Genomic DNA, 72089 nt, shown 5'->3' with positions numbered 1-72089 from the left:
CACAAATAAGGAAGCATATGTAACATAACATTACATCACATAAAATGTTTGTTCTCATAGAGAAGAAAGGGACATCTAGTCGTTTTTGGCTACCTTGCACTGAATGGATTGTTTTATTTTTGAGTAGGTAAAAACGAGAATACTGAAGTTAAATTTAGTAATGGTTTTATTGTTTGCAAGGATAAAGGAGATTTGTAAGGCATTTATCGTTACTCTTGTCGAAGTGTTCGTTCATCTGTCTTTTTCCTTGCTTCATATTCTTCCAAGTTACGTTAATTCGATGCGTATCGATTAAGTTGTCATTCGCCAGGGAAGATTTTCTCAAGTTTGGAGTACTTTGATCTTATATAACTTCTTTTTTTAAAAAAAAAATAATAATAAATGGTTTGTACTATTTAGTATTTTAAAGAATTTTGTTCTAAGAGTTTCAGTAGTTCTTGGAGTATCCGTTGATTATAATGAATGATCTATTGATATGTTGATTGTAGCCATCTTGATTATACTGATATTTGAAGAATGTCCAAGTTTATTATTATTATTATTATTTACAAAATTCCTATTTAGGAATCTAATGAATTCCTTTAAGCTGTTAGTTCACATTTCTGGTATAACTGTTCTAAAGAGTTATGGTTGGCTTACGAAAAGTTTTTGTAGCAACCTGGGACGTTCTCAATTGACTTATTAATTTATACTTTTTTTTTTTTTTTTTTTTGCTATACCGGTATCTAGAACCTTAAGCCAGTCACTTATGAAGAATTACGTCCGTCGATGAGCACACTATCTGTAAGAAAGGGGGTAAGGAATGAAGAGGCCTAGGAACTAAATATTAGGCACCATCTCGCGATATAAATGAGGAAGACCCAGGTAAATCTCACTCAGAGTGCTGACCTGGAAAAGCTGTTATACCTTTTCAACTCAGTGTCCCCACCCAAAATCCAACCCGGGACTCAGAGACGAGAGCATTAGGTACTACGTTACGCGCAGCAACACTACTAGTTGTGAATTGAGAATTATTGTCTAGTGCAAGTATATTTCCCTTTAGCAGTTTCTACAGTGCTTCTTTTGAAACCACTAATGTCCGTTGTGCAAAGTATGGGTGTTTATTTGCTCACATATGGAAAGATACGTAATTCGGACCGAAGCCCATTTATGCCGTTCTTATATTTTTGAATTTAATTTATGAGTAGAGTTACCTACAGTAGAAAATCGAAGATACTTTGTATCTAATCGAGAGGTAATCGCGTTTTCGGAAAAGAAAAAACTTATCTATTTTGTCAGCCCAGTATCGTTGGGAAGCAGATTACTTTCCTGCAAAGACGCTTCTCCGTGATTTAATATTCGGTGTAACGAAAAGACGCGAGAGACCCGGGTTCGATTCCCGGTGCAAGGTCATGTGGTTACAGGTGATCCATCCTGTTGATCCCAAGATATGGCGAATCAAAAATCTCAACAACAACTGCATGGATCACCATCAATTTTGGCCACAATGTAGAGACTTAAAAGTTAGGAATTGCAGTTTGTTGATAGTGGTGATCCATCCAATTGATCCCAAGATATGGACAATCAAAAATAGGTTTGTCATATATTCCTATGGGAATAGGTATGGTTATTATCCTTATTTAATAGACTACCCGCAGTGCTGCTGAGATTAGCGGCTTAGTATAATAGTTAGGATGCAAAATATTAATCCGTCCGTGGAATTCATCTCTAAAATGAAACTAAGTAACTTTTCACTAGACAAATCTAAATTCTAAAATATTTTCTATTTTTCAAATATTTTAATTCACCTTAAGAGTCTTCATCCCGGCGAAATTAAAATACCGCTAATTTTACAGTAATTATGTGATATCTTCAAATAGATAAAAGATAATTGAAATATGGAACAAGAGCGCCCTAGACAATATTATTTTGCGTGAGGTACCGTTATCACAAGTCACCTAGTGGCTTTCCGTTTTCAGCTGTATAGAAACGCGAAAATAAATGTCGATTTTCAAAATGGCTCGAAATCGAAAGCAGATAAGTGAGTCCTGATAACGGTTTCTCATGTAAAATAATATTGTCTAGGGCGCTCTTGTTCCACTTTTCGATTATCTTGTATCTATTTGAAGATATCACATAACTACTGTAAAATTAGCGGTATTTTAATTTCGCCGGGATGAAGACTCTTCAAGTAGACTCCATTTGATTTGAGTTAAAATGCTATATTTATAAGCTTAGGCTTTGGTAAAACTTAAGCTTGCTAAAGAATTGGTTTACCAAAAACCAAACCAAAATTCCTTCCAATGGAGTATCCTGTGACACTGCTACTTGTTCTAGGATCTGAGTGCAAATGTTTCTACCTAACGATTCGTATTCTTAGCCTTTCTCTATAATCTATGCCTTTTTTTTTTTTAATGTAATCGTCTTTTCGTGTCTCACTCCCCCTTTTTACGTGGTTTGAGTAATGCGATAGAACACATTGTGCTCTTCACGCTTAGTGAAAAGAGGATTGCATACATGATTTATTATCGGCCATCAGGTCGCTCGAACTACAACAAAGTTATCATGGTTTATTTTGTTTTCTTACAACCCACACCGAATCGTATTTTGTTCTCTTTTAATCGCGGCTTTTTTTTTTCAAATCTAAAACTACAAACTATTGAATATTCATCATGAGCTTTCAAATACTCTTTTTTGTTTTAAAGTAGCGGTATTTAAATGGAGATTATTCATTTACAATGCTTTTTAATTTACTCTGAAGGTAAAACAACTACTAATAAGCTCAGTCGTGGAAATGGGGATAGTGAAAGTACATTTTGGTGCTGGGGACCTGGATATGATTTTCAATGGGAACTTATTTTGTTCGATTTCCACCTCACCATTTCTCGTACACAGTGGCGGATGTAGAAGATAAAACATGGGGGACAGCCAGAAAACAGACTATCATAGGTACACTCATGTCCAAAATGACTGTCGCATATCTATAACTGTCTTTTTGTAAGAATATAATTTGATAGTGATTTTGCAGGGTACTTTTCATACTGAAACTATATGTATAATCGGGAAATGTATATTTCTGGTACATTTCATAGGAAAAAGAATTATAAATACGAACATTAGAATGAGTAAAATAAAATGTTGCTAAATGGACAATGAAATTTTATTTTCATTTTATTGTTCTTATTTACTGCTCTTTTGACATGAAATTTGCCACATACATGTCATTGCCGATTATACACATACTAACATTATATGAAATACCTGGCGAATTCGTTATCAAATTATATTCCTACAACAAAATATTTATATTAATGCGACAATAATTTTGGACATGAGTGTACATTATGAGCTTAGAACTATATAAATAATAGCTTAAATTATTTTTTGTGTATTGTCTCTATACAAAGTTTCCTTGCAATTATTCATGTTCTTTAAGCACTTCTGACGTATACTTATTCGCACTTTTGATATTTAGTGATCAAAGGATTGGAGCGGTCCGTGCCCCATCCAATCGTTTTTTTTTTTTTTTTTGTTTTTTTTTTTCAGAAAAATACGAAACACATATTCCCCTCATTTTACGCCTACAATCTATGTGCACAATTTCATTCACTTCGGTCTACTTCTTCTTGCCTTTCGGGCGTTCCGGCGTCAACTTTCAAAATTTTGCTTGGGTTCTTTTGTCCCTTAAAATGTTTTTTTTTTCTGCAGAACATAAAAAAACACGTACTCGTTTATTTCATGTGTATTATCTACCTGTTGAATTTTATCAAAATCGAAGTGTTACACTTTGGAAGTGTTACATGTAACTTAAGTAACTCGGTAAGTAAAATTACAAGTATGTTACTTGCTAAGTAACTAATAATCGTAATATTGTGAAACTTGAAAGCAAAAGAGGCGATTTTTGGGCTATGTTAAGTGGGGGGGGGGTCAAGGTGGCTCAGTGATGGAGCTCTTACCTCTTGGGCGTGGTATTCTTGGTTCGGTTCCCGGCTAAGTAAGTTTGTAGTGTACATCGTGTCCGTGGGTTTTCTTGAGGAACTCCTTTTTTCTCTCACTTTCTCATTCCACTAGTTCTTTAATCATTGTCTCCCTTTAGTCTACAGAGCATCATCGTGGTACGTTAAATTGAAGGACCTCATTATCACATGTTAGGGATAAAATAATTAGCTGTAATAGGAACTCGTATATACAATATTTCTTGATTCGTTTTGTGTCTGTGCTGCACAAACAGCGTGTGTGTGTCAGAGAGTTTTCTAGGGGTTTTCTGGTTTCTTCTACTTTTGTTATTCCAGCATTATCATTATTGTCCCCGTAGCCTTGGCACATAATAGTGGGACGTTTAATTTTAAAAAAAGTATTTTGTGTTAAGAAAAAAACATCTTTGAAAAAATAAAATGATAATACTATATTCCACTATTAGTTGCTTTCGAGTGGATTCAATATCTCCCTCACGGCTACGTGGCTATCATTCGCGTCTTTGACATGGGTGACCCGGGTTCGATTCCAAGCGGGAATTCATATGGTTCGGAGCCTTGCTGTAGGCCCACGTTCCGTATAGCCTCGTTGCTGAAACAGGCGCTAAACTGAAAATCCAATTAAATCGAATGTATTCAGCGATTTCAATATACTTTTCTGTAAGTTAAACACAATAAGTAACTCGTATTGTTTTATATCAAAGGCGGAACACTGCAGCTCACTTCTAGAGCGCTTACTTCTGGTACGTGGGATCTCGGGTTCAATCCCAAACCAAGTAAGGTTGTGATGGACAACATCGTGGTCGTGGGTTTTCTCGGGGTTCTCTCGTCTCCTCCTACTTTTTCATTCCACCAATTCTTCCATCAATATTCATTTGCTTTAATCATCGTCTCCCTTAGCCTAAAGGGCATAATCTTGGAACATTAAACTGTAAGATTTCATTTTATTTCATTTCTAATATCAGAGGATTCTTCCAAACTTTTTTATGAATTGTTACTATGTTCCTAAAAAAAATAATTTCCTTTCTAGTATCACGTATTTTCTCTATCTACTCAGACCCACAGAAAAAATAAAATAAAATGAAATCTTTCTCAGTTTTACGTCCCACACTTACACCGGCTAGGCTAAAGGAGACGGTGATGATGAGAAATGAATAAAAGAGTGGAATGAATAAAATGGGAGGAAACGAGAGAACCCCGAGAAAACCCAAACACACGGTGTTTGTCCAAAACAAAGCTCACTTGGTGAGAGCTGCGATCGAACCAAGGACCCCTATGCACCAGAGGAGAATGCTCTACCACTGAGCAACCTTGTTCCCCGACTCACAAGAAGAGTGGCTACGAAGATAAAGTTTAACTCCTAAATTTTCATTGCTCCAGAAAAGTATGCCAAATAATGGTCCAATACGCAGTGTGCCTCCCCTAAACTTCGTACGTCCTCCCCTAATGTGTTGCTCCCTGCCGTCTCGGCAGCATCATTTTAAGATTTTCCCACAGGAAGGAAGACTGCCCGCCAACATTAAAATTTCATATTTTTTATTATTACTAGCTGAATCTGCGCTCTCTACACAGCGCATCATTTACATATGAGCATAAATCTCCTTCTCATTCCTCACAACATCTATACATGTCCCTTTACAGACACAAATGCAAGACGTCTTGATGAAAATCGAAATGGGGTACCATAAAGGGGAGATTATTTTCTTTAATACCTCGCACCATTTGCAAGATTTGAGTCTACTTCCGTTTAGAGTTTCTAATCCATGTATGATCAATGTTTTTTTCTTCTTGCATGCAGTATGTAATAAACAAATACATTACATATACATACAATTAATTTTAATGTCAGTGATAAATGGTGTTCATTGGGCAAAACACTCCAAACGATAAAGATTCATCTTAGACTGGAGAAATAGTTACCTCTCGTTTTTTATTATCATTTGTCCATGAAACAAACGCCGGAGAGGTACACTAACCTCGCATACAAAAGTGTGGTGTTGGGATGTATAACTCGTAGGATATTATGCTTTTTAAAATTTCATTACTTCCAATGTACCCCAAAAATGTAATAAAGAAATAATAGTCACTTTTTAAATATTCAATTAGAAGTGACCAATCTACACAAAATTTGCAATCGATCAATGAAAACAGCATTTTTCTAGAGCCTGTGATTACTGAGATATCAGTGTCGAAAGAACAGGCCACAAACGTATAAACGTCTACAAACATATAAACTTTTCTTGACCACAAACATATAATCAGGCAGGAAATTTCTTGTAGGCCTTATATCTGGAGAACTACATATAGTGTAGCCAAACCAAAACTACCACATAACTCAGTATCATGTGCTTATTCCGCAAAAATATGAAAACTCAATTTAGGGGCCATTCAAAGATATTGTGGGCCCCGATCCAAAAAATCTAATGTTTTTCATTCAATTATAAATTTTCTTCTAGGTCTTATATCTCGAGAACTACATATAGTGCAGCCAAACCAAAATTAACGCTTAACTCAGTATGATGTGCTTATTCCGTAAAAATACGAAATCTCAATTTAGGGGCCATTCAAATTTTTGTGGCCCCTGATCCAAAAAATTCAATATATTTCATTCAATCAAATATATTCTTGTACGCCTTATATCTAGAGAACTACATATAGTGCAGCCAAACCAAAACTACCACTTAACTCAGTATGATATGCTTATTCCCTGAAAAATACGAAATCTCAATTTAGGGTCCATTCAAAATTTTTGTGGCCCTTGATCCAAAAAATCCAATATATTTCATTCATTCAAATGTTTTCTTGTACGTCTTATATCTCGAGAACTACATATAGTGTAGCCAAACCAAAATTAACAATTTACTCAGTATGATGTACATATTCCGTAAAAAACACGAAATCTCAATTTAGGGTCCATTCAAAATGTTTGTGGCCCCTGATCCAAAAAATCCAATTTATTTCATTCAATCAAATATATTCTTGTACGCTTCATATCTCGAGAACTACATATAGTGTAGCCAAGCATCACTTAACTCAGTATGTTGTGCTTATTCCGTAAAATATACGGAAACTCGATTTATGGGCCGTTCAAAAATTTTGTGGCTCCTAACCCAACATGTAACTATTGGCCAAAATCGCAATCTTTTGGTCCACTTTTTTTTTATCATTCCTAAAATTCTTGTAATATATATATATATATATATATATATATATATATATATATATATATATATATATATATATATATATATAATAGTTTACAAATATTTGTGAAACTCATTGGGTAGCCGCACCTCTTTGCCATCTCCAAGTGACGCCATTGAGCGGACTGCTTTCTCCTAAATGGAATGTGCTCCTGCTCTCTCCTAATTTGGAAGAACAACGTATCAATTACGTACTTATAACCTCTTCTGTTGTTTCCCATTACTGGGATTGTAATGCAACCTATTCTCTGCACAAGGAAATGTTTACAAGAAAAGAAAGACATAAGACGCCACGTTGAAAGATTCATTCAATATTCCCTTTGAAGTACTTCAGAAGAAAACTACATAAAGAACACATCACTTTCTGATTATATAACAATGTCACCCGACAGTGTATGAAGTCTAAATAATTCATCGCTTTGTGTGTGTGTGTGTGAGAGAGAGAGAGAGAGAGAGATGCCCAGCATTGATGGGAAAATTTCAGTCATAAATATTGAACTGTTGGTGGTCAGGCTATAATTCGATATTAAAAATTCCATAATCGTCTGATGGTTCGTAGCTTTATGGTTGTAATAACACCGTGAATCCATGTCAAGCAATAAACTACCTGTCATCAATGTGCGGTTATATATTAAAATCATAGAGTCAGGAAACACCATATTATTCTCTGGCGAACCAAGTTTATTGGTACAACAAGCAGTTTTGCTTTGACGTGACCAAACGACAGATTATGGCCAAAATGCTTTTAGGATGATGGAATGTGTATATCTTGTATTAATAGTCAGTTCATCAAAAAACGTAAATATTATTCTATATTTTCGTTACATTTAACTGTCTTTAAAACAAAACAAAACAAAAAAAGCTTGATTATTTGGTTATTTAGAGTTGAGCGCTCCTGTTGAATAGCGAGGTTAGACGAGACATCGATCTACTGCTTAAGGTGCAATCCGAACTGCCATAATGTATTCAAATCTCAAGGGTCTTCCAACGAGAATCAAACTCAGGACCCATTACACAAAAAGCACAAGCTTTATCCACTACATTAGAACTTAGGGCATCAAAAAAGTAAGAAATATGTATTATAATCATGAAATTCATTATTAAATTATTTTTATTGTTTAAGGCAGAGATTCTCAACCTGAGGGTCGCAATCCTCCAGGAAGTCGCGAGAGGGTTTCATGGGGGTCGCGAACATACTGTAAGTGGAAGAGATAAATATAATTAGAACCTAATACCGGAAAATATTTTTAAATATTATTCTGAATTTTTATCTGATAGGCATATTTTTATTTTTCTACATACTATTAAGAACAACAAAAACTAAGTCTACTAAACAATTTCAACAGGCACAGAGTTGTTTAAAAATCAATTTAAATAAAAGAGGAATGACATGAAACTAATGACAACTCCATATTGAAGTACCGGAAGAATACAAATGCAACAAAATCTGCATAGTGAAATACAATTAAAATTGAAAGGTAATGTGATACCTGAGCATGGTATGATTTCATTAGTGCGGTTCAATCTTCGTGACGCAAATTGTCAAGTCATTTTCAACTTAAAATTAGAAATCACTTTATTTTTATATCATATGACCCAAAATTAAGGAACTTACTAAGTTTTAAAATCTTCAAACGGCCTCCATTTTGAAATAGTATGACTGATCGAATTCGATATTTGTAATATGATTGAACTGATCAAATTTAGTTTTAATCCATTCGCTTTTAGGGAATGTACTGTATCCACTGTATACAAGAAATGGATTCTACTATTTTAGAAATAGATGGATATCGTGAAATCTCTGTAATAGGTATAACAAAAATCCCACACAAGCTTATTACACACCAGAAACTACGAGGGGTCGCTAGCAAGGAGATGTGATAAAATGGGGGTCGTGATAGGAATTAGGTTGAGAACCACTGGTTTAAGGTAATAAAACTTGAGGTGTTTTAACTCCTTGCGTAGCAGGTGTCATTTTGGTATGTACGTGCTGTAATACCAAGTTTTCAATTAGTGTTAAAAGACTGTCTATATCGTTATGTAGGACGTAGTTAATGTGCAAGCACGAGGATAGCATTCACATTACTGATTTTAAAAACAAGTTATTTTCATTGTGGATCATTCTGACTCAAAAAGGGAAATTTTTTATGTTCTAAAGGGATATTATGCTGCTTCAGGTTAGCAACACTGACCCTGAGATCAAAGACAATGTTTTTTTTCTTTTTTCGGAATACGATATCGAAGTTGTCAATTGTTTATTGTTAAAACAAACACATGTGTGTCATAATTGAGTGCTCTCTTAGGCGTGCCATTCACTGAGACAATTTTTTTCTTTTCTGTCAGTAAGGTGCTGTCACCTAAGATGAAAAAGTAGAGCTAATTCATGCCTTGCACCCACTAAAAAATTTCATCATCCCCAGGATTAATACGGTCCTTGTAGAACTTGTAGAAAATCCATGGAAACGATGCTATTCACCACAACTCACATTGGCTGTGATAGAACCAGGGACCCCCTCACACCATAGCTGAAAGCTCTACCACTAACTAACCAGGTTCCCCATCGACGAGTACAAACTCAGTAAAATACAAAGAGAAAAGATTTAGGAATGGATTAATTTCATAAAGAATCGCCAACACAAACTTTTCCACTAAATGATATTTCTCAAAAACTTAATTATTACGTAGGGAAATTATAGGATTAAATGTTACTATCGCACCAAAATGTGAAATATGTGTGCCACAGGCTACCACCCAGTGATTTATCTGCACCCCCCTAACACCCTCCCAGCACCTCCCTAAAATTTTCGGACACCCATCCGGAAATAAATTCCTTACACTCCTCCAACTAGGGGGGTGCAATATTAAAAATATTCATTCTCGTTCTGTCTAAAGCCCTCCAGGACTTTGTAGAAAATATTTTAATCGATTTTATTTTTAAGCAGAACGGGAACTTCCGTTCTGCCTAATCTTTGGAGACGGGGTATTCTATGCGAGGAGAATTTTTTTTTTAGGGAAATGCAGCACCGAAAAGCTTGACTCCTAGCGTGTTTGTATGTAGATTGAAACTCATGTATAAAATGGCTGTAATAACGAGGGCGGGAACTAAATCCAAGCGCTCAAAATGCAAGGAAAATTGTGACGAGGACAAAATCACAGGAGTATTTATTGGATGTACTAGTGCACACCCTATATGATTATTTTTTTCTTTCAATTCTCATATTATCTAAAATGTTATCTATATTTTTTAACTGAAATAACTTTTTCTTTTTTTAAAAAAAATGCTGAAAACTCAATAAAATGTAAAAATGTTATAATAAAAGAGCAGATTTGCTTTAATTACTTTCACACATACTCATATGAAAAGTTCTGGGTATTCCTATTTATCATATCTTTAATACCCATTTGAAACACGTTAAGCATATTACAGTAAGACCACTCATTTTAATTACGAAAAGTAACTATGATGCTATTTGATTTTTAAAAAGTTGTTCTTGTGTGGTAGCATATAGCAGTCTTTTATATTGAGTAATGTATAAATATTTATTTTAATTCTGAAATACTGATGAAGATTTTTTTAAAGCAAAGATCAAACTCTGAAATATATATAAAGTACTTACTATAACAGTCTTACGTCTTTTATTGGGTTTTCAGCATTTTAAAAATAATGTTATTTCCGTAAAGTGAAGAATTTCAGATAACATTTTATATGTATAACAGTTGAATAAAAACAATCCTTCCTTTACTAATCTGCGCCTATAATAATACAGCTTGAATTTTAGTCCGTTTTGTGTAAATTTTCCTTGGGGTTTGTCCTCTTGAATTTTGTCCTGCATTCGTAATAATCTGTTTGGTAATTCTAACAAAGGCTGTAAATAAATAAATAAATAAATAAATATTTATTCAGGTTTCATAATAAATTTTAGACGTTATTCTTCTTGTTCTTCTCGGAAAAATTATAACGTAAGTCGTTATACACAGGTCCTCAGTCATAATTATAGCTAGATTAAATTACTATTAGCTTTCCTGGTTTTTATTGTGGCACACACTTATGGAAATAAATACACTCCCTTTTAATTATGCGTATCACACTTTATGATGGTTCCTGAATTATATTGTTTATTTTACAAAACGTTGTTATGACAACGTAAAGACAAGATCTCATCACAAATCATCATATTAGAATCTATTTTTGATTCTCTTTTTTTTTTTGTACTTTCTTCTTCTTCTTCAAACTAGTTAGTGCATATTTTAAAATTATACATTGCCCGGAAATATAATAAAAGCTATTTAAAATTACACTGAACATACAAGATGTCGTTACAAAATTAAAAGGATATTCTTTATCAGCAGTGTTATTCACATCTACTTTGGTAAAGATGAATGTGATTTTTTAAAATACCTGCGGGCAAATGGAAAATTGATTGACTCAGTTGCAAGAAAGCCGTTTGACATAGTAACTGAAACGAACATAAAATAAACTTAATTCGGCATAATATCAAATTATTTCACATCAAGATTTCATTCACCTTTTCAATAGTTCATCTCTAACATGCTAACAGTCGCAGTACGTAAAATTTGCCACAGTTCACATCCTCAAGGCATGTTTGGCCTTATATTAAGTAAACAATGCAAGAGAATGCATAAGGTGACTATTAAGAAAGATGTTAATGTTCCACATCACAACTCCTTTTTCGGCATTACCATATCAGCTGATTTGTTGAGTTGATGAGTTGATTTTGAGTTTAACGTCAAGTTCAGCAGCGAGGCTATATGAGACGTGGACCTACTGATTAACGTGGAATCCGAACCACATGAGCTCCCGTCGGGAAGCGAACCCGGATCTCCCACGCCAAAGACGCGTACGCTAACCTCTTAGCCTATCAGCTGATTTGTCTTATATACATAATTCTATACTATATGCAATAGTATCATATGTACTTATATTTTCATATTTATATTGTCTGTATAAATAGCAGCAATACAAAATATCAATATTAATACTGAAATACTTGCATGTTTTTTTTTTTTTTTTCAATTTCAATCAAATCAAAAGGCAAAATAATCGGGGATAAGGTCCGTTTTACGCAACCTTTTCCATTGCTTGCTTAATAAATGGCCAAACTTGTCTTCAGGATGTGAACTGTGGCACCTTTTACGCACTACGAACAATGGCAGTTTTAGCGGGTAGGCCGGGTAGGCACGGGCCTACCCAAAAACTTTGAAAAATATATAAACGCTAAAAGATACAATAAAAAGTAAATATATTTTCCATTTTTTATATTAATGGTAAATAATTATTCAATGAACAGCATCAACCACTACTGTAAAAGTAATTTCCTATTGTCATTAATCAATCAATGTGCATATGTATCCATACGCGAGGGAGCAGGCCAACCCAAAATTAAAATTCTAAAACCACCTCTGACTGCGAGCCTTGGTATATTGGAAGTGAACTACTGGAAAACTGAATATAATTTTGTTATTAAATGACTTGATACTAGATCGAAGTAACTTCGCGTTATCTTCGTTTCAGCTACAATGTGAAACGGTTTTCTTGCAACTGAGTCAATCAATTTTCCATTTCTCTGCAGGTAGTTTTTTTTTAAAAATCACATTCATTTCTACTGAAGTAGATGTGAATAACACTATTCATAACAGAACTGCATCTAGTCATTTTTCCTAGAACAAGTAGAATTACATCTAAAATTTATGGTAAAGCTCGAAGAAATAGTTATTCTTCTTACAGAATCTGTTATAATTATTAAAGAAAAATTATCTTGAGGAAATCCCATCCTCGTCTCGAAATATTAGGCAGAACGGGAATTCCCGTTCTGCCAAACACCATACCATAAACACCATACTTTACCGAGCGAAGTAGCTCAAGTGGTACAGCGTTGGCTTCGCATTCGGGAGGTCGCGGATTCGAATCCCGCTGCCGGCCATCCTGACTGGGATTTTCCTCAGTTCTACCAGGCAAATACCAGTATGGTACCTACTAAACAGGCCCTGGCCGACACCTTCCCAAATCCTTTCCATTGTTGTTGTTGTTAGATATCCAGTATAAAATGGCCTCTGAGCTGTATCTGGTAGTTGTTAAATAAATAAATAAATTTAAAACATTTTGTACAAAGTGCTTTAGGGTCTTTAGGCAGAACGGGAAGACAGTATTAAAAAAACTTACTATTTTGATTCTTAAAAGATTTTGAATTCTTGTTTTTAAGTGCCAATAGAATAAAACAACTTACTTTCGACAAGATAAATTTTCAAGCAAAGCACGCAACGCAGGATTGAATGGAAATCAACCTTTACACGGCTGTGATCGTCACAACAACGTTTGATCAATCGATTGCCAACGGTTTCATCTCGACTTCACACAAAGCATGAGAAAGTCGACGCTAATTGGCTCTGGCTGAGGAAGGAAATCCAATGCAATCGTTCGTTGCATCAACGAATTTTAAAGCTTGTGAAAAAAAAAACGCTAATTAAAAAGATGATAATAGTATACGACCTTAATGCAAGATTGCACCACCCCCCAGATTTTTTGAACAACCCCATAAGTTCAAAATTCTGCATAAATCACTGCTACCACCACAATACAGAATAAATGCTGCTGAAACCATTGTAAGGTTTTGCTGAAGCAGATAGAATGTATAGCAATTATATACGGGATTTGATTTATTATTATTAATAATAATAATTTTTATTATAAACCATTTAGGTATAATACAGTATTATATAATTGCATTAAATAAGTAAAATTTGTTTTTAATGATTAGGTTGGGTAGATGTTTTAAGATTAGATGGCTGTGGGAAGGATTTTTTTTTTTTTTTGTAAAGTTTTGCTACAAGTTATGTGAGCTGGTGTAGGTTTTTACTGCTTTTCTGCAAGCAAAGAGAGGTTAGAATTTTGCAAAGTTTTATTCCAAATTAAGTGGGAAAAGAAAAACAATGAAACTCCACTGCAGGCTAATTGGTTTCGTGTTAAGGATTTTTTTTTTTTTTAATTTTGCTGCCCACTGTGAGAGGGGTTAAGTTTTTAGCAGAGCTTTGCTGCTAGCAAAGTGGGAAACGAATGCTTATAGTTTATATATATATATATATATATATATATATATATATATATATATATATATATATATATATATATATATATATATATATATATATATATATATTGGAAGTTGGAAGGCTTGGGTTAGATTAAGATTTATTTTAGAGCTTTACTGTAAGCTAATGGAGGGGACTTCAGTAGTTAGGGATTGACTGATACTTGTTGAGTTTTTTTTTTTTAATTTTATAGCAGTGGTGGATCTAACCTGGGGCCGGGGAGGCTAGCCCCCCCCCAGTTTTTTCAATGACAAATATAGTGCAATTGAAGGTATTATTGAAGCTACTATTTTTGAAAGTTTATAATATACTTATGATCAGTGGCGTATTTACGATTTTGTTTCGGGGGAGGCTTTGCTAACTTTCGGGAGGGGTTTTGCCTGAAAATGTGAAAATTCTGCAAGATATTTCATATACTTTACTATAGTAAGTAAGATTTCGGGGGGGCTTAAGCCCGGAAGACCCGCCTAAATACGCCACTGCTTATGATGTACTTATCATAGTCTGGGTTTCTGAGTGCCCCTAGTTTTAACCTCCTAGATCCGAAACTGTTTTATAGCAGCTTTAGGGGGTGCTATTGTTTTATTTTTCATTACGTGATGAGTGGCGGCACTAATGTTTTGATGTTTGCATATTGTAGTGGCTTATGGTATTATTTGGAAATAAAAGCACTTGTTGCTGTTTATAAATAGAACAATGTGTGTAGGATAGTACAATATGTTTTGTTAAGAAGATATTTGGATTGGTATATTATATGAAATTTCTTCAAGTTTAAAGCATACTTATTTAATATTACTCTCATGCAAACCTATCTTTGCCGTTTAATTTGAAAATAATTTCCATGTGTACTAGTCGAGGACACAATCATTAATTTTTTTTTAATCATCCGCTAACAATATGAGATTAAAGACATGATATGATAACTTACCTCCAAATTTCTTTTCTTTTCCTGTGTGTGTGTGGGGGGGTGGCTCAGTGGTAGAGCGTTCACCTCCGGTGCTTGGAGTCCCTGGTTCGATCCCAGCTCGCGCCGTGTGGGCTTTGTGGAGGACAAACACCGTGCTCGTGGGTTTTCTCGGGGTTCTCCCGTTTCCTCCCACTTTCTTCATTTCACTCATCTCTCATCATCACCGTCTGCTTTAGCCTTACCGGCATAATCGTGGGACGTAAAACTTAAAGATTTCATTTCATTTTTTTTTTCTTTTCCTGTGGGCAATCGGAAGAACTTGTACCCAGCAAGCACATTACACATAATATGTTAATCGTAGTTTCATTGTGTTTGCTTCCCTTACATAAAATGCATTTTCATCTCCAATGAGCAATATTTATTCTATTTGCAATGTAGAATGAAATACTTAGCATATGAAATAACGCGGTGTTTTGTCTTAATGGTGGTTAATGATGCTTTTGTAATGAAAATCCACTCAATTAAAGCCAAAAATTGTTTGAGACAAGGTGGCACCAGAGCAACGAATTTTGTGTTCTTATGTTACATTTATTTATACCACGAGCACACAAACACCTTATTGTGCGATAAGGGATTACGATTGCAGTGCTTTATCTCGTTTCCAGGGAAAATTTAAATGTTTAAGGAGGTACTATATTTATTAACTACATGTTAACCAATATCTTCAAAATTTTAGTGAAAGACTTCTGAACTTTTGGCTAGGGGGTGATTTTATTCCTAGCACGTCTTGATTGGTTATATCGTAATGATTTTGGTAGTCAATAATGGACCGAGATTTTATCCCCTTCACCAATTTATTATAAACTTTGATAAATACAAAACGTCTTTGATTACAAAGAGTACAATACTGTTTTCTCGTTAATGTCCAAGTAGAGGAGAATAGGTGTTTTGCACGGTGCCCCTTTTCTCAAGGCAGTCTCCAAGGCACCTGCCGGTTCGGTGAGTTTGGAAGGATAGCCTTCTCAGCCCAAGGCAGCTGCGCAAGGCTTGGTTGTAGAAAGGACCCCTAGTTCAGTGCGACCTCGGGAAGGATAGGTGTACCTCTAGTCCAGTGCGACCTCAGGGCGATGTAGGTGATTTGATCAGTTGGACGACTGATGCTGGGTCCCTCGGTGTTCCTCCTTTTATTTGTCCTCCTCGGGTTCTTCCGTGAGGTCCGTCTGCTTTCGGCGTTCCTCGGTGTCCTCCGTGTCGGCTTGCTGTCTGCTAAGTTGTTTATGAACAATAGCACGTGTTGAGTTGATACGTGCGTCTGTTGTGATGTGGAGATCCTTGCAATATGTACTTGGAACACTGCAGAGGTACTCTCGAATGAAACACGAAAAGGGTTTTTCCTTTTACCGAGACGGTGTTCCACCCAATTATCGATCACAGATATATGAGTGACTGAATCAAACATTCCCCATTGTTCGTCTACACTTCCCGGATGGATCTCTTAGTCTCCTAACCTCACCCGTAGGCAGTGGCGAATCTAGCTCAAGCCGGGGGGACCTAGGCCCTCCCAGTGTTTCGAGTGACAAAAATAATGAACCTATTATTTATATTCTAAAACTTTGTCCCATATAGGTATAGGTAGAGCGTTAATAAAAAGAGCATCCGGAATCGACTCCCACTACCGGCTTTTATTATAAAATTTCCACTATAAAAAGTATTTTTACAAAATACTGTACAAACAATCTCTTCAAGTTGCAAGGTTAGTTACAGATAGTCTTTGACCGTAAGGTTACAGACAGGATCTCTACAGAGCCCCGTAGCAGGCTAAGCAGAGTGTAGTTAGGGACTCAATGCTCAGTGGCAAGCAGAGGGATGGTTAAGTGGCCAACAGAGCCCCGTAGCAGGCTAAGCAGGAGATAGGATAGGGGTAGTCCCGTAGCAGACTAGAGGCCTTATGTTAAGTTACTCCTAATGTTCCGTGGCAAACAGTAGGAGGGTCACCAGAAGACTGGTACAGAATTGCCGTCGTCCAGCCAATTTATAGAGGTCTTTGGGTGGCGGTGGCGCTGCTGCTTCGTTGGTATCGTCTGCTCCATGGAAGGAGAAAGAAGTCCGTCGTCTGCATGTTTAAGTAGATCCATCTGGTGCGTGGAATCCTCTTGCTAAACCATGTGGTGGTGTTTGTAAACACTGGCGTGAAGAGTTGTTTACACACAACATCACGTGGAACATTACAATATATTTTTGAAAGTTTATGGTAAACTATTGATATAACTGCATAGGCAGTGCTATGGCTGCCTCCCCCCTAGTTTTTACCTTCTAGATCCGCCACTGCTCGTAGGCTTTTGACGGATGATTAAGGCAAGTGAATGATGATGAAAGAATTGGTGGAATGAAACTAGAGTATCCCGAGAGAACCCACGTAAACGATGTTATCCACCACTAATTTAGTTGGCAGGGATTGAACCAGGGACCCCACGCACCAGAGGTAAGCACTCTACCACTGAGCCACCGTGCCCCATTTAAGAATCTGATCTAACTTTATGAATACCATATGTTTCTTACATGCAGCAAGTCACACAATATAAAAAAATCGAGACTTTTGACCACAAAATGAAAACGGGATTTCTTCAGCTTGGTTCATCTCAACCAGCTTTGTTAGTTGAATGATATGGCCACATGAAACGTACGTTGCACTGAGGCTCCTGTAGCGACACATATGACGTTTAATCTTCTCTTTTATTAGCAGAAAGCAATATAAGACATGAATCTAAGAGTCTTAGCAATATGTACTTACCAAGTTAAACGGATCATCCTGTTTCAAAGGCAAGAATCACACATGAAGATCATGTGCGTTTTAGCTTTACTGTAAAATTATACTTTAACCAACTTTCTTTCATTAGTTGATTTGGAGTTCACCATCCCTTTCATCGTCGAGGCTGGTTATATGTGACGTGGCTCTACAGTTTAATGTGGGTTCCGAACCACATGAGCTTCCACTACGAATCAAACCCAGGCATATACGTTAACTATGCAGCTATGATGGAGCTCTTAGGAGCCTGTTTTACTAACAAATAATACAAAATTTACTATTTTTCTTTTACTTGTTTTTCAAAGTAAAAGGAGATAATGAAATGCAACTGACCAAATCACAGATTATTCAACAAGAGAAGTATAAACCTGAAGAATTTTCAGTGTTTCCATTCATAGTAATTACAGTGTTGCCAGAATAACAATTCTTCAAAAAATCTAAGTTAAGACAGAGACTAGAGGAACTAACTTAACTGCATTTGATTACGTATCATATTTTTTTGTATCCTGTCAAATACTTTATAATTAACATTATTATATAATTTTAATAAGTGTATATTAAAACTATTTTGTTTATTACAGACTAAACACAACTATTATTTAAATACAGCTATTATTTAAAAAGTAGTTCACAGGATTTCAAGACAACACAATATGTAATCAAATGCAGTTGAGTTCGTTTCTCTAGTCTCTGTCTTAACTTAGATTTGGGTGGAAATGTTATTCTAGCAACACTGTAATTTCTGTAGATGGCAACACTGAAAAATCTTTAGATTCATATTTTCTGTTGTAGAATTACATTATCTATGATTGAGGTAAGTTGCGTTTCATTATCTCTTTTCACTTATGAAAACAAAGCAAAAGAAAAATGGTAAATTTCGTATTATTTTTAGTATGGCAGGTTTTTAAGAGTCTTCATCCCTGCGAAATTAAAATACCGCTAATTTTACAGTAATTATGTGATATCTTCAAAAGATAATCGAAAAAAGATAATCGAAATGTGGAACAAGAGCGCCCTAGACAATATTATTTTACATGAGATACCGTTATCACGACTCACTTATCTGCTTTCGTTTTCGAGACATTTTGAAATTCGGCATTTATTTTGGCGTTTCTAAACAGCTGAAAACGGAAAGCCACTAGGTGACTTGCGATAACGGTACCTCACGCAAAATAATATTGTCTAGGGCGCTCTTGTTCCATATTTCAATTATCTTTTATCTATTTGAAGATAACACATAATTACTGTAAAATTAGTGGTATTTTAATTTCGCCGGGATGAAGACTCTTAAGCAACTTTGATCACGAGACATCTTGCTTTAATTCACTCTATAATTAGTAACATTCTCACCTTGAAATTTTCTAATAGTTGAAGGAAATATCAAAATTGCCAGTAGAAAGGTCACTTTGATCATTCCTGCTGTTCGTGTTCAAAAAGATAATAGTATATCGTGTATTGCTTAAATCACTGTTAGCAAATATAACACTTCGAAGCACCTCGTTAAAAGGTCACCACTCAATCCCCAAATTTATCATTTTCTATACATTTGTAAGAGGTAATAATATACTTTCAGCACCATATTAATTTCAGCCACGCTGAATATATCAGATAATGATTCATAAATAAACACGAATTTAATATCTACAAAGGTTATATTTAGAGTATAAAACAAACAACAATGTTAAGTGTCTCTTTTTGAACAAAGATGTAAAATACGTCTCGAATAAAAGTGGTATTTTTTTATTTAAAGAATTCATAAACACGGATCGAGTTGCTATATTTACTTGGATGATTTTAAATCATGGTGGTGTTAAAAGCTTAAAATTTATGACCGGAAATTACTGCGTATCTGTTCGTATTGTAATAAACATATGACATCAACTGTGATAGAGCATTTGATTCTTTTTTGATGGATGTCTACGTGTGTGGTGTGAATCGCTGCCAGAAGCGACCGTATCAAAATATATCGACGTTTTCTCTCATATAAACTGGTTACTTGTGCTGTCAGCAAAGACATTTGTATCTGTTCCTATGTTTCCTGATGTTCTTTAATGATTGCTATGTATAAAGTTCACACATCATGGTCTTCTCGATTTATTGAAGGCAGAAAATTTACCAAGAAAACATATTACTGTGAGCACGTAAAATGCAAGCTTCTCTGGAAGATGCTCTAACCAGATTCTAAATGTAATAGAAGCAGTGAAAAATATGTAACTGGGCTGAGAATCGAACTTGTATTCCATTTACCTTGGTGTTCTAAGTACTGTATTACTGACTCCAATCGCTGACCAGTTACATATTTTTGCACCTGACGTCAGTGTTGCCAATTGTAGAGACATGCCCCTAAACGTAAGGAAATAGGTATTTTTGCTGATCGTAAGGACGGATTTCATTAATTGGTAGCGTAAGGATTTTTTTTTAAAAAAAATAAAAAGAAACTTAATGATTAAAAAAGTAAAGTGCAATTCCGAGACGAATATTCGGAACCAATAGGAACGGGAATGCGGAATGGCGGAAACTTCATAACGAGAAACTGCATAATTTATACGGTTTACCCAACATTGTTAGGGTCGTCAAGTCTATGAGGCTTAGGTGAGCAGGTCATGTAGCTAGAATGAAAGAAAGTAGAAAAGCTTTCAAAATCTTAACTGGAAGACTAGCCGGAAAACGACCATTAGGAAGACCTAGGCGCAGATGGGAGGACAATATTAAGATGGATCTCGTAGAGATAGGAATACAAAGTAGAAACTGGATGCAGTTAGCTAAGGATAGAAGTCAGTGGAGAGCTTTTGTGAAGGCGGTATTGAACCTCCGGGTTCCATAGGCCATAGAGTTAGTTAGTTAGTTAGCTTGCAAGTTGAAATCCATGTAAAATAAGAAGGTAAAAAGAGTCAAATGAGCATCAAGAAAGAAGGTTGCGCTTTTACGAATGTAATAACAACACCATTTTCCAAGATAATTTCGTAAAATAATTCGATTTTAATGCCACAACACGCACTGATTGCTGTTGGTACCACCAAACATCCACTCATATGCTGTGATAAGTATCGAATTAGGTTGCTTGCTTATTCACGACTTGGACTGGCAGGTTGCCAGTGTAAATATGCTTATAGAAGCTACTACATTGTGCAAAATTGTGGATATGAATGCTCAAGTTTGACAGATGTTTTCGAACATGAAGAACTTGTAACTGATGATTGCAATAGACTTCGTATTAGTCCAATGGAAGCTGAATTATGAAAACCACGAACACAAGTAAATCAAGAGCAGTTGTTATAGGCAGCTAAGAGTATGTGTTTTAAGAATAATAATCAGAAAACAAGATAAGAATCTAAGGCAGCCAGTTTCTGTTGTACCAGGGCCGGATTTCCCAATAGGCCCATGGGCGCAAGCTCCCAGGGGGCGCACGCCCGAGAGAAAAAAAATAAAAAATATCTAGAAATAAAAATAATTAGCCATAACATATTTTGTAATAAAGCATTTTGATTTTGAAGTTCATTGGAACAAATAATTGTTGGTAAAGTTCACCAATCTTTTGTTAATACATTAACGGTATTTTGTTAAGCCCAGAACCAAGTAAATTCCTCAAAAAAAAAAAAAAAAAAAAACTTGCAATGATAAAATTCCATCGTGGAGTGGTGTTTAAGCAATTAACATATAGGCCTGATATAATTTTTTAATAAAGGTTTTTAGGAAAGTAACTTTAGCCAGACTAGGGGGCGGAAAAAATTATTTTGCCTAGGGGCGCCAAAATGCTAAATCCGGCCCTGTGTTGTACGATTGCATTAAATACTTGTCAAGCATTTTGGTTGCATTGGCAAATTATGGATGCGTTAAAATATTGAATAATATTTTTGATAAAATGGATATTTCAAATATCTAGGATCAATACCTATTAACAGACGAAAACCATATTCACGAAGAAATTAAATGTCGACTAAAAGCAGGGAATTCGTGTTGTTATTCAGTTCAAATTCTCTTGTTGTCGCGAATTCTGTCGAGGAATTTGAAGCTTAAAATACATAAAACGATAATCATGCATTTTGTTCTGTATAGTTGCGAAACATGATCGTTTACTCTGAGGGAAGAACGTAGACTGAAAGTATTTAAGAATAAAATTCTGAGACCCACGAGAAATGGGAGTGGGGAATGGTGGAAACTTCATAACGAGGAACTACATAATTTATACGGTTTGCCCAACATTGTTAGGGTCATCACATCAAGGAGGCTCAGGTGGGCAGGTCATGTAGCCAGGATGGAAGAAAGAATGAACGCTTTCAAAATATTAACTGGAAGACTAACCGGAAAACGACCATTAGGAAGACCTAGGCGCAGATGGGAGGACAATATTAAGATGGATCTAGCAGAAATAGGAATACAAAGTAGAAACTGGATCCATTTGGCTAAGGATAGAAGTCAGTGGAGAGCTTTTGTGAACACCGCATTAAACCTTCGGGTTCCATAGGTCATAGAGTTAGTTAGTTAGTTAGTCAACCTTGTTTAAAATTTCATATCTGGTATGCAAAAGATCCTGGTTACTTATTGTCATATTTCAACATAAAAGATTGGTTCTTTGAATAAAATGTTATAATCAAAGATATTCTGAAGGTGCATAATAACAATAAAATTAAGTCTCTTGTCATAAATTTAAAAACACAGTTTGATTATTTATTTTATTTATTTATTTATTTATTTGTAAAAATTGCTGTATTGCTTCTCCCAACATATGTTGATTTTAAATTGTTATAAAACATTGCCACTCTTCTCAATATTTCGCGTTTTGAATTTAGTGCTACCAGTATCGATTAACTTCTATGGCACTCTTATTCCTATATTTTTCAAGCAGTAATCGCTGTATGGTTGCTATTCAGTATTTTTTAAACAGTAATATTTGTTATCCAAAACCATTTGAATAAAGTATTGATTAATAAATTTCCTACTTTCTGCTAGAGATTGAAGAACCCCAAAAGTTAATTAATATTCGTACTTGTGTAAATTGTAATCCTTTTTCATTACATAACATAGTAGTCGTATAAAACATTTCTGTACTGCTTCGAGTTTGTTTACAAGTATATTAGACAAACTGTTTTAGACGGCTGAACCAAATTCAAGTTTGAATCTAACAAGTGTTTTTTATAAGTACACACTGAGAAAAAAAAATGTAGGTGGCATACTTAAAAACGTAGGTTACATTCGTAATTCCTGTAGTTTCTGGACTTAACGTACAACCGTATATAACATTCTGCAGCAAACGTATAGCTGAAAAAGTATGTATTATACGTACTGTCTGCATAAGTGCAATGACGTCATTCGTGTGACGTCATCTGCAGTAACAAGTATATACGGAGGTAATATCTAGCTTTGTGACGTCAGGAACGTATGTAGCATGTGGGTTAATAATGACGACACTCACTGACTATCAGGACGGAGCATAATTTCAAGAAGTATGCAATATACGTTCTGTACGTGTGTTTCTTGCGTTCAACCCCGAGACAGCATCTATATTGTACTTGTGCCCCGTACGTACGACTAGATACAGTATACGTATTGTACGTATGTATTATACAGATTTTCCTTATGTCGCACACAGCTTGTCCCGATACAGCATACAGAATATCCGTATGCACCATACAGAGTGCACATATGCAGCTTACAGACTGTCTGCATGCAGCATATAGATTATACGTATGTCGCGTACAGGCTGGCCATATGTAATGTATGGATTGGATGTATGTAGCTTATAGATTGTTCATATGAAATATACGGATTTTACCTGTATCGCATAGGTATTGCCTTGTTGTAATATATGGATTGGACATATTCAGGATCTAGATTGTACGTATAGTGCACCATTATTGAAGTGCTGCAACATACTGAGAAATGCATGATACATTCTTACTGTAATGTTGTCACATATTGTTTTTCTCTGTATGGAAACAAAAATAGCTTAAAATATGGTTGATCTCCTTTGTGCCAATAATAATAAAATTAAAAATACTACACTTTTCAATCTTAGTTTGGAGCAGTGAAACTGTCCAGAGAAATGTATGTACCTGCAGAGTGTAAGTTTGGACTTCCTGCTAATTCTTTGGAAAGCTACTGCAAAGCCAAGGTTGAAAAGTGGCACAAGCGTTAATTTTAAAATTATTGGCACAAAGGAGGTTAACCATATGTTAAACTATTTTAGTTTTCATACAGAGTAAATCAATATGTGACAATATTACTGTAAGAATTTATCATACCTTTTGCAATAACTTAGTTGCAGCACTTCAATAATAATGCAAAATGCACAGCCATTTACAATCCTATGTTCAAACTCAAACAAGACTTATGTACAGTCATTTATTAAGCCGTTATCATCCATTACTTGTACAGTCACGAAAGAAAATATTCTTCAGTTGACAAAATTTGTTTTCCTAAAAACTCAACAATAAATTAACCTATTAGAGTACCGACTTTGGCAGGTTGTCAAGTTATAACTATTCGAAGAATAACAACAAAAAGATCCAAATTAATTCATTTGTTCCCGAGCTATTGGCAAAAGAAGATTTGTCAACTGTCAAATACTTTCCTTTCCGTGTGTACTATATAAAGACGACTTTACCTCATTCTTTTCCTTAATAATATCCTCTTCCAAAATGCAGAAGTTGTTACCACAAGATGCGTGAATAGGATTTTCCAGAAATAACTTCTCTGCAAATTTTAATTAACAGATAAGTTATTTTTTAAATGACGCTATAATTAAAAACATGGTGTCAGCTGAAAACGTGTTCCCTCACAAGATGATTCCTACACAGTACTCGCCATTAAAAATGCAACTTCAAGGAGACAGGGTAGCTACGCCAAAGTTCCCAAGCCGATATCTAATAATAGTAAGTGTCGAATATGCTTAACCCTTAACATACCAAGCGGGGTACTCGAGGGACCCCAGAGAGTGATATTTGGTGATACTGCCGCAATTATAAGAATCAATTTATTCTCGATTTTTATATGTATCCTGCAACCCTTTGAGATATTAATTACATGATTAGATCAACGATTCGTTTCTTTAAATAAATACAAAAAATAAAACACACTTGAAAATGTAAAAACTCCATTGTTAAACCTGTGTTTCAGATTTACGAACACAAAAGTATAAAATTGTATGAAGAACGGAATAGTGCTCAAGTATATATAATATTTGATGTCAACAATGTTTATTTAACTTAAGTATGCTTCTAGACATCCAAACCCTCTGCAATACTTTGTTGAGAAATTAAAATAATACTTGGGGTCCCCAGAAGACTCCAGCTTGGTAAACAACTTTCACGACTTAGGCTTGGTACGTTAAGGGTTAAACTTACCGCTGTATTCGCTGTGTGACAACGTGGTGAAAGCGGAGCACAACTGACCCAACATTGACAACCAGAACGACTGTAACACAGCGAGACATCGAGAGGATGTTCTCTTCTGGTATGGTAAGCCATGCGTCTTACGATCCAATGCCACGGCTCATCAACTGTAGCTGGCGGAGTTCACAGGTATGAGAAGCTGTGCAGCCATCGACTAAACACATTTATCCTTCCCTGCACTACACATTCTGCAAATTTGAGCTTTCCTGGATGTATCCTTCTTAGTGCAACATTTTAAGTAACGAGCAGTGTAATAGACTCATACATTATTTAAAGAAAGAGCGATGATTCTCAGAATTACTCGGAAGTTTCTAGTTTACAATTTATATATATATATATATATATATATATATATATATATATATATATATATATATATATATATATATACAATAATTTAAAACGGTTATATCAAAGTTTGCAATTCAGAGCACAAAAAGAAGTATAGCTCTCGGAACACTGATTATAGCCAGATAATACCACTAGTAAACTCAACCACACTCAGTACCGTTAGTTGCTTGGTATTGTCTATGAGGCAAAGATCATCGTATCTCATTGCGTGTAGATTTTTGTATTTGTCTAACGCTAAAAATTGTTTGTCGCTAATCGAACCCAGTAACACATATACCGACAGGACGTACGTTAGTCACAAGGTTACATGAGTGAAACACTAAATTATTCGATTGACACTTGCAGCCTTGTCAACACTAGAGAAAGGTACAAAGTGATTAAATAAATACGAAACACAGTTCATACAAAATATAGCGATGTATGAAGTCTCCTTTTCATACGATTTGGATAAAGGATACATCTGTAGAGAGCAACATAAATGATTTCTCTGGATAATTTGGATTACTCCAGAATTCGAACAAAAATAATTTTGAAATTCGTTGTTAAGTCCAACATTTTTTCTTTCTTTCTTCGGATTCTCAATACAGTTGACTACTGAAAAGCTGAGTTACAGATTTTGTTAAAACATATTCACTATACCATTGCCTTATTCACAGAACAATACATTAGTTATTAATGTATGTCTGAAATAATAGTGCTTCGTGCAGATTTACTTTATCCAGTCGGAATTGCACAACAATAAAAAAAATGTTACAAGGTATAATGTTCTTATTTACAGAGAAAAAGAGTTGAAAGGACTTAACGCTAACAATCATTTTCTTTAAACAGACATACATTTATTCTAATTTACGGAAGAAAGAAATAATTTGTGGAGCAGTATGTTTATTAAGGTTACATATTCGTACAAAATAATGTAAATACAATCGGGTCTGTCTTCAGAAAGGACGTGCTTTTAGCCACAAATTACACTGCTTCTTTTCGCTGTCTTTCATGCAGAATCCTGGTTTTGTTTTGATGCATGAAATACCTGAAACAAAAATCCAAAAATATTTAAAATGTTACATTTTAAAATATTTAACATTTTTTAAATTAAATGGACAAATACTGTTCGGTCAGGTATGGACTTTTGGGTTTCTGGTAGAAAAACGATGAATTAAAAAAAAGTTTATTGATGCTGAACAACTCGAAATGTATTACTATGCAAAAATAAGTGGGTACCCAATGGCGTTCGAGGTACCATGGGGTACCTATTGTCTGCATTTTTAGATATGTGGAAATATATGTCTCTAAAATGTAAAGAACTGATATCTGTTTAGTACAGAAAACCGCAACTCGGTAAGCCTTATGGATACCGAGGTATGGGAAAATAAAGAACACCACCATATAAGTGTGAGGTTTGCGTACTAGATTGTGCAGTTTCGAAAACGTAATTACTGAGGGCTAACAAACAACCTCAAAAGTAGTTTCAATTCAATACACTACACACACGTCCTTATGGGGGTTTTCGGGTACTATGGCATTCACAGACCTCCCATTCCTAAACATTCTAAAATATATCTTAATAAACTTATAAAGAACGTTACAGGTGTGTGTTTACCGAAACCGCAAGTCGGTACGTTTAACAGTTACCGAAATATGGTGAAATAAATAGGAACACCATAGGTATGTAGGGCTTCCATACTTGACAGTATAGTTTAGAAAATTAATGAAAATATGACTAATGGCTATCAAGATATTGTCAAATAAAGGGAGGACCCACACAGTTATGGGGTTTTGGTGTTAGGTGGTAAAATTTCCGAAACCGGTCATGAAATCTGAATAAGTACCAGTAGCAATTTCATCCTAAAGTAACTGGGTATTTCCATGGGGTTTTAGACCATCATGGGTCTAAAAAGATTAAGTTTTAAAAGCTTTGAAAAATATAATTTGACATTTGTAAAGAGTATTAGAAAAGAGAATAGAGTTACCCAAAACTTCCAGCCAGTACATCTTACAGCTAGAGAGAGACCTTGAAATAAAAGAGTATTAGATCTTAAAATTTCACAAAACAACTTTTGATATTAATAAAAGTTAAATAAGATGGTACTTATATGGGTTAAGTGAGTACCTCACACTCGTCAGGGCAATTCCGATCGAAAGATTAATTCAGCTCGAAGTTTTCTTCGGGTAAATCCAAGCGTGGTAATTCCTAGCGTACAAAAAGAATGAAAATTCTTTGTCAATATCTAATATAGCAACCGAGATATAAGTAATTATGTATTTTATGACGTCGTAAAAATGGAGACCCACATGGATTTGTACTGTTGAGTCTTTTCTGTAAGAAGAAATTTCAGAAAACTACCGTATATACCTTAATAGACAATTAAATGGGTGCAGGCACGGTGGCTTAGTGGTAGAGTGAGTACCTTTGGTGTATTGGGTCCCTGGTTCGATCCGCGGCCAAGTCAGTTTGTAGTCGACATCATATTCGTGGGTATTCTCGGGATACTCCCGTTTCCTCCCACCTTTGCACTCCATCAATTCTATCATCAACATTCATTTGCCTTAATTTCATTTTAAAATTAAATGCGCAGTTAAGTGTGATCGTATCTCTGTGGATTAAGAGAATACTCCAGTGTAGTTTCTGCAAAACATACTAGGTAAACACCCCACCACTAAGTTACTGTGTCCTCACTGATTTAATTGTCTATTAAGGTATATACAGTAGGTTTTTGAATTTCTTTCTTATAGCAAAGACCCAGAAGTACAAATCCTTAAAGATCTCTATTTTTACGTCATAAAACATATGACTCGTTATATTTTGGTTACTATATTAGATATTCACAGGGAATTTTCACTCTTTTACACAGCTCGATGAACCTTTGGAACTGCCTGAAGAAAACCTAGAACTAATCTTTCCATCGAAATTGTACTGAGGTACTCACTTAACCCATAGAAGTACCATCTTATTTAATTTTGTTGGGACCAATAATTTTTCCGAAGTTTCAACATCTCATACTCTTTTATTTCACGGTGTTTCTCTATATGTTAGATGTACTGGCTGGAAGTTTTACATACATATTTATACTTACATATTTCTAATACTCTTTACAAATGTCAAGTTATATTTTCAAAAGCTTTTAAAATTTAATCTTAGTAGACTGTAAGACGTTCTAACACCCCATGGAAATATCTAATTACTTGAAGATGGAATTGCTATTGGTGCTTATTAACTTTCCATGACCGGTTTCGGAAATTTTATCATCTAACACGAAAATCCCATACCTGTATTGGTCCTCCCTTTATTTGACAATATCTTGATAGCCGTTAGTCATATTTTAATTCATTTTCAAAAATTGTACCTTCAAGTATGCAAGCCCCAGGCCCGTAGCCAGCCCAAAAATGTAGGGGGGCCCGGCTGAAGTTAGGGGGGCCCGATCCAACCATATGATAGTTAATCACCATATTATAGTTATTTTGCAAGCCTACTCTAAAACTTTTAGGGGGCCGGGCCCCCTAGACCCCCCTGGATACGGGCCTGGCAAGCCCCACATACATATCCTGTCGCTCTTTATTTTCCCATATCTCGGTATCCGTAAGGCTTACCGAGTTGCAGTTTTCAGTAAACAAATATCAGTTCTTTACATTTTAGACACATGCATTTCCATATATCTAAAATGCAGAAATTAGGTACCGCAATGGAACCCCATTGGAGTACCCACTTACTTTTGCATAGCAGGGTAAAAACGCCAGTGGTTCTCACTTTAAGGTTGAAAACATACTATTTTGTCTCTTCTCTCAGCATCCTGAATCTGTCGGTGCTGTACAATAGTTGGAAAGACACACTGATCCTTCCTATAATGACCATGTAGTCAGAATTCAAAAAGGAGTAGCCGTTGAAGGAAAAACAATATTTTAAAATCCTTGCACCAGTAGTCGTCACCTTAAAATCAAAATGTTCCAGTAGTAGTCAGAAGTTTCTACCAGTGTTCGTCACTCAAATAACTTGACATAATTTATTCAGAAACGCAATGTTTATCAGTTTAAAATTAAGAATAGAGTATAAAGTACTAATCTTAATAACTGTGCATCACTTTTGGTACTCAAGAAAGAAATTAAAAATGTTTTTACATACTTTTTAAAGCAATTTCAGTAAGAAAAATGTTAACTGAATTCAAAAGTTAACTGTATATTACTTTAACGTTAAGAGTACAATATTAAATACTATGTTTAATAACTATAGTGACTTTAAGCACTCAAGAATGAAAATAAAAATGTTTATACATACATTTTTAAAACAATTTGAGAAACAAAATAAGTTAACCGAATTCAAAACTTAATTATACATCACCTTAAGATTAAGAATGGACTATAAAATACTGAGGTTAATAATAATGCATTACTGAAGAATGAAAACAAAAATGTTTTTAACTACCTATATTGTATTTACATGTTGTTATTTCTCATTAACATGCTTTCTGATAACGCACGATATGGGCTAGGGGTGCGCACGAGAAATGATTTGAGACTGTCACCTCTCGCAAAGATGTCGCAAAAGTTGTCTCGTCTCGAAAACTGTATCTGTTTCTATTGGAAGAGCTATGTCTCGTCTCGAATTTCGTAACAAAAATTCTGTCTAGTCTCGTGCCGTGCGCAACCTTAATCAGTCCATAGACAAAAACTTCATTTCGGAGGGGTTTCGATAGGGCTTTGTGATATCCAAATTTTGAAATAGATAATCGATATTGACATACTATTGAAACTTGTTCGAAATATCGAAAAATACAGCAATATCAAAATATAAGCAATATCAAAAATCGAAAATATAGAAATATGATAAAGATCAAAAACATCGATATATCGGTCAAAAATTTCGATATCGATAGTTTGATATTTGAAAATATTAATCGTTCGATCGAAATATCGCACATCCCTTGGCTCCAACTGTTACCACCTTAAAAAAGAATGTGAAAATTGCTAACTACCTAGGTAATCTGTAAGTACCTTAAGACGGGGTTACTTTGCACTTCAGGGTTAACTTCGCACAAAATACGAAAAAAGTTACACAGTCTTCCGTCGGTAAACCCGTGAACTGTAAAGAGAAAGTTTCAACTGCCACCGTAAGATAGAACATCTAACTGGATTTTGGCTATAATGTTGGCGGTTAACATCAGTTCTAATTACCTGAAGGGTTTGTTGTTGTAGAGGTATGGAAAGCACTCACTGTAAATGCAGACAAAATTTGGAAGATATCACCTACAAGAATTTCCGTCAAAGTTAAGTCGGTTCCGTAGAATTCTACTGTGTATGATGGGACTTCCAAGCAATAGTTGAAACTGAAGGGTGAAACATTGTAAAGTCATAGAAAAAATAACACCGGAAGAAGGCTGTTTTGAGCCTCAAATCCTGGTTACTTCGCACTGGGTCAACGTAACCCCTTAAATGGGAAATTCTTACTACTGGCACCTCCTGCCGTCTAACTTTAGGAAAATTTCCTCTTTAGGTAGATGTCGGAATGGATTTCTTGTTGGAAAATAAATTACGAACAGCGGCGGATTCAGAAAAATAGTTTGAGAGGGACTTCACACAGATATACTTCGTTTATTTAGAAATCACTAGACTTTTTGAAGGGCTTGACGGGCATACGCATAGGAATGACTAAATTAGATTTTTTTAAAAGAAATCCTGCAATTTGGGTGGGCTTCAGCTTAAAACACCCAAATCCCGTAAATCTTCCACTGATTACGGTTGAGATGATATTCTTGGATATAAAGCAACCAAGGCAAATCAGTTCACGGAGATTTTTTCTGTTTTTCAGTTGCCATTTTTGTGGGTCATGCTAAACTATCAGAATGTGGCTCCTATTTCGGTACCAGAAAATACATAATTTTCTTTACAAATATCGATAATTCATACTAAGTACTGATACCGGTACCACAATTTCAACATCAATATTTGTAGACTGCATGCAGTTTTGTGTAAAAAGTGAAATGTATAAATACAGGAGAGAAAACATTGCAGACAAACATTATGTTAGTATGTTGAACATACTTTTTTGTATGTGGTGCAAAATATCTTCATCTATGAAGTTACTTTGCACCAAAGTTTATATGAAGTGAAATCAGTGAGTTTTACGTTCCACGCTTTTGCCGGGTATGCTAAAGGAGACTATAATCATGAGAATGAATGAAATAGTAGAATGATAACTGTGAGACAAAACGGGAAAACCCCGAGAAAACCACACACAGTGTTTGTCCAACACAAAGTCCATTTGGCACGTGCTGGGATCGATCCAGGAACTCCACGCTGGAGAGGTGAACGCTCCATCACTGAGCTACCACGTCCCCAAAAACACAACCTCAGAATATACTTCATATAGAGTAGAAATGAAATGAAATCTTTGAGTTTTACGTCCCACGATTATGCCGGTTAGGCTAAAGGAAACGGTGATGATGAGTAATGAATGAAATGGTGGAATGAAGAAAGTGGGAGGAAACGGGACAACCGAGAAAACCCACGCACACGGTGTTTGTCCACCACAAAGTTCACTTGGCGGGGACTGGGATCGAACCTGGGACCCCAAGCACCAGAGATGAACGCTCTACCACTGAGCCACCGCGGCCCCTCATATAGAGTACAAGTAACAATATGTTGTAAAAAAAATGGCTCGTCTGGAGGTCATGTAAGCTAAACACCAATACAATTGTTACAGATTTATTTACTAGCACTGTTTAATTATCTACGGTGCTGAACATCGCAACACCAATATCATTATGTCACATCCTTTCAAAACTATGCTAACTGCAAAGTAGACCTGCTTTGCTTCGTAATGTCCATATAGTTAATTACTGTGCTCGAATGCAGGCAAGTAGCATACAAATTTATGATGTTGAAGGCGTTATTTTTCACAGCTATGGAGAAAAAATATGAAAACGAAAAATAAAAAGAAATATTTGTTTTACGTCCTACGGTTATGCTATGTATGCTGACAGTCACAAATGAGCATTGAAAATTGATGATCTTGGAATATGATTTGGTGGAATAATGAGGGGGAAAAATAGACATTGATTAAATATAAAATTGAAAAGAAATAAGGACCTGACGCTCAAATATTTATCTATCTGGCAGCCATCTTGATCCCTCTAAAATATCATGAAGTACTTGATTGATTCTAAACCCAATAATAGTAATAGTAATTATAACAATAAACACAGAATATACCTAGATATAATTTACTCACCTTGAAGTGTAGAAATTAATGATTGCAATCCTCAGCATTCCAATAGAACTTTGGTTTCTCCACATAAAGATTCGGACATCGGTTTTCTTCTCAAGCAATAATGGGGTACAATAATCAGTTGCAGTCCAAAGCCAAGTCACTAAGCATGAATATAAAAGATTTTGTGTTAAATATTTCATGAAATAGAATTCATTAGTTAGTTACATACAAACTCTTACGCATGTAAGTCAGAATCTACTTGTAATAACTTGTAAATTTAAACAAACTTAATTATACTACAGTTATAGGGACATCAAACATATATTCCATAAGATATATAGGGTGTCTCAAAAGTCCCCTGACATAAAGTAACTCGGTTATATTTAGAGTTACAACAAAATGTAATTGGGAAACCGTCTCCAAATCTGATGTTTCCAATGTAAGTTGAAGGAATTTTCGAAATCGGATGAGCCGTTTGGCTGTACATTCTTTATGCGTCCAATGTTAAATGAAAATGCAACGTTGCCATTTACCTGGACCCACAACATAAGTGAATGAATTTACTGTCTTTTACGCTAACATGTCGATGGCCCATTTCAAACAGTAACTTCATTCACATATGTTATGGGTCCAGGTAAATGGTAACATTGCATTTTCATTCCACATTGGGCGCATAAAGAGTACAGCCCAAACGGCTCCTCCGATTTAAAAAGTGTTCACTTTAGATTGAAAACAACATATTTAGAGATGTTTTTTCCTCTTACATTTTGTTGTAACTCTGATAACAGATTTACCCTATTTCAGAGGACTTTCGAAACACACTGTATACATCATACGAAGTTAGTTTCTAAATTCTACACGGGCGTAGTTTAATTGAATGTGAGATGGGTGATACATTAGGCCGTTTGGGAATACTCACACAGACGGCCGCCATTTTGGATTAAATTTGTTTGTTATAAACTGATGGGTAATGTGATATATATATATATATATATATATATATATATATATATATATATATGGCCACGGGCTAGAATTTTCTCAGTATGTCAAATATGCAATCAGATTCCATGGAGCTTAATTTGGTGAAAAGTTATTGCCAATTGAACGTTGTATTTACCTCTTTCTTCTAGATGTAGAACCATACCGTTAGCACGTGAGGAATGTATCGAAATATTCAAACTGTGGGGCGGGAGGAGTGCCTGTGCAGTGGTTACCGATTGCAAACAGAATCATCCACAATGGACTGTGTTACATGTTGCAGTGTCACAGTAATTAACTAAATTTGAGGAGACGGGCACATTCGTGGACATACGCCGTAGCGGACGATCGTAGACAGCTACAGATGAAGCAACGCCTACGGCAGTGCTGACTTCCTTCTCGATGTGGCCCCAGAAGAGCACACGTCATTTATTAATGCAATGTGGGTTGAGTCATAGGGTCTGCGCGTGTATAAATGCATCCGTACAAGGTGAAAATGAAGCAACATCTCCACGAGAACGATCTTGATCGCCAAGTGCAGTTTTGTGACCGAGTTATCGAGTAATTATGGTTAAACTCTAACATTTTTATGCAAATACTCTTTTCAGATGAAGCTGACCTCTACGTAAATGGGAAGGTTAATAGGCAGAACTTACACAATTGGTCACCTGACAACCCCGCGTGCAAGACCCCTCCAACATGACCAGCGCAAAGAAAATTAATTATGGTGTTGGCAGACAAATGAGGAATACGTCTAATCAGTCACTTTTTCATTCCATAAAATTAACTGCGGAATAATACCTCACGCTCGTACAGGGATAGATATTGCGAGCTGCGATGCCCGAGGATGATACATTCTCGCAGTTTTTTCAACACCATGGCACTTTCTTCATTATGGATTCGTGGTGCGTCACTACTTGAACAATTCCCTAGAACATGGGTTGATCGACGAGAGGCAGTTGAATGGCTGCCCGATCACCGAACCTAACGCTGTTCAATTTCTAGCTTTGTGGACATGTTAAGCCTATGGTTTGTGCAGTAAATATTCATAATTTTTATTATCTAGAACAAAGTATCGCCATCGTCTGTGCACAAATTTGACCCTATATCCTACTTTGTGTCCACATTAATTGGAAGAAACTTCTGCAAATGTTTATTGCTCAGTAGGAACATGTGGAACATATACTATAACCAGGGGTAAAAGTGGACCTGAAAAGGTGGGGGGACGGTAGGTAGCGGCATCACTCCACGCCGTTCCTCCTGCCTATCTTTGCCCATTGTACCATTTTAGGGTCTGGGGGACGCCGTACATATTTTTCGAGGTGAGGAACTGCGTCCCCCGCGTTCCCCCTCGCTTTTACCCCTGACTATAACAGGGAAATGTTTTCGAAGTGGGAACAATCAGAGGCGGTGCGTTTTATTACGATTTTGACTCGACATACCGGCTATCTAAATGTTCAAATGCAGTGAGGTGTGAAGCCTACAAGATTGCATTTCTATTTACATAATGTCTGAAAACCACTGGAAAGCTTCTTTTAGTTACGGAGAAAAAATGGAGAGACTGATCCATCCATCGTGAACAACTTTCTGAAAATAAATAAATAAAAAAATAAAAATAGTCCCTTACCTTGTATCAGAGAATTATACACGAAAGTGCTCAAAAACCGACTTTTAATATTAACAATTTCCAGTGGGAAAACTCCTGGACCACACACTCGAATTAGGGGTATTTCAAACTCCCGTAAGATTCGCCCCACTGCAATCCCCTAAATCCGCCCATGCTCAGAACACGACGCTTATAAGAATTCAGACAAGACGACACATACCAACATACGAAAGAAACAATTCAATATGGCACATCAAAATACAGTAAAACCTGTCTTCAACGGACCCTTTATTAAACGGAAAACTGTCTTAAACGGAAATATTTCACGATCCCATGAATTTTGGAGAACAAAACGTGTAAAACACCCTTCATTAAGAGGAAACTGTGTTACGCGGACAACGGAAAGAAAAATAAACAATTAACGGAAAATTCTGATTTCCGGACTACATCGTTTAGAAGATGTTTAGACATTCTGCGAGACATATACATTACACTGTCTGCGATAAAATGTTCGTTCTTTTGTTAAATATTTCTGGACAGTGTTGACCTTCCCCAACCACTACTCATATTCACTCCCACAAATTGTCCTTAATCCCCGCAACCTAATCAAGAATCATACGGAATGTCGGAAAGAAGAAAACGAGATAGAGGAAGAAGAGGAATACGATACCGAGTTCCAAGAAGAGTGTAGAATAAATACATATCAAGATTATCTCAGAAGTTTAAAGGAACTGCAAAAATTTGCCTTACGAAAAAATGATTCTGATTCACTTAGTATAATTTCTCAGGCTAAAGTGAATGCGGAAAGTCAAGCAGTCAAGTAGCAATGTACACAGAAAACCCTGCTTGGCTATTAGAAAAATAAAGAAAATGTATGCATAGCATATTTTGTATTCATTTTAATTTTTTTGTGTATTTATTCGTAGAAGAAAGAAGTATTGTAATCGAACAATGTACGTACAGCAATATATTTTCTCAGTATGCCCCTTTATAAGCATGTATTTTTTTTCTTTTAAAGAAAGGAAAGGTCTACCTCCACTAAGCGGAAACCTGACTTTAACGGAAATTTTTGCAAGTCCCGCTCGATTCCGCTAAAGACAGGTTTCACTGTATAAACTAATGAACTTCTTTGAAAACACTTCATTTTACAAACAAAAGGTAGAAAAAGGTAAACAAATGTCAGTATTGTCAAATTAGAAGTTACTTCTACATAAGAAATAAAATCTTTGTCAATACGTATAAAAATAGATTTATTAAAGGTATTTAGCATTTATTCTTCCCTGAAGGTATATCTTGATCACTAAAAGCCAGAAACGGTGTGTCTCTATCACTTAAAAAAAAAAAAAAAAAAAAAAAAACAGAAGGGTATGACATACCACTACATATAGTCTCACTTGGTTCACTGCCAATAACATTTCACCAGAATAAGTTACATGATATCTGATTGCATATTTGACATCCTCAGAACATTTTAATGCATGGCCATGTATCACTCTACCCACTTATCATCCGTATTACAATTTCGAATCTAAGATGGCGACCGTCGGCGTGATGTAATCCGAAAGTATCCCTCTGGGCCTAATGTGTATCTCTTATCTCGCATTCAATGAAACTACATCCCTGTAGTTTTCAGAAAGGATGACAAGGGACTTCTCATGCACCCTGTATATAATAGTTGTATCAATAATGAAGTTGGAAATATGTGATCTAGTTCGTTGTTTCCAATTTAACCTAATGTCTTGCTGAAAAGGGAATATTTGTTGAAATCTGAGTTTTACGTGCGACGGGTATACCGGCTAGGCTAAAGGAGACGCTGATGATGATATAATGAATGAAATGGTGGAATGAAGAAAGTGGGAGGAAACGGGAGAACCCCGAGAAAACTCACTCACACGGTGTTTGTCCACCACAAAGTTTACTTGGCGCGAGCTGGGATCAAACCAAAGACCCCAAACACCAGAGGTGAACGGTCTACCACTGAGCCATCGAGGCCCGAAAGGAATATTTGTTGAAGTCTACTGTCTTCTTCAGTACCAAGGTTACACAAAAATGAGCCTATGGTTTTGATGGAATTCGAACCAACATTATATGTATACTCTCTCAGCGAGAATCAAAGCTGGCACCAAGTTTACATATGCGCGCGCATTGTATGTTACTTATATAGCTCACAGAGCTATGGGCGAGCAAGCAAGGCACGTGCCCCGGGCGCGTGGTTGGAGGGGCTACTAAAAGAGAGGTTATATATTAGTACTTTTCCATTTTGGTTTTTAATACTTTTCATCAGAGTGCGAAATCATGAAATCAAAGTGGGGGAGACTGAAGGACTGAAGAGAGCGAGAGAGAGGAAAAAACAAAAAAGCTGCGCAGTTTTACACTTCAAAGAATTGTAGTGAAATGAGAAGGTCAAAATTCAAGATGACATTCGGATGCTTGGCACGAAGAAAAACATTGCAAGCAATTTTGAAAAAAAAAAAAAAAACTTAAATAATGTGATATATTTTGTAGGCTTTGGATATGTATGTTTTAGTTGGCATCAACAATTATTGGTGTGTTTTGTCACAATTGACAGTTTAGCGAGAGACTAGGCTAACTGACAATTTTAACTTTCTGAAAGAAAAGGAAACAAATGAAAACAGCACGTTACAAAGGATACGACTGATATTCATAGCTTGGCTTTATATACAACAAGGGTGGATCCAGGATGGACTACTGGGGGCCGGTGGGTTGTAAAGCCACTACTTACAAGTTATAGCTGCTTTTAAGATATTCAACTCTGGGTGGGTTTTATTTTATATTAAAATACACAAAGTTTCCTCTTCTTGGGGGCGATAGACCCTCCCTGGATCCGCCCCTGTCTCAGGACAAGCCACACCGACAAGTGGTTGAAGCAAAGGTCAATTAATGACATTGGTATACTGTTCCGTCAAAATCTCAATCTTGACCTGGATGTAGGTTAGCCTGGTCTCTCACTGAACCCCTCAATTGAATGTTTAATATGTAAATTAGGCACTCCTACATCACAAACAGTAAATATAACCTACCTTATTCTTCGTTTTTAAGTGCACAACTGATTGTAACTTTAAAGGTTCTCGTGAAGATTAGCTGGCGGAGGTTACCTAACATATCCATGAGTTATCAAATTAACAGTTGTGCATCGTGGGTGATGATAATGATCCTGAGGTTAGATGTTAAATTGGACTCGAGAGCGGAACAAGGGCTGATGTTATTCGTGTCTCAGACGGGGCATGGAATGGAACGAATATGAAAATAAGGTTGCTGTAATAGTTTTCCACAGGGTTTGTAAGATTTTCGAAACACTTGGCAATTTTTTTTTTATCAAGACTTGACATTTGAAAAAAAAATAAATAAAGACTTGGCAATTTCAAGTTTCATCCCCCTCCCAATCTTGTAATGCTCGCTACGCCGCTGTAAGCAATACATATTTTCGACAATATTCGTTGTTCACCTGCTTCCTCTGGGTTCCAACGTGGTAAGCTGCATATGGGACTTTTAATAGTGTTATTATAACAAGAAAGAATTGCAAATTATGTTCATGTTCCTAAAAGAGGGAAATAGAAAGACAAATTAAATTAAAAATAAATAAGGGAAAGAAAAGTAATTACTTGAAAATAAAATTAAAGTCTTTGAGTTTAATGTCCCACGATTATGCTGTTAGGTTAAGGGAGACGGTGATTAAAGCAAGTTAATGATTATGGAATATTTGGTGGAATGAGAAAGTGTTAGGAAACCAAGTCCCCGAGGAAACCTACAAGCACGTATATGAAAATGAAGTAAAACATACATTGGCCTATGCTTTCTTTGTCTAGCAGAGTCATAGTTTGGAATCGAAAATGTGTTTTGAATCCCTGTATTTAGAGATTGAGAGTGTAAGTAACGAAATCACTTAATACATCCATTAAGATTTCGGAAAGCGAAATCTAAATTTAGGTAAGCTAACTCCATGTACTAACTGCTTGCATCCGCTTCGTACATTGTTCGAAGGGTCACGAAACAAATCACCTCATTTAGTCCATACATACCTAGTACTAGTGTTAATTACCTGCTTCGTTTGGGTTCGATCATTCTAAACTATTTTACTGGTAGCATATATTCGTTCGTTTAGTCAGGATTTCGTAATGGAAGGGGAGTGCGTGACTTGAAATACTGTGGTTACAACACCAGGGGATCGATCAATCTAAACTATTTTACTGACAACATATCCATATTGATTTGTTAGGACAATAAAATGAGGCTATGTTAGTAAGTATTTTAATTAAAGAATTATGAAGAAATCTTGCGTAAAAGAATAGAAAAAAGTATTAACAAAGACATAGTCTTCCGAGGTCATTCGAACTCGATTCTTCTCGTCTTCTTTCTATTTCTCTTATCTTAGTTTAATGCCGTCAAGGATAGCAACGAGATCTCTTTCGGGAGTAAAGACATCCTATAAAATGGATTAGTGTTGCCGCGAAATTCAAAATGGTTCATATTATTGGTAATTCTGGGCATTGCTTAAGTTCTAACTGACAGGCTATCTGAAAGAACCGGTTTATCGATCGTCATTTTAGTCCATAGGGTTACTGGCGCAAATCCCGGGGGATGAGGACATGTCCCGTCCAATCTTAGAACTGGGGGGACTTTCCCCTCCATAATCCGATTTGAAATTCGTTTTTTGGGGAGAAATGTGATCCGATTGCCACAAAGGAAAGTAAGATGAAATGATGTCCCACCCCAGAATAAGCCCTAAATCTGCCCGCCTCACAATTTTGAAGACAACAGTGCTCCCCTGATCCTCCGCAGCATTGTTTTTCAACTTCATAAATATTTTGAACATCCTTAAAAAAATTATGAGAACTGTCTTACCCGTCCCTCCCAATGTTGAAGACAGATTTGCGCCGCTGCATAGGGTTAACATGGAGCTAGATGGAATTCGGAATGTTCCGTTACAATAATATCCAATTTCAACTTGATCCCGCCCCCGTTTTCTCCTTACGAAAGCTCCTCGTAAGAAAGAGTAACCAAACGCTTATTGTAGCTTTATATTTTTGAGGCTGATTCATCTGTTTCATCTTTCCTTAATATTTTTCATTTCTGGATCCGAAGGGGGTGTCTGGACCCCCAGTACCCACCCCTTGGCTACGTGCCTGCTTCCCGTAAAAAGCTTCATTCGAACCCTGAATCAAACAACTCCATCTGTAAAGCAGTGCTGAGTTGATTTTAATATCCTTTTCTGCAACGAGGCTGTATGAAACGTGGACTTACTGATTAACATGGACTCCGAACCACTCCCGCCGGGAATCGAACGCGGGTCTCTCACACTAAAGGCGCGTACGCTAACCGCTTAGCCATGAAAGAGCTCATCTCTAAAGCGGTGTAAGCAACAACAACAACAAAAAAGAAAAAAAACACACCTACACCCCCCACATATTATATATATATATATATATATATATATATATATATATATATATATATATATATATATATATATATATATATATATATATATATATATATATATGCTAGAAGTTTGGGCAATTGGGGATCAAAACATTCTCAATGAAGTATGAGAAATGGTAAACTTCAATCAAAGTGGGCTTCTGCTTATTCTTTACTTCGTTAATACTTAATTCCTTCTAGAAATAGTGAAACAATACTATGAAGTCACAGTACTTAAACATAATCGAAAGAATAAGACAAGGAAACAGAGTAATTTCAGACTGATTAAAGTAGTGATATATACTATACCTACTGTTACATTGTATTTCTTACCATATTACGAAAGCGATATAACTTTGTTACCAGCTAGAAAAGCTGGACGCAATCCAACACTGCAATTTAGACGCTGTAACGAAAGCTGCAAGTCAAACGTCTGACACTCCTAACTCTTCAAGCTGTGTAGTAGCTTTTTGAAGCTTCCTGCAACTTATGACCTTGAAACTAAGTGTTAGTAACCAAATTAATGCCAAGGTACGATACAAACACCCCAACTTGCCACAATGACGTCAACATAAGGAAAAAAAGAAAAACATCTAATTTTTGGTTCCAAAATTATGAAACAATAATAATAATGTTTTAATTCTCAGTAACTCAAACATTAGTTAACTAGAGAACATAACAATCAAAACAAAACAAAACAAAAAGAACCTTAAAGGTGAGCTCTCCCTGACTGCTGTTTTTAAATTTCAGTGAGGCTGTAAAATATGTTTTGTTTTATTGTTAAAAAACAAAAAGAAAAAGAAAAATAAAGAAAGAAATGAAATAAATGTTGTTGCAAATATCCTAGTAAAAATAGGTTTTCTAGACACAAGTGGCTCCGCGTAGCGTAGTTGCTAACGTCTCGCCTTCGGTACGAGCGGACCCAGGTTCGATTCCGGTAGGGGCACTCCGTCGTAAAAGTATCAAAAGCTTTTAAGTCCAGCCATCCTGAATGAGGCTTTCTTGGGTTTTCCTCATTTCACACCAGGCAGATGCCGGGTGGTACCCAACATATAGGTCCCAGGCCGTTTGCTTCCTTCCCTTTCCCCGGATAGTGTGCTCACCGAGGGACGTCATAACTCACATGTGACGGGCTAACAAGGTCATTGATGCCGAAAGCCCAGAAATCTAAATCCTAAATCTTCACTACACAAGAAAATGTTCGCGCTGAAAACGGTTTCTTAGCAATTATGTTAAGCAGTCCTGTAGTAAATCTCCATCAAGTAATAAACCGTCACATATAAAAAGGAATGAATAAACACATAACATTCATTTTGCGTACCTTGAAATGTAAAAAGTTACGAAACATTAATATTCAAAGATTTCTCAAAATTCAGATTCACCCATTCCTTTCTCCTCAACCATTAACGAGTTACAATAGTAAGAATTGTAGTCATAAATCACATTACTTGTTTAGTACTATATTAAAGCAAGTTATACTAAAGAAATATATAATTAATGGAATATTTAACTAAAGTGATAGTTTACTATTGCACTTACCCAGGCTTTTGTTTCCTTCCGCTCTTCTTTTCCGTTTGTAAACAACCTCGTTTATAAACCAACTCGCAAGCAAACGACCGTTGTTTCATGACGTCATCTATGGTGCAAGAAAGAGGTGTCTATAGACGGTCAGGACCTCACACACAGATGGACGTATATAACATATAGCTGAAGTATTTAACATACGTATACGTATGTAAAATACAGAAGATTTTTAGATGTCAGACATCCTGCAGCGACATGATGTAATATCTAAGCGGGTAAAAGGCAATACCTGTGTAGCATATGGATAAAGTACGCTCCGTACAGATTTCCTTAGTAAACATAACGAATCCTTGTATTTGTACAATATACCGCTGTCCGGATAATGGATTTTTCTCAGTGCACATAAAAGCAATCATTTACAAAATCAGGCCATTGATTAAAGATAAAACCTATTGTTTTTCTCGTTGATTGCACTATATCATTTATAAAATTATCAAATTTTAATTCTTTGTCATTAATAATGCTAAGATTTTTAATTTGTTCTACTTTGTTTATTTTTACTGTATTAATTTTATATTTGCTGACAAAATATTGAGTTTTATTAGTATAATAAATAATATTTGTACTAGTTTGATGGTTTTCAAAAGGAATTCTATTGCACTCTATTTTCTACCTAATTTTGATGCAAACGTTTCTTGAGAATATCCATTATCAACTCAACTTAACGTTGCTCGAGTATTCAAACAGTCCATGAATAATCGAAAACTGATAAAAAAAAATCTCGGAACAAACAAGACTATTCGTACATAAAGGTAAGGAAAAATACCCAACCTACTGCGTGCAGATGACAAGCGATGCACAATTTCTGACATTGGACAGCGATAGTAGAAGAGAAATGTAAGAAAAAAACACATCGATCGTACTACAGTACCTTGTCACCAATCACTGAACAAAAGAACTCTGAAACTTCTATAGGAACAGAGTTGTTATATCTCTCAACCAGACGAAGACGACATCTTCAACAGTCCACGCCGTCTATGGCAGTTAGATAAGACGTCCTTTCTTTTCTGCTTTCTTCACAAAAACACGATGAAAAAGCTTACAAATTGAAAGCGCAAAAAGAAATGTAAGAGAAATTTAACAGCCCGTTTGAATGAGATCTTTTGTCTGCTTTTACATCCAAAGTTGCTGTCGATAAAGTCTCTTGCATTTTGTCTCATACAATAACTTCCTTAGGCATTGAAGTGTTAGCTGCAAGACCGTCTTGTAAAGTTCTAGTTAAGTCAGTTTGTACTTTCGTTCCATTTAAAATCAAATATTCATTTACAAAATACACATACGAAAGCTTAACATCAAAAATTGAGTTACAGAATACACATAAGAAACTGAAAAATTACATATTAAATTACACAAAACAAATAAGTAAGTTTAGAACATAAGACTCAGTTACAGAAAACATATGAGAAAGTTTCAAATTAAAGACTCAGTTGCAAAATGCAGATAAGAAAGTTTAGAATCAAAGATTCACTTACAGAACACAGGAAATTTACAAATTAAATATTTAATTACACAACACGAATAAGAAAGTTTAAAACCAAAGACTCAGTTGCAGAAAATACATAAGAAATTTAAAATCAAAAACTAACTTACAGGAAACACATAAGAAAGATTAAAATTAAAGATTAATTTACAAGAAAACTTAAGAAAGTTTAAAATCAAAGATTTACTTACAGAATACACAGAGCAAAGTATAAAATCAAAGGCTAACTTACAGAATATACAAATAACAGTTTTAAACCAAAGACTAACTTACAGAAAACACATAAGAAAGTTTAAAATCAAAGACTAACTTACAGGAAACACATAAGAAAGATTAAAATGAAAGACTAACTTACAGAAAACACATAAGAAAGTTTAAAATCAAAACTAACTTACAGAAAACCCATAAGAAAGTTTAAACTAAAGAGTCAGTTGCAAAGTATAGATAAGAAAATTGAAAACCAAAGATTCAGTTACAGAACAGTAGTAATTTCCAGTTGAACGCTCTGTGACGTCATAAATAGCTGCTCTCATTCTCAGAAAACCATTCACAGAGAAGAGGGAGCAGACATGAAACCTGGTATTGAGAAAAAGAACAGTGGTTACAGGCGAACAAGATCATGGATAGCGTAATCTATTGTTCACAGATACGCTATTCGTGAACTCATGACTGTACATAGAGTGTATTATTTCTCTTCATTTGCTGTTATCTTCCTTCTTTTCTCAATTGTAACTACGTACCAGTTACTTTGCAATAACCAGTTGCAAATATGGCACCAGAGTGAAGATGTAGAAAATTTCAGTATAGAAAATCCACTTTTAGTGTAGTTACTATAGTGAATGTGCTGACAACACATCATAAAGAGAACGTGTGACCAATAAAGAAATATAAAATAACTTTAATTTAAAACAAAATCTTCCCGAAGCAAATACTTATTATTACTAATCTGTCCTATGGTTTCGGAAATATGCGGTAGCGTAGCCTTCAACAGATATAATATTGTCTGTAGCACAAAATTAATAATACTAGGGAAGATCATATACTAAGGTTACAAGGCCGATATTTCTGGAATTTCGTCTGCTATAAAGGAATGAGGAGTGTGCGGTAATTTTAATATATGGAGTTGACAACTATGCTTAGTTTCAGCCACTCGTCACCTTCGGTGCTAGTTGTAGATAAATACAAATGGTGACTGGTTTGGAAAACTGGTCTCGCGAAGAAGCCCGCTTAGTTATTCTATTTTTGTGGGCGAAACAATGTAACTTCGGTTGAAATTTTCCGGCAGCTGGTAGAGGTTTACAGAGAGACTGTAATGTCTCGTCAACACGTCGCAAAATGGTATCTAAAGTTTGCGACTGGTACAGGAAACGTCATCGACGAGTAGCACAGTGGCCGACCCAGCACGGCATCAACAGATTTGAACACAGCTCGCGTAGAGGTCACAGAGCCCTCGTCCCTACAGCCCGAACCTCTCTCGAAGCGACTTTCGCCTGTTCCCGCACTTGAAGAAGCATTTGGGAAAGCGTCGCTTCGCTTCAGACGAAGAGGTGGAAACACTTCGCAACAACGTGGCTGAACGCGCTATAGGGTAGAATTTTTACCAGGAGCGAATCTTCAAGCTCATTCCACGATACAACAAGTACCTCAACTGTTATGAAGATTATGCCGAAAAATTGTTGAGTTGAGTTGAGTTTAACGTCCCGTTCAGCAGCGAGGCTATATGAGACGTGGACCTACTGATTAACGTGGAATCCGAACCACATGAGCTCCCACCGGGAATCGAACCCGGGTCTCCCACGCCAAAGATGCCGAAAAATAACCTAATGTATGTACTATCTATTGGGTGCATTGGTTGTATGAAATAATATATATATATATATATATATATATATATATATATATATATATATATATATATATATATATATATATATATATATATATATATATATATATATATATACACGTTTCACTGTAGGCTTTGCAACCTTACTTTCTGAACATCTCTCGTCGTATGTGTTTCCTTTGGCCAGATTTCATTTACAGTTAAATTCACGTAATCCCAAATTTGGGATGAGCAATATTAGGACCGCATGTTTACGCCCTTTAAACTAAAGGAAGCGGACAATCTATGACAGTGGTTATTATGGAGGATTTGGTGCAATAACAATACAGAAGGAAACTGGAGAATCACGAGAAAAACCCATGAAAACACTATTATATTCACTGCATGGTATGGAATTGAATCAGAAACCCCTTCCACCAGAATTGAACACTCTATAATTAAGCTATCGTGTCCTCAATGTTATCAGTAAACAATGATATTATATACAAGAAATAGGTAAATTTTAAAAATAATGAACGAAAATAAAATAGCACTGTGTATGAATATTTTATTCTTTTCGAACTGAATTTTTCAGTTCAGAAACAAGTTATCAAATAATTTATCGATAAAAGCAAAAGTCGAACGGTACAATAGACAATAATTGTTAACCTTGTGGATGACATTTTATTCTCTCACGAAGAAGTTCTAACGTAAAAAAAAAATATATATATATATAAGAAAGTTTGTCAATGAGTTGCATTGAGGTGTTTCGCGCAGGAAAATCGAGAAGAAGACAAAATCAACAGTGATTGGTCCAATGCAATTGAGTAACCAGTAGAATTTGTCTGCAGCGAACAAGTTTGTGTCTGTTTGAACTCACCAAACTGGTTTCTTCATGAAAAAAAAAGAAGAAATAAAACTAGATCCTAGCTCCAGGAAGGAAGTCAAGAAAAGAGGAATTCTATGGTGGTGATTAAGATTATCTATAATTACAATTAAGAATCGACTTGAACTATTACAAATTTACGAATAAATGTGCTCTGATTTAGTAACATAATACAATAAGATTCACAAGCAGTATAGAGTTGTTTGACACCTTAATTTGATTGATGATTATGATTTTGCTTTCTGGCATACGGTAATCATCTGCAATCAACTTGTCAAACTTGATTTAACTTGATAAATGGTATATACAGTATAATATACCGTATTTTACGAACTATAAGACACTTTAATTTTTAATCAATTAAAAAAATACCGTAACATTTTTTCAATTTTTCGCAGAGTTTACAATCTGTATATTGTAATCTGTTATTCTGGGTTTCTGATGGCGGAGAGGAAGAGAGACAGCGTTAGCAAACTTGTGAATACCCGTAACTCATGTTCATCGCATCGGTGCACTGAATCCAAAATTGCTAGATAGAGATAGGTTTCCCTGGGAGGCAAGGGCGCCCATGTTGCGGTTTCCAAGGGGGAGGGGCAAATATAAGCGAGGTTTCAAATATAGTTTCAAATTTTGCTATAACTAGTGTAAAAATTCTATTGGGCTTTCGATATTCCCAAGTACGATTTCCTCTTAGGGGGGCGAGCGCCCCACTTTGCCCCCCCCCCGATGGGCGCCCTTGCTTGGAGGCAATTTTTCGAAGGAAAAAAAGGCGTGTCTTATAGTTCGTAAAATACGGTAGTTTGAACACAGCCGATTAGTAGGAACTAGAATCTATTACTCACTTCGCTGGGTTTAAAATAAGAAAAGTTAGTAACATGTTCCGTTAGTCAGTAACTTTTACTTTTACTGAAGCGCTATAAAAATCAATAGAAACAAAGAAAATATAATTAAAAATCAGAAAATAATAAGTAATCAATATAAATAAAAATTAAATGTTACTATTGTGGGCTGAATTTGGATTTAACCAGCATCGGAACTGTCACTATTCATCTCAGCGACCCCGAAAACTATGATTCGGCACTAGCATCGGTAATTTTCGATCATTTTTAAATATCTCTCTCTCCTCTAAGTTCAACCGTCAAAGTGAAATGATAAAAACCATTCCAGACCCAAACCTCATCTATGCTGAAAATTTGATTGAGATCAACCGGGTGGTTCAAGAGTGTTAAGTCAAAAACATAGTCATTTTCATTTTTATATGATAGATAATATTTTATTTCTTCTTGTACAAATTAAGATCGTATCAAAAATGACAAAAATTTGCTATGAACTGAGGGTTAAAACATGAAGAATACACAAAGGAAAGTCAGATATCAAAGACTGTGTTCCCAGAATACACATATGGAAATTTAAAATCAAACACACACTTATAGAATGTTATAGAATACGCATAAGAAAGTTTAAAATCAGCCTCAGCTACAAAGTACTCATTAAAAGTTTACAATCAAAGACTCAACTCCAGGGTGCATTTAAGAAAGTTTATAACCAAAGACTCATCTCTAGGATGCACTTAAGAAAGTTTACAATCAAAGACTCATCTCTAGGTTGCACTTAAGAAAGTTTACAATCAAAGACTCACCTCTAGGATGCACTTAAGAAAGTTTATAACACTGCTCTACAAAATGAAACTTTTTGAAAGCTGTTTTTGATTTGACACCTGATTTTATATAATTTGAGGTTGCTAATTACGCAAATGAAATTAGTTTTCCCCATCACGTCAGGTTTTTTCACAAATCGGAAAACATGATTGCGTAAATTGTGCTATTTACACAGCAACGCTGCTAATATAGAGTAACATTATGACTATATTATATATTTCTAACAAAGAAACATTATTTTGCGTCAGAACTAATCTGAACATCGTTATTCTAAATAATTAAGGTCATCAGTGGCGTAACTAGGGGGAAAAAGGGGCTTTTGTCCCGGGCGCCGGATTGGGAGGGCCCAAATTGGGCAAATATTTGGGGGAGCATTTTGGTTTGTTGGTCAGGGGGGCGCTAAGGCGCGTTTTTGCTCCAGGCGACAACTAGCGTATTTACGTCCCTGAAGGTCATTGGTAAACAATTTACCTACCTTTTGTCTCTGTTTTTTCACTTGGAAGCTCCTAAAACTAGACTTCCTTTTGTGAGTAGTTTGTGAATCTTCACGTACCAACGTCCAACAGTGATACGCCAACATTGTTGTTCTCCAAAGTCCCCGATAATGGAATTCAATTGCTTTGATGTCCTGGTGAAATCTTTTATAATGTTCTTCACTTTAATCCCGAAGTTAGAAGGAAAGCTGTCTAAATGTGAATACAAAAAATAAATCTTAAGACTCATTTTGTACCCTAACCTTTTAAACTTCTGGAGCATATTAGACACAATGTACTTGTAATTTTCGTCTCTGTTGTTCCCGAGAAAATTATGACACACGTCCCAGAATGCACTGCATGCTTCCTTTCCAACACTTGTCATGCAATATTCAAAGTCTGACTGATCTGAGACTTTCTGATCTGAGGACCGATGAATATTCCTTCTTTTAACTTAGCACTTGAAAGTTGTGGAAATTTTGTCACTAGACACTGGAAGCACTGCCCATATTTATTCAGACCTTTGACAAATTGTTTCATTAGGCGCAGTTTAATATGCAAGGTGGTAATATGAGTTGTGAAGGGTCTACGAGGCAGATGTTTTTCAAAATTTTACTTCCTATATTGTGGCTTTCGCTGACAATCAATTTGAGTCCAGTGTTTATTGCGTTCTCTGCTGTTCCATTCGCAAAATGTGGCATGGATATTTGGTGCTGTCCAAGAAGCATACATATCACCTTCAGATCGCAGCACAATAACTAGTGATGATTCTGCTATTTTATTTTTTTTAAAAAAATCCATATTTTCGTAAATCTCCTTTAAATGTACAGAATGAATAATGGGTGTACAGAGAGTTGTTGGTTGCTGTTGTGAAGAAGCAGACCGTTCAAACTTCTCTTGTTGGAATTAATGAATAGCCTCCATTCCTCTGCATTATAGTTCTCGCAATCACAGCTTACACAGCGGTGTTATTGCGTTCCTAACGTGTAACGCGTTGTGATATCATTCAGTGCTACCAGATACAGTACATATTTTTTCAATGTTAGCAGAATAAGTAACTGCACGTCTTTTATTACAAATTCAAAGATAATCAGAAGGCAATGGGATCGGAAGTATATTTTTATATTTGTAATTATAATCAGTACTTCTTCCGAAATATACATTTATACGGTTATTTTCCTCTCCCCCTCCCCTCTATTTTAAGAAAGCTGTACGTGATAGAGCAAAACTAACTACATTTTTGGATTTCTTAAGTCAAAAACATTAAGAAAACCTTAATAGTTTCCAAACAGCAAAATCATTGTAGAGCAGTGATAATCAAAGACAAATCTCTAGGATTCACTTAAGAAAGTTTACAATCAAAGACTCAGTCCTGGGATGCATTTAAGAATATTTAAAATCAAAGATTCAGTTACAGTATAAAGTTCTTTCTGTAACTTCTATCAAGTAGCTTTGTTCTACCTGCTCAAAATCAGGCCTTATGTACTCGATAAAAAACGTTTGACGGGAACTCATGTAGTTTGGGTCCCATGTTAGCTGTAGGTTCACGTGTCACATAGCTTTGCTGCTGAAAGGGACACTAAACTCAAAAATCAAATCAAATCGATAAAAAAAACTATATAATCCGTATGTTTTGTTATTTAGAAAAGCATTATCTATACAAAACGTTAGCTCAAAATTAAAAAAAAAAAAAAAAAACAAGATTATGTGAAAGAGCATTGTGATTAACCAAGCAGTCTACAAGGAGAAAATCAAAGCTAAAAGTGCTTTATTCTTAACACATTCGAGTCGGAGGCCCTCTTTGCATGGTTTCTCCTTCAGGACGGCGGTTCTACCATGTTTTTTGGAATTTTGTAAAAAATCTGCTGCAAAGAATACAATTACAAAATCTTTTATTTCAGAGCATATACTCTTAGGACTATTGAATACAGAAATCTCAAATCATTTGTTAATTTCTATACATTTTTATTTATTTGTTATAAATGAGCCTTTTTCAATTATAAAAAAAGTCCGACGAACAATACAATTGGATACTGAGGTACATATAATAACTTTTACAGGCAGCCACATCATTGATAATGAAATACAAGAGCCTTACAGTGATTCTCTGGATACCCACTAACTATCTAGAGAAAATGTATAAACGGCGAGATGCACGAAACTCTCCTATCAATGCCTGTAAACTTGAAACATTGGTACGACAAAATATCCACGCGGTATGTCAAAATATCCGCGACTTCTATAAAATAACATTTCTAATTCAACCCCTCAAATATTTTTCTAAATACGCCACTGTCTATCCGTGTGGATAGCTCCATATTTGAACACACCATCGCTGTATATTGTGAATTATTACAAAGAAAGACTTTTGTCCCCATCCCAAAACTATATTGTTCGAATTATTGCCGAGTAAATAAAAAAAGAACTTTCCTCGCATATTATTATGGAGTACGTAAATCCGGGCCATTGTTCGAGTCATCGATTTCAGATCCAGAATCCAAATCCATCTTATCTAGTATATTTCGTATCTCTTCTTCGCCCAAATTGTCCATTATGAACGAAAACAATCTAACAAACAGCAAGAGCAATCATTCACAGCTGCTTCGGTTGAAGCACAATTGACAAATTCGTGCGGAAACAGTCTCTCAAGGTCAACGACTTCCCCTCATTCTAAACTGGTCGCACTGCCATCTCAATTTTTTTTTTTTTTTTTTTTTTTTTACAAGTATTAGAGGCATCACAAAGTATAACTGAGAAGTCGAAACCCTGCTACAGGCATACGTTTGCCATTCAAAGTAACGAAACCTTAGGCCCGCCGGGTAGGCGGGCTCCGTCCACTGAAGAAAGAAAAAAATAGCCCGCCTACGTGGCGGGCTCCGTCTCGAATGTGTTAATATTGCATTGGTACGATTCACGCATGTCACTCTCAAAGACGAGAAAAAGATTTTTCAACACCTGGTTAATCAAAGTTGTCTTCGGTTGTAGACACACGTTTTTGCCATCCTTCAGCCAATGATTAGATTCCATAACAACGATAGAAGTCTGCTTGTATTTATTTATTTATTTATTTATTTATTTACTTTATGTATTAGGTTATCTATTTGTCTCTAGGGTGTGTGTTTGGATTACATCACCTGAAATAACTGGTCACGAAAGTATCAATTGGACTCCAAACGCGAGTGGCATGTGTACTTCCACCACATGAAATTTTCATTATTATTGTTCGATTCTGTATTTGCTTTTAAAATGTCTTTCTTCTATTTTCTATATCTGTCAAAAATCACTGAGGCAAAGTATTTTTTTTTTCAGGAAATTCTCAAGGCTAAGAAGCCCATATGTCAAATATCTTGCTTATTTCTTCAGATTCTACAACCCTTTAAGCGACTACGATTTCCTATTATACAGGGTGATAAGAATTAAAGTCCCACTTTCAAAATGCTGTAAAAAAACGAACGACTGTTCAGAATGACTTGAAATTTGAATTGAATATACTTGAAGAAAGGGTAAACGGTATGGTATAAGAAAAATAGTTCCAAAGTGTATCAATAGATGGGCTGTAAGTGTCATAACAAAAGTGGATTTGGGAACAGGTAATAGTTTGAATCAAAATACGACAGCTTTGGGATGAGTTGCACATTAAACCAACTGTATTGCTCAATGTACATGATTGTTTCGGTTTTGTGACGGAAAAAATGACTTCCAAGTCATTCAACAGTTGTGACACTGAAAGTCCATTCACCACGGTAATGTTGTACCACATTGGAAGGAAAAAATTGGTTTTTAATTATCCTTAAGCCATAAACGGCATAAAAAAAACACAAATGATTCAGTTTTTAATTGTCCTTGGGCCAAAAACTGTATTAAAAGCACATAATGATTCGATTTTTAATTACAGCGCCATCTATTGAGACACTTTGGAACATTTTTTCTCATGGCATACTATTTCCCCCTTCTTTAAGTATATTTAGTTCAAATTTGAAGTCACAAGACGAGTGTTTTTTTTTTACAGCATTTTGAAAGTAAGACTTTAATTATAAACACCCTGTACTTTCATTGTCAGGGTCACCTAACAAGGCACAACAATAAACATTGAAATTTTCCAGTCGCAGAAAAAAAAATATTCAAAAATCTAACGATTGCACGCGGCAGTCGAATTGACGTTGAGCCCTTTCTAAATGACCCTCCTGATACCTCGAATAATTATATTTCTTTTTTCTATATGATAAACTATATATACCTCTTTTAGTAACTGATAGTGAGTATTAAAACATACACACCAAGCTTATTCTTTTTTCGACTCTAAGCTCTTGAGCAATATCCTAATGGTTTCTGGTGTTCTTTTGCAATTAACGTTAAGATCAGGGAATTGATTTTAACGCTTAGAGGAAACTTGTTTCACTTCTTGCTCCGGAAGCTGTCAATAAAATAAAGTAAAAGAGGAAACTTTTGTGAGTAAAGAAAAAAAAATGTGTCAGCGTTGCCAGTCAGCATCCTTCCGCTCTTGTCGTTATTGAATTTGGCAACAGTTTCCGCAGAAAGCAGGCAAAGCAAAGAGTTCTGGAGAGAGGAAAATGTGATATTGAAGATGACTTCCTATGTCCGTTTCCATCATAAATTCCTTCTTTCTTCTCTTCGTCGCCAAATGACATTCACACTCCCACACGAGGTTTTTAATCACGATGGGATGAGTCACACGGTGAGTTTCTTGCCAGACTGAAGCATACGTGAGAAACAGGATGTAAAGTCATAAGGAGGAACTAGCGATTGTTTTCTCTTATATTGTCATCTTCACCAAATACATCCTTCCTCTCCTGGAATCTTCCTGTCTTTCTTTCATCCTTTCTTTGGTTTTGATAGGGAAAAAATCAATCTCAAGGACATATCTTACGTGATCTTGACCAGACTTTTCATGAAGGCACAACAACTAACTAACTGTATGGCTTATGGAATCCGGAGGTTCAATGCCGCATTCACAAAAGCTCTCCATTGACTCCTATCCTTAGCCAACTGGATCCAATTTCTACTTTGTATTCCTATTTCTGCGAGATCCATCTTAATATTGTCCTCTCATCTGCGCCTAGGTCTTCCTAATTGTCGTTTTCAGATCGGAATTCCAGTTAGAACTTCGAAAGCGTTTTCTTCCATGCTGGCTACTAGTGATGAGCGCAAGAGTCTTGGTCTTGCAGTTTTAGCAAGAGTCTTGCATGCAAGACCAAGACCAAGACCAGGATTCCCGATGCAAGACCAAGACCAAGAGTCTTGCACAAGTACCGGCTCGGTGGTAGAGCAGTCACATGTGGTTATACGGGTCCCTGGTTGGATTCTAACTTGCTCCATGGGAACTTTTTGGTGGGCAAACACCGTGTGCGTGGTTTTTCTCGGGATTTTGATGCTTCCTCCTACTTTCTTCATCCACCATTCCATTAATTTCTCATCGTTACCGTCTCTCTTAGCCTCGATGCATAATCGTGGGACGTTACACTAGATATTTCGTTTCGTTTCAAAACATATTAGTGGTGTTTTTCTTCCAAAACTGAAGATAAATGTAGTATTGAACATTGGTCATACCGTACAACATAGGTGTCGAGTACATGGGTATGGCCTTGGCATCCGTTGGAAATTTTTAATGTGTGGTCATAAAATTAATATCGAAATAATATTTTCATGACATTGACAAAAACTTAGTACATGTGACTGCAAGTTTGATTTCATGGGCGGATGCTTATACGTTGAATAATTGTTTACCAATTTAACTTTTAGCCTCCTTAGGTATACGACACATCGAGGATTGAACGATATAAAATTATACTACAACAATAAATCTATATTATAAAATTGAAAGTGACTATTTTTGTGACTCCTAATCTCTTGAACCACCCAACCAATCTCGATCAAATTTTCAACATAGATGGAGTTTGGGTCTGAGAGTGTTTTGAGAACTCGATCTTATTTTCAACATAGATGAGGATCGAATCTGAGCTAGTTTCTGTCATATCACTTTGACGGTGCAGTTTAGGGGAGAGGGAGAAGAAAGATATTTAAAAATGATCGAAAATGACCGATATTAAAATGGAATCTATAGTTTTGGGTATCGCTGAGATAAACAATAATACTTCCGGTGCTGTTTAAATCAAAATACATCCCCGTAGCTTGGCGGAGGGGAGGGAACATATATAAAAATGATAGAAAATGACGAATATTAGTGTCGAATCCATAGTTTTAGAGGTCGCTGAGTTGAATACTGAGACTTCCTATACCGTTTAGGACCAAATTCAGCCTCGTAACTTGGGGAAGAGGGAGATACATAATAATGATCCAAAATGACCAAATATTAGTGCCGAGGGGTCTCTGAGACGAACAGTGACACTTGTGATGCCGTTTAAATCCAAATTCAGCCCCGCAACTTGAGGAGGAGGAGGAGAGAGAAACATAAAAATAATCGGAAATGACCGATATTAGAGAGCGCTTTACTAATAGTAAAAAAGTGATTGACTGACAAAATATATTATTATTATTATTATTATTATTATTATTATTATTATTATTATTATTATTATTATTATTATTATTATTATTATTATTAGTATTAGTATTATAGTTTAACTCAACGAAGTGGGTACTTGATACTAGTAATCTATATTCACAAGTGAGACTTCAAATAACTTAGAGTTTAATGCAGTTATTTTGTATTTCTAATACAGATCAATAGTATTTATATAAATTGACTTTACACAAAAGACATAGACAGTTGAGTCATTTTCAGCTTTCACTCAAATTATTCTAAAATATTAAAAGGTTTGATTATAATAATTATTATTTTGATTATCTCTCTCTCCTTTTTTGGTCAATATTGCTAAACATATCATCATCATCACAATAGCTATTCTGCCATTATTGGCAGGTTATTTGCTTCAACAGACAAGGTTCGACGTTCGGTGTGGTCTTCAGCTAGTCTCTTCGTATTGACGTAGCAATTTTCTGTTTTAATACCTTCCTTCAACTAGTCTGCTTCGCTCCCTCCCTCTCTTTCCTTCCACTCTCTAGCACGTCCTTCATAATACAGTTCCTTCTCAGCCAATATCCTAACCACTTCCTCTTCCTCCTCTTAACAATATCTAAAATTCTTCTTTTTTGCTCCTACGCTAATATTTCTAACACCTTCTTATTCGTTTTCGTTCAACACAGCTAATTCTCTCCTTTTTTCTCCATGCCCATGTTTCGAAAGTCTGCAATTTTTTCATCGCTTTTGCGTAATGTGAATGTTTCTGACATGTAGGGTACATATTGGAATCAGTAAAAGTTTCAATATTTAATTGGAAGTTTGTCTAATACAAGGATTAGCGTGATTGAAAAGAAAAATCTGACGCCTTTAGAGTAAAAATGATTTTGCAATTCATGGTATTTCAATAATCTGTACCGTCTGATTTTCTTCCATGCATCTCAGAGGTAGCCTCCCCAGTTTGGAAACCAGTGGAGTGTTGGGTATGTTAAAAAATATAAACAGATTACGAAACATTGTGATTTAGGCATATCTTATAGCGTGGTCACCCATTAAAAAATATAAAAGTCATCAGCTATGTTTTACACTATCATCATACACGACGTTAAATTATATTACATTTAGAAACATAATTGTATTTCCGTTACTACTGGTGCATTGTAGAGTTTATTATCCCTTATATGCATAGTAAAATTTACCTATGAAAAGCTTGAGATTTCTTAAATGCAAGACTTACAAGACTCTTTCATGCAAGACCAAAACTGGGTGTGCAAGACCAAGACCAAGACCAAGACCAAGGTTTCCAGTGCAAGATCAAGACCAAGACTCGATGTGCAAGACCAAGACCCAGACCAAAACCACCCAAGTCTTGGTCTTGGTCTTCCATTTGCTTATCACTACTGGCTACATGGCTTGCCCACCTGAGCCTCCTAGATTTGATTTCCCTAACAATGTTCAGTAAACGGTATAAATTGTGTAGTTCCTTGTTATGAAGTTTTCCACCATTTCCCATTCCAGTTTCTCTTGGATCCGAATATTAGTGTCAGAATCTTATTCTCAAATACTTTCAGTCTATTTTCTTCTCTCACCGGTCAGAGTAAGATACCATATTTCGCAACCATACAGAACAACAAGTGTGATTATCATTTTATATATATTTTAAGCTTCATTCTCGATAGGATTCGCGACAACAAAAGATTTTGATGACTTGTTTAATATATTGCGTCAAATACTTTCCTGTGGAGTCCTTATGGTCCGGAGTTCTTGGTCGCCAAATCCCTTTTGGACCCTGTATATTATGAACCATCTACAGAAGCAATTCGAACATAAGCAAACTTTAGATGGAGGTAAATCTTAACTTGCTTAGTAGGCAGTATGTGAAGTATTTTCCTATGGAAGCAGAAGTATGAGTCATCAAAGTTGGGTGAGTTGGACATTGTCAAACTTACGAGGAAAGAAAGAAAATGATTACTAATTGTAATTATGTACTTACAATAAAACATTCGATTAAAAATATAAAGAATATTTTTCTGCAATTGGGAAACGACCAGTTATTTTTTTAAATAATGAAAACGATTACTGTTTATATACGGCTAATTCCTGTTACACGTTAGACTGTTACACACATTTTGATGGATTTTGGCACATGGGTGTACGACCCTGACCTAATTTAAAATTCAAGCACATTTTCGACAAGAGACGAGGAAATGTTCAGGAGATGACACATAAAAGTAAACAAAACGACCGATATTAGTGTCCATTTCGTAATTTTCGGGGTCGCTGAAATGAATAGTGACAGTTCCGATACCGTTTAAGTGAAAATTAATCCACCATCAGTATGGAGGATGAAGGTTGTGGTGGGAGGGGATGACATGTCACATAGTGTCCAATCAATAGTTTTCGGGATCGCTGAGATGAATAGTGACCCTTTAAATTCACATTCATTCCTTATCGGAATGAAGAATTAGGAGAGACGTGACATGTAAGAATAACTAAGGGCGACCGACATTAGTGTACAATTGACAACTTTCGGGGTCGCTGAGATGAATCATGATACCCCCGATGTACCGTAATTTAAGTCAAAATCAATTCCCCATACGTGTCTTAAGGAAAAAAAAAAGATTCAACTACTTTCCATTCCTGTCTGCGCGAATCAGCTAGTATATGATAACGGCACATATTCCATTTCGGATATGGCAGGTAATGTTTAGTTTTCCCTGCTGCTCAGCGTGGATGCAAAAAGTTGATTTCCTTATTAGCAGGGTCGGACAGAAGTTGAAGATTTACAAAAGCCTATAGTAATCATTTTCCAATGAAACCTGCGTATGGTGTCATAATTGTGTTCTTTTATTATCAGTAGTACGTTAAGTACAAATAAGAGCAGACATCCATATAAGGGGTATGTTAATCGTCTTTCAAATACATTAACCGTTGAAGTCGTTATTATAATACAGAGTCCACCAGAAAAATGTATACACTCTTTGTCATGCTGTATCAGGATGTTGGCACTTTCATCCAACAGATGTCGGCATTGTTTTCAGTTAAAATTATGTTGTAGTACAGGTTTTCACTCAACAGATGTCGGTACTGTCAGCACGGCTAGTGAGATAAGAAAATGGTAGAAGCACGTTTGACGTTCGAGCAGCTTTGTTTAAGCACGTTTTGAAGTGTTTTTATCGGGTTTGGGAATGCCATCGAAGTGCAACGTCAGTGGAGAGGGGAGTTTCGTACTGAACCACCAACCCGAAAACAATGCCGGCATCTGTTGGGCGAAAAAACCGTACTTCAACATACTTAAAATTTAAGAACAATTGTCAATGACAGACATTTTTCTGGCGGACACAGTAGTTCTACCATTAAACTTGCTCATGCTTAGCGTCCCTTTCAGAACAGAGGTTGTATGATATGTGTACCTACAATATAAAATAAATGAAATGAAATCTTTGAGTTTTACATCCCACGGTTATGCCGGTTAGGCTAAAGGAGACGGTGATTATGAGTAATGAATAAAATGGTGGAATGAAGAAAGTGTGAGGAAACGGGAGAACCCCGAGAAAACCCACGCACATGGTGTTTGTCCACCACAAAGTTCATTTGGCGGGGGCTGGGATCGAACCCGGGACCCTGAGCACCAGAGGCGAACGCTCTACCACTGAGCCACCGCGGCCCCTACCTACAATATAAGGTGAGATCCGAAGTACATGAGCTTCCACTGAAAATTGAACTCAGGTCTTCCGTACAGAAGAAGCATATATGAATCATATAGCTACAAGCGAACTTTCTCTCTATGGACTTAGCGCCCCATCTACCTTCACTGCATAAGTAAGGATTTGCCTTTTGGGAGAACTCTCAAAGGCAAGACAGGCTAGTGTAAGACTGTAATTTGAAAGATTATATTATGTTTCTTTCTACAAGCTGGAAAACTTGAAAGTCGAGTAGACAGTGGATATTTCGTAGTGATAAATTCCAAACACGTCTTTCAAAACACACATTCACTAACGACGCTGCAAACCATTGGCTACGAAGCTTCTAAAAATTCCACTGTTGTATCCTATTGAATAGGCAAAACACGAACCATATTGGAATAACTTCACGGTATACCCAACAGGATAAAAAAGTAATGTTTTCTTTGTTCTTTGTTTCCAATGAAGTTGTCTCCGAATACAGTTGTTATGTAAACATTATTACAGCTGACTGGATGTTATTGGGTGTAGCTTTAAAAACACGATACTTCCATTGGCTACCCATAATAATTGTATTTTTCTTAACCACGTTGAATTCTAGAGTATCCACAGCATTTTCTTGATTCTTATGTTAGTGATTTTACGTATATGGGAAAACATGTTTGTTTTTTTATTTTAAAATAAAATGAAATTTTGTCTAACTTCCTCTTGAAATCTAGTTAAGTATTCCTTTTTAAAGGAAAAAAAACAAGAAACAGGAAGAAGGATAATACGTAATAGGATATTGAGAAAGTAGGAAGAACAATCCAAAGTGAACTATTCTGACACTCCACTAGTAAGATTTTGTACAACAAAAGTGGTAATATTGAAACAACTCAATTTTAATTCAGGCCAGTGCTTCCAGCATGAGTATCTCTTTAGCTTGTTATTTTGTCACCAAGGGTTTAGAATTGCGGTTAAGACATGCCTGATATGACCGGTTTTCCGCTGAGCCGGTGTAAAAATAACTCCGGTGGCCTTACAGAACTAAGTGATTCGAAGAAAGAAAGTAAAAGTAGGGCCAACCCCACAGTGATCTTTCTATGCATAGCATGTGTTATTAGTAACGCACCAATCTAACATGACGGATGAAGACCATTGCGATGTTAATATGATTAATTGTATTGACCATGAGTGATCTACGAAACCTTTCATTTTCTTTTTAAAAACGTCTCATAAAATTGTATCAAATAGATACATCTATACTGTAACCTTAAGCATTCACATTGCATTTCAAGAATATCATAAATATGTACAATTTCACCTTGAGAATATGCATTTTCTGTACGATTTACGCGCTATATTTTACTTTTGTTGCTATAACGAACCACTTATTATATCTTTTAGTAACCTTAAAAAAGAATTTTGTGATTATAATCATTTTTGACGATATTCATATGGAAAATAAAACAACTTAATATTGGACTAAGCAAGAAATTGGTTAACTGCTATATATGGAGTATTGAACTGTATGGTTCAGAGACTTAGACATTACGGAAGTTAGAGAAGAAATATATAGACTCCAAATGTGATGTTGGAGGAAGATGGAGAAGATAAAATGAACAGAAAGAGCAACAAACAGAAAATGTTTTTAAAAAGGATAGGAGAGAAGAGGACGCTTTTAGACAGCACCCTTCATAGGAAGGCCAATTGGATTGGACACACCTTGCGAAGGATTTGTCTTCTTTATACCGCCATAGAAAGAAAGATAGAAGGAAAGCGAGGAATAGGAAGAAGAGAAACACAACTGATCCATGAGTTGAAGAATGAAAGAAATATTAAGAGTTAAAAGAGGAAGCTGAAGATCGAGAAACGTGTAAGAAATATTTATTGGCTTAATAAATAAATAAATAAACCTCACTAGTCCCAAGACCTGCCAAAAAGCACAGTACTTAATAATACAGTAATAATAATAATAATAATAATAATAATAATAATAATAATAATAATAATAATAATAATAATAATAATAATAATAATAATAATAATAGAAGTGCTGCCATCTGTTGTCGCAGATGATCCTTTATATTTTATTATCGGCTATATTTTATTTCACATAACAACTTATAAATAATTTATTTCATACTTTATTATCTGTTCAATAAGAAAATAAATGCTCCTTTTGTAAAAGTAGCTGTTTGACTATTGATATGAAAAAATTACACTAATGATGTGCTACTAAAATGACTTCGCATCATGTAAGGTGGCAAATTTAACGACTACCACTTTAACATTTTATTCGAAAGTACATGGTTTTGTAGTAGAACCAAGCTTGTGTCAAAATTTAAAACAATTCGGGTGATACAGAGCCATTATACTGAATTGACACAGCTATTTTTTATTACATATTTTATTTTCGCTGATAAGCCTTTTTACACTATAGAATTAATTTGCTAAGCGTAGTATATTATATGCGGACTGGTTTCCTTTACGCATTCACAATTTATTTAGTTTTGTCTCTTTCTTTTTCCTTTCGATTTGTTCTAATTATATTCTGATGGCCGAAACCTTCTACGTTTTACTAAAAAAAATAAACGATAAGAGACCGGCGTCGTTTTCCTTTTTTAAAAAAGTTGATCGATCTCTGCTAGTAAACGTCTAGACATCTTAGAGATTAGAAGCTTAGCATTTTGGAGTGGGATGAAAAAAAAGAACAAAATCCGATTTCGAAAGCAAGAATTGAGTTCTTTTCTATACGTTCTCATTTATTTTCTAAGGAAGATGTATCGGAAGTAGGGATGTCAGGAAGTTTTATAACAACTGCTCTGTTTAGAGCAATCGATTAAAATCGTTCTATACCATGTAAAAATAAAAATATCTGTCACGCGTTTCTCCTATTTTCAGACTTCTATGCTACTACTCAATACGAAAGTAATTGAAGGCTTATAGAATGGTCACGTCTGCATGTTCGTCTGTCTGTCAACAGAATCCATAGCAAAAGAGAAAAGTAAGACATAGCGAGAAACAGTTTTCTGATATTGATTCAACTCCCAACAATAATTTCTCTATTTCTAACCTTATATTTCTACTCCAGCCGGGAGTGTTACCAACATAGGATCATTTTTAGTTTCAATTTTGGCAACATAGAGTAATAGAAAGGTAGAAGATATTGAGAAATGATTTTCTGATTTGAATTTAACGTTTTAAGAATACACTCCTTCTTCACCCTGATTCCTCCCTTTCAATAACCTTGCATAGAACTCTAGTTGGGGAAATTATAACTACTCAAAACTTAAAAGAAAAAGTTTGAATTTCACTGTAGGTCATGTTTGAATGGCAAGTTGAAACATGCTTTACAAGTTGTTCCGTTTTGGAAGGGTAGATCACATTTGGGACCGCGATGGCTCAGTGGTAGAAGGTTTACATCTGGTCCATGGGATCCCTGCTTCATTCCCAGCTCGCGCCAAGTAAAGTTTGTGGTGGACACACACCGTGTGTGTATGTGCGTGTGCGGATTTCCTCGGGGTTCTCCCGTTTCTTCCCACTTTCTTCATTCCACCATTTAATTCGTTTCTTATCATCCACGTCTTCTTTACCCTAGCCAGCATAACCGTGGGACGTAAACAAAAATATTTCATTTCATTTTCATTTCTCATTTATAGCCTCGCTGCTGAACGGGACTCTAAACCCAAAATTTGATGAACCCGGTACGCCAAATCAAACCTGCAATAGGCCCAAGGAATTTTAATGTTGAAACTTTTCTCCAACAAATAATAAATATAGAATTTTCTTTCTTTCTCTTTTCTAAACACTATAATAAGAGTAACATGGAACACAAATCACATTAAAAAAAATCTGATCAGATAGGAGAAATTGTTTGATACAGTTTTTTTAACTCTCTAAGTTTGCTCAAAGCCCTTTGCGAACTTTTCGCCGTTTCTGTTCGTCCACACTGATACACACTTGAGGATCTTTGTCAACTGAACAACAATTCATTTGCTTTTCCTTTCTAGGTGACAGAGTGCATATTTGCAAATGACGTTAGCTCTGAACGAGATAACATATATATACACACACACAAACACATCACATTCACACATGCAGTACGTATGTATAGAGAAATGAACTTTGGTTCTGTGAGTGTATCTGAATAACATAACACTTTGATTTCCACTGAGTCCCATTTTACATTCTGTTATTGTTCGAGTTTCTGAAAGTCTGGTCTACGCGTTTGAAGAAACTTAAAGATATAATAATAAAAAACTTCTTCCAAAAATGTTCTTTCTTAAATATTAAAATTTAAAAGAAAAAAACATTTCCAAGTAAGTTAATGTTTTTATTTCCTAATTACACATTGAAGTAAAATGAGCAGTTATACCAATTTGTGTTTCCACTTCTTTAGTGCCTTTCCTCAGATTTAGTTTTCCGATGGCTTTGATTTCGAATTCTTGGAGCTACTATTTTCTGAAATAACTTGTTCTCTTCTGCTTTCTTTAAAGAAAAGAAAAAGATAAAAGATGAAAGAAGCAATGTAAATATTCTCTTTTGTTACTATTATTATTACTTTCTAATAATTTACGATTGTTTCTGAACTTTCTGCATGTTTTTTATGATTACTACTATGATGTAGTCCAAGGGACTAGAAGAATAAAAGAGTTAATTCTCAAACAATGGTCTGCTTGCTTGCGTTTAAAAATACCAGCTCATATCTATATTTATGCAAGATATTTGCAAGATCTAGACTACAATTTGGTGTAATTATTTGGAATTATATATATATATATATATATATATATATATATATATATATATATATATATATATATAAACTAAATACAGATTACTACTCACGTAGTTATGAATACTGGAATACATTTTGGAAACTACAGGCATTATGTGACAGGAGAAAATTTATTTATTGAAAGAGATTTTATTCAGAAAATACTAGACAATAAATATCATAGTAAATATTGCTTGTATAATATAGTTATAAAGGTACCAATGTATAATACGAGAAATGGATCAACATTAGTTCCCGTAAGTCCAAAATCCGTAATTTTAAAACGAATGACCAATTCTTTTAATTTAGTATAATTTATATTTTTTTCAGTACAGAAGCATAAATTTTAAAGCTCAATAAGTATTATTTGTAGTATTATTGACGATGTATGTATTTTGAGACTAAAAGTATTTGGTATTTTATTTTAGCAATATGTTTTATTGTTTCAGTAGGTAGGTTACATTGTATGTAATATGTGTTAATTTTTGTCTGATAAGGTGCTGTATTTTTGCCATTAGGCTGTTCATGACACAGAAATAAATATTATTATTATTTTCGTTATTAATTAGTTTATCACGTACTTCTGTACCTTCCGGATGCTTATGCGACTCTTTTATTCTATTTTCTATTTATAGTTATATTTGTTTAGTTTCTTTTATAAATATACAACACTATATCTAGCCTATATATCGTTTCATCCTTCTTGGCACATTTGTGACTGCTTAAACCGTTTGTGACCAATAAACTTCTTCAAATATATTTATGATTGTTGTTGTCTAAGTTCATTTGAGAAAATAGACACATTTATTTCTTTAATAAAGGCACCGATTACTGAGATACTTAATTTTAAGTCATACTTAAGTAATACCTTAAACCACGTCTACTAAAATACAGCCGTACTGTCTCAGATTTCACATTATAATGTTAGTTATACATTATGATTTCACATTTCACATTATAGCACTACTGTAAGCTCGAAGTCCCTCTAAGAAATTACAGAAATTCGGAAATACGTATATCTCTTGTAACACTCGAAATATAGGAACTTCGATTTCAAGACACATTATACAGGGTGGGGCAGCGTTCATAGCGTAATTTGACTTGCGTAGCCGTTTTGGTGACTCGAAATGACATACTGCATGAATGCGCGCCAGCTCGTGCCGCATTCATGTACTAATGAGCTGCCATTTCGAGTGTGACACTGATATGGAGCGGTGGAGTGCACAGCTTCGTGTCTTTGCTGTTGAAAGTTATTTCAAGAATAACGACTCTGTTATTGCTACCCAGCGTCTATTTCGGCAACATTTCAACTTCGGACGTCATGGGAAAGTTTCAGATGGACGGACCATTGTGAGGTGGGTACGTGCATTTCGAACAACAGGTTCTGTTTGCAATGGCAAACCGGGAAGAAGTGAAAGAACTGTGCGGACACCAGAAGCCGTGGAAAATGTTCGTGCTGCAATTTTGCGTAGCCCAAAAAGATCTGCTCGTCGTCATTCGCAAACTTTTCATATGTCCAATCGCTCATTCAGGAGGATATTGCACGAACATCTCCATTTTCACCCATATAAGCTGCAGATTGTTCAGGAAATTAGCCCTCCCAATTGGGTTTTACGAGAAATATTCTGCTTAACCATGCGTGATCTCCTTCGCCAAAATCCACAAATGTTGCACACCATCCTGATGTCAGATGAAGCTCATTTCGAGTTATGTGATACAATGAATAAACGGAATATGCGTTATTGGAGTGATGTAAACCCGCATGGACTGCACATCAAGCCCTTGCACAGTTCTCGTATCACAGTGTAGTGTGGAGTTGCTTCCTTTGGGATTATTGGCCCTTACTTCTTTGAGGATGACAGCGGTGTGGTTGTAACTGTCACCAGTGAACACTACCTAACGATTCTGCAAGACTTCGTTCTTCCCCAATTAGATATGGTCGATGTGGATGTGGAACAATTATGGTTTCAACAAGACATAGCGACCTCGCATACGGCCAGAATTTGCATGGATTTCTTGCGACAGACATTTCCAGGTAGAGTAATTTCCCGTTTTGGTGACATTTCTTGCCGCCTAGCTCACCTGATCTTTCATGTGCAGACTTTTTCCTTTGGGACTACCTGAAGCAAGTAGTTTTCCGAACACGTTGTGTCACCATACCTGAGTTGAAGGATCGCATCAGAACTGCCGTCGGCAATGTCCCACGGAATACGTTACGCCGAGTTAAAGAAAGATTGCAACGCCGCCTAAATGAATGTGTTGTGCAGAGGGGGCATCATTTGACAGGAGTCATATTCAAAAGTAATTCACGCAATGGACAATGACTTACATAAGAGGTAATAAATAAATTACAGTTACTGTCTGATGGTGTGTTTTTAATATCCTACTATGAACGCTGCCGCACCCGGTAGTTTACTATAACGTGACTGATGCGCTTGCTTTCTGTACCTGTGGTTCCGGGATCAATCTCCAGTGGAGTTACTTGTCTCGGATACAAACCAAGCACTAGACGGGGCATGGCGACTCAGTCTTAGAGGCATTACCTCCGGTGCAAGGGATACCGTTCGATCCTCGGTCAAATAAGTTTGAGGTAGACAATATCGTATACGTGGCTTTTCCTGAAGGTAGTTCCGTTTCCTCCCACAATTTAATTTCACAAATTCTTCCATCATCTTTCACTTGCATTAATCATCCGTCTCCCTTAGCCTAACAGGCATAACCGTCGGACGTTAAACTCAACAGATTTAATTTAATTTAATTTATAAACGAGAGTACTGTTTTAGTTTTCTCTTATAACGGAAAATTTTATGCAGTTACTCAAGAATAACGTAAAACAACAATCCCGCAAGTAGCGACATCTATTAGAATCAAGAAGGCAAGTGATAATGTACTCAGAGACATCTATTAGCACGGCTCACTGGAAATTAAAAAATCAGCATCACTGACAGGGAATTTGCTATTTATTATGAGGAATCCTCATTGTGCTCCTAGGGGCCGCGGTGGCTCAGTGGTAGAGCGTTCACCTCTGATGCTTGGGGTCCCGGGTTTGATCCCAGCCCCCGCCAAGTGAACTTTGTGGTGAAGAAGCACCGTGTGCGTGGGTTTCCTCGGGGTTCTCCCGTTTCCTCCCACTTTCTTCATTCCACCATTTTCATTCATTACTGATCATCACCGTCTCCTTTAGCCTAGCCGACATAAACGTGGGGCGTCAAACTCAAAGATTTCATTTCATTTTCATTTTCATTGTGCTCCTATCTTTTTACAATCAGCATTACAATTCTCTTAAGCCAGCCTGTATAACATTCCAGGAGGAGGCACAGACTGATGTGTTTTCCTTTTATAACTAGGGTAGAGAAGGTTTGGGTCCAATTTTAATTTGTCATGGGTGGATCAAAAGCTAATGTCTCCCTCACTATATATTTTTTCTATTACAGCTACTGGACTATCTATGCATGATATTATAGAGGTAACCTTACTCTACTAATGTAGCTTTTTTAATTTTTCTGATTCACTGATTAGAACCACGGATCTGAATTTTTAAAAAAATCGTCACTGAATTTCTGGCAAAAGAAGGTTATCCATCTAAGGAAATAATCGCTTGAAAAATGTATATGTGGACGGTATAATGGACATCACAAACATGTTGCGTTGGCGAAGAAGTTCCAAAATGGAAAAACAGAAATTGCAGACAAACCGAGAAATGACCGGTGGATAAGCTTGCATATGTGCATTATTTTTATTCATATTAGTTTCATTTTTTTTTTGTATATAGTTTAGTGGTTTAGTGAATTCTTTGTGATTCTTTTAGTGATTTTTCTGGTGAGTTTAGTGAGTTGTGTTTGCATTGGCTGGCAACAGTGCCTTCAGTGTGCTATTCAAGTTGTGTCTGTGCATCAGCGTTGCCAGATCTAGCATAATGATGCTAGATCTAGCATAATTTGCATGTCTTTAGCATCTAGCATCTTGCTTTTAGCATCGTGCGCAAATCTAGCATAATTTCAGCAAGTTTATGAAAAAGCCGTAAAACCTGGAGATGAGAAAGAAGTTGGTTGTGGGAAGAAAAAGAACGGCAGAAATCTATCCCCTTCCATTGATTCATACAGTCGGTAAACCATACAGCCAGTCTTATTTTCCGAAGTTAGAGACGGCTTTGGGATTTTTTAAAATTTTATTTATTTATTTATTTATTTTGTGGCTTCACCCAGGGTTTTCTAATCCTTTAACTGCGAGGCATGGGCGCAGCTATGGGGGCCATTCTTCCCCCAACCTTTTGACAACTTCACTATCTTTATTTCTGACTTCATGACCATCTTTATTCTCCGAGACCGACCAAAAATCTCCCCCCCCCCAGCAGACAATTCCCAACGCCGTTTTTGCTGCAAAGTAATTTTCTTTCAAAATATGTAAACAAACACTTTGCATTCATTTATACGATATATACGCCATTGAGTCTGGCAACGACTGCACTAGTTTAGTTGAATTAAAGCTTTGGTGCGTGAAGGATTGAGTTCTATCCACGCATTCTTGCGCTCTGCGTATTTTAAGTTACGTTATCGTATCTCAACTTAGTTTTTTTCTTTCTTTTAAAACTCCTGAATTAGTAATTATGAGGATCTAGCATAATTTGACCGAATCTAGCATAATTTCGATCAGGTTTTGGAATAATTCCGAGCTGTGAGTCTGGCAACGCTGCTGTGCATTCGACAATGTGCTGCGAAGTGCAACTAGGCAAGCATATTCATTAATAGTTTCAGAAAAGCATATTTATTCATAGGTTTTAGAGAAACACTCATGTTCATTAATATACAAGATTCACATGTTCTTAACAGTGTTTTAGAGTGTTACTCAGTTTATGTGTGATCGAAGACAAAGTTTGATGGTTAGCAAGCAACATGTGGTTTAGCTAGCAGCAAGCAACGATTACTGCAGAAAGATGTTAAGATAAGTAATTCATTGTACTAATATTTAAGTATTATATCAGTATATTAACATATGAACAAAGCATGTTATATTTATCATATTAACGCATGTACTTTTGAATAAGAATTGAAGCAAGTAACAGCTAAATTATTCGTTAAGTCTTATTTCTCGATCCTCCATGATATCTGGGTGAATCAGTAATATGGGTTTAATCATACAGTTCATTAGCTCATTAGCTGTGGTTGTGATATGCGTGATTTGTAAATAAAGTACATAAACATATCACCCCTTTATACATCATCAACCGGTCCATATCATCAGTCACAGACGCAAATCGAAAATGTTATGATGAATTGACTCGAAGAGACGGGCGCATTACAGTTCAGAATGTTGCCGATGCATTGAATGTCTCGTATGGCTCCGCTTAAGGAATAATTGCTGACTTGTGATATCACAAAGTTTGAGCTGAAACAGCTTAAAATCATGGATCAAGAAGCAAACCACTGAAGTTTTCCAAAATGGTTTTGATGCCTAGGTTCGACGATGGCGGAAATGTGTTCAAAGTCATGGAAACTATGTTTAACAGTAGTTTTCTGTATAAGAGAGTTCAAGCTATGATCAAGCCTGTATCCACGGGCGGATAGGGTGAGCCGCCCCCCCCCTAAATTTTTGCTGGCCTCCCCTAAAATTTTCACGGTAGGCTTGCAAATGAACGATAATATGGTGATGAACTTCACTATGGCTTGATCGCCCCCCCCCTAAATTCTACTGCCTCCCTACATTTTTGGGCTAGCTACCAGCCTGGCTATGATTCGTGATACATTTTGCTATTGTATGTTTATTAATACATTTTTTATACCACAAGAGGATTTATTTCTTGATTCACCCTCGTATAATTATACCAACTTTTAGAAGGTTTTAACATTCATACAATTGATTTACCACCTTACTACTCGTAATGAATGTAAATAATCTCCTATTGTTGTAAAAAAGTATTGTTCTATTAGCGACTTTTTTCATTTATACGCCCATCACGCTGGCGTAGATTAAGAAGGAGGGTACCAACATATAACAACTACATAATAAAAATTATTTTCTAATCTTTTAAAAGCTTGTTCCACTTTTACTAGTGGAGTGTGGAGTGGGAACACTCTTACTAACTTTCCATTCTTACCACAACGTGTATCTATCAGGAAATTTATTTCGTCTCCCATCAGAAAGTTCAGGTGCCGGAGTGAGCTAAGAAAGACGAGTAGCCAAGGGCGCCGATTTCTCTGTAACTTTGGGGGCGGGCCATTCATAAAAATATACATATAACAATGCATATAGGTCTAACAATATAAAATACATATAAAAATATATTCAAAAAAATACTTGGGGGCCTACATGAGCTTTGGGGGGCCCGGGCCCCCTCGGCCCCCCAGGATCGGCGCCCTTGTGAGTAGCATAGAGTGATAGGGAGTCGAATGCACTAATTGCTGTCATTATCACTTAATATATCATAGGGAAAATATATAAGTTGTTGGAATGTTCTTACTGTATCCAGAACTTCGCTTACGAACGATGACGTATAAGGTTACATTTACATCAAGTCATTTCTATCCAAGGGCGTACGTACGGGATGGGAGGCCTCCTGGTCCCTACCCCCCAAAACTTCCAAACTCAACATATATTTCAACATTTTCTCAATAAAACTACTTGTTTAACAGGGAAATGATTGATGTTGCAAGAAAATTTGATCTTACACTTGATCTGTACTTTTTAATATATATATATATATATATATATATATATATATATATATATATATATATATATATATATATATATATATATAGGTGGAAGTATTTTACAATTACTTATGGCGTGTAGAATAATTCCAGTTCAATGCTACATAAACGTAGAGGCTTGTAATATTGGACACCTTTCCAAAACTTGTACCCCTCCCAACAAAAAATAATGGATGCGCCCCTGTTTCTATCTCATTAATTTGGTCTATCGCCTGCTAAAATCATTTTCATAGTTATAGTAATGCACTGAGAGAAATCCGTTATCTGGACAGCGGTATATTGTACACATATACGGAATCCTTATGTTTACTACAGAAATCAGTACGAGGCATATGTTATCCATATGATACATACGAAGTGCTCTTTTTCCCCTCGCTTGGATTTTACATCACGCCGTTGCAGGATGTCTGACATCTAACAGTCTTCCGTATGTTACGCACGTATATGTATGTTATATACGTCAGCTATATGTTACATACGTGTATCTGTTTGTGAGATCCTGACTGCCTATATACAATTCTTTCGTTCGTACGGAAAGTACGTTTGTTCGGAACACTTGTACGGAAAGTACGTTTATTCGGAACACTTGTACGGAAAGTACGTTTATTCGGAACACTTGTACGGAAAGTACGTTTATTCGGAACACTTGTACGGAAAGTACGTTTATTCGGAACACTTGTACGGAAAGTACGTTTATTCGGAACACTTGTACGGAAAGTACGTTTATTCGGAACACTTGTACGGAAAGTACGTTTATTCGGAACACTTGTACGGAAAGTACGTTTATTCGGAACACTTGTACGGAAAGTACGTTTATTCGGAACACTTGTACAGAAAGTACGTATAAACAATAATTTTTCAGATTATCCGTTTGCTGTAGGTTTAGTCCAAAAATTGCAGGATTTACGTGTAACCTACGTTCTTTTCTCAGTGTATCTTATTAATTTGGTCTCTCGCCTGCAAAAATAATTTGCCTTGATATAGTAATGGTAGTGAAGTAATAGACTTTACACGTATAAACTTTCTGACTCTGAAAGCATCCACATGCACCACAATATATATACTTGTGTCATACTTGGAGAGAACGAGCCATTGAAGTTTTACTGTATTTTCTATGAGTACATTGCTCTGTCCTGATCATACCACCCCGTCTGGATTCCGCATTCTTTAGTGTACTGCCGGGTTCAATGATAGAAAACTGCTGAATTGAACCTAGGAAGTGACTTCTGAATAAAATCCAGACTACAGTAAGGTTAAGAATGATTCTCGTTAGAACCTCTGTCCGTCATCTTGGTGATCCTAAGAGAAAGACGTCCTACAAAAGAAGTAGTGTTCCCGGTATGGACAGGAAAAGAGGTATGTACACAAAGTCTCTCTAAGTGTGATATGACTTTCATCTTAGGCCAATAGACTTATTTGTCAATAGGAAGGGAATAAATTCGTATGTAAAATGTATAAACTTGAATCTGTTCATTTAATTCGATCAAATGTTAGTTCATCAGTGCATCCCCAATTGTTTACTACTCTCGTATAAGACATGTTACGATCCCAAATATAAATTATATATATATATATATATATATATATATA

This window comes from Thermobia domestica, chromosome 2 (assembly GCF_964235325.1).
Source record: "Thermobia domestica chromosome 2, izTheDome1.hap1.1, whole genome shotgun sequence".
Classification (NCBI taxonomy): Eukaryota; Metazoa; Arthropoda; class Insecta; order Zygentoma; family Lepismatidae; genus Thermobia; species Thermobia domestica.
Note: the sequence above shows the minus strand (reverse complement) of the source record.